The sequence below is a fragment of the Perna viridis genome, chromosome 14 (genome assembly GCF_037379345.1).
Source record: "Perna viridis isolate PV_CMFRI_1.1 ecotype Kerala chromosome 14, ASM3737934v1, whole genome shotgun sequence".
Taxonomy (NCBI): Eukaryota; Metazoa; Mollusca; class Bivalvia; order Mytilida; family Mytilidae; genus Perna; species Perna viridis.
Genome location: NC_142458.1, coordinates 23,838,073 through 23,910,161, shown reverse-complemented (window position 1 = coordinate 23,910,161; position 72,089 = coordinate 23,838,073). Strand labels below are relative to the sequence as shown.

At 32.6% G+C, this 72,089-nt stretch overlaps 1 protein-coding gene across 3 annotated transcripts; it reads left to right on the top strand.

The window, feature by feature from the left end:
* Positions 1–32,026: 32,026 nt before the first annotated feature.
* Positions 32,027–50,850, top strand: LOC148598711 (C-C chemokine receptor type 1-like). 3 transcript variants are annotated; one of them, XM_088562070.1, is made up of 3 exons: positions 32,027–32,081; positions 34,262–34,399; positions 49,662–50,850. In XM_088562070.1, exons 2-3 carry the CDS (start codon positions 34,340–34,342, stop codon positions 50,823–50,825), a joined length of 1,224 nt encoding a protein of 407 aa, XP_088418196.1. In that variant the 5' UTR covers positions 32,027–32,081; positions 34,262–34,339; the 3' UTR covers positions 50,826–50,850. The 3 variants fall into 3 exon arrangements, with proteins under 3 accessions (XP_088418196.1, XP_088418195.1, XP_088418198.1); XM_088562069.1 differs by lacking the exon at positions 32,027–32,081 and adding an exon at positions 32,111–32,312; XM_088562072.1 differs by lacking the exon at positions 32,027–32,081 and adding an exon at positions 32,118–32,149.
* The last annotated feature ends 21,239 nt before the right edge of the window (positions 50,851–72,089 follow it).

Here is a 72,089-nt window from a genome sequence, read left to right as displayed (position 1 = left end):
TTCTTCTATTGAGTTTCCGAACATTAACGCCTATGCAAATAGTATTTCCGCTCAAATGCAAAATTAACTTGTCATATTTTTGAATCAGATTCAAAAATATTTTCGTTTAAATATCATGTGGATAGTCTTATCATAAAACCTCAAATGCATTGTTGCGGCCCTCCAAATCCACGACCCGGAACGAGCCTGCCGTTTTTTTTTTTAGATTTTCAAGAAGCGGATAACAAAATTTTGAAAGAGATGAATTAAAAACAAACGTAACACAGGATGCAACTGACTGAAATAAAGAAAAATCTGTTTAACACAAAATATTGACGTTAAGAACGTGTTCAAAAATACTACAAATAACAAGAAAGGAGCGCTTGGAATCAGTATCTGATTAGATTTATTTGAACAAATACTAAAATTACATTTAGATCTTACCACATGACCGTTGAGAATTTATATGTCTATCCATGCACCTCATGAATAAAGTCATTCAACAGGTAACAAAACCAACTTTGATAGTAATACGGATCAGTATTGGCGTATTTAGAAAAAAATGTGTATACTGATTATGAAAGAAATGTTGGAAATTTTACATTATATACAGGAAATTCAATTGACAAGATTTTTTTACACACAACAATGCGTAAAAGATGAGTTAACATCTTGCATATGAACTTTGCAATATTTAGTACATGCAAGAACATGTTTGATATGCGTATATTGTACATATATACATGTATTGGCGATATTTTTCAAAAAGAGAAAGTAAACGGAAGTGTTTTTACATAAATATTTCATTAGATAAATAAATAGAGTTTTTTTTATGTTTTACATCCAAAAATAAAAATCAGCAGAGAGTTAAATCTTTAGACAGAGTGCTACTGGTTTTTTTACCGTAATACTTATTTATTAAAAGCCTCTTAGTCGGGGCAAAAATAAATCATAATGTAGAATACTGAGAGTTTAATTCGGATACTCATACAATCAAGTATCGAAACGAAACGGTGTAATTAGGTTACACGGGTGGACCGATGTCTAATAATGTGACAGCCAACTAAGTCACATGACACACGTACAGGTAAAGTTAGACTAAGTCATTTTAGAAGCGATTTTTAGTGTGATTTTTTTTTATTTTTTTTTTAAATCAGGGACATAGAGATCCAGCATTAACCAAAAAATATTTTTTTCCTGTAAAATGAATGAATACTTTCTTTCAGTTTAATTTTAGTTATTACTTTACCAATTAGTGATAAGACCTATACTGCTACCACTCTCTCCAAAGAAAAGATTGTGGAAAACCATAAATCTGTGCTATTCTCTTTTGGTCTCTCTACCAAGGATGATGATTGTGATTTACCGTCTATGTACTGGATTCCTAAACTTCACAAGAATCCATACAAACAACGTTTCATAGCTGGATCTGCAAAATGTACCACCAAACCTCTTTCAAAACTTTTAACTTCTATACTCACAACTGTCAAAGAGGGTCTGCAATCCTACCACAACACTTGTCACTCCCGTAGTGGTATTAATTCAATGTGGATCCTGAAAAATTCGAAAGATCTTTTGGAGACAATCAGTTCAAGACTATTATCTGTATATAATAGCATTAAAACCTATGATTTTTCAACACTATATACTTCTATTCCCCATACTCAGTTAAAATCCCTACTTAAAAACATTATACATCGTTGTTTTTTTCAAAACAGATGGTACACCTAGATACAAATATATAGTTCTTGGTAGAGATTCATCATACTTTGTAAGAAATAATTCCAAATCAACTTCCAAATATACATAGGAAGATGTTTACAAAATGCTGGAATTTTTAATCGCCAACATATTTGTCCAGTGTGGTGGCCGTGTTTTTCAACAAACGGTCGGCATTCCAATGGAAACAAATTGTGCTCCTTTACTTGCGGACCTATTTCTTCAATCATATAAGGCTGACTTTATAGCTGATTTGATCAAAAAGAAAGAATATCGTTTGGCTAGATCCTTCAATCTCGGTTTCCGCTATATAGATGACGTGTTATCTTTAAACAATCCTAATTTCGGGGATTTGATACATCCCATCTACCCAAAAAAAACTTGAGATAAAGGATACTACAGACAGTGTGAAGTCAGCCTGATATCTTGACCTACACTTAGAAATCGATGGTAAAGGAAAACTATTGACCAAACTTTACGACAAACGTGATGAATTTTCATTCAGAATTGTCAACTTTCCTTTCAACTGTGGCAACATCCCTTCGGCTCCTGCGTATGGAGTATTCATATCACAACTCATACGTTATGCCAGAGCTTGCCGAAACTACGCAGACGTTTTGTATCGCGATAGAAGTCTAACAAATAGGTTTCTGGAACAGGGTTATGTTGCTACAAGATTGACGTCATTACTACAGAAGTTTTATGGTCGTCATCATGAACTCGTGGATCGTTATGGTGTATCCATCAGCACCATGAATACTGATTTATTCAACGGGTCATAGTTTGCCTTTCCTCGTTTGTTTACCCCGGACTTGACTTTTTATGAGCAACTCGGCGGGTGTTTCTAGAAAAGCAGAGGACACTTACCCTATCGGTGCACTTGGCCCATGATCCCAGTTTTTAGTGGAGTCTGAGTTGCTCATTTACTTTTGTTACTTTGTATGTATGATTTTAATTACTTTATGTTCTTTGTTGTGTGTGTCTGTTTTCCATGTCTGGTCTTTGTCCCTAGATTACATTCTTTTGATTACCGCTATAACCTTGGTTCCCTAGATTACTCTTTCAGTACGCAGAATAAGGCCTCAATGGGCTCTCGTCCTTTTGATAAATGAAATGCAGATCGACTTTGTGGGATGTTGTAATTCTTTGAAAATTATAAAACTGGTTACATAAATGAAAGTTTCATCTAACTTATTTTTAACTTTCAAAGATGTTATTGAACTTCATTTGTTTCTTGATAATATAGAGTCGTCTGTGGAGATGTTTCACCCCCCTTAGCATGACCTGATAGACTTGGAGTATCATATATATCTATTACATTTCATAAAATTTCAAATTAGTTTATAATTACAAAGTTAATTTTGTTATTTATGATATAACCCCGCATTATACAAACATAGCTGTTATTATCCCATGACAAATTGCGTATATTTATATTTCAAGTATTGGAAAAACCCTTTTTCACTCTACAATGGATTAAAATTGGGACCTAGAACCAAAGTACATTTCCTATTCCCTGCCTTATTGATCTATAAATATTAATTTAGAGGCCCAAAATAATTAATTTTAAAAGGTATTTTTTCCCCTGATACTTCCGCTACTGCTAGCTACATGTAGCTATCATGAATGCCACACGTAATTATTTATACTTGTCAATTAGATGACAGATGTTTTAACTTAAACTGAAAAAACACTATGTAAAATGATAATAAATTTTGGATAAAAAGGATGGAGGGAAAGGTTAGTGAGTCTTGATTTATCGCCAAAATCAGTTATTAAATTTGGTAAAGGTTTCTACAAAAAAAATATTTAATTCGGATTGGTTCCATCAGACGTCTGGTTTTACTTCTGTGCTTTTATATAGTATATTGCTTTGGTGTAGCAACTGTCTACATATAGAACGTAACCTTGACACTGAAACAGTTACTAACGATACGTAGGTTGTGTCTAGATATTTTGTTAGTATTATTATCGGATGGCAATCGGAACTATTCAGCCATTTCCGCTACACTAACAAATAACCTCACATACAGAAACGATAATTGTTCTTGAAAAAATTGTCGGAATTTGTAGACATACACGTATCAAAATAAGATATCACCAGAAATAAAGAACAATAACTCTATCAAGAATTTGATGCGAAGCGCTGAGCTAAGAAAGAAGTAATGGTAAACTATTAACCAATTTAACTAAAATTTTATAGTTCTTAAATTCTTAAAAAGGCAAAATCACAAATAAACTTCATTTTTAAATTACAATAAGAAGAAAAATCTGTTATCATTAGTTAAACATTGCTGAGAACCTCTAACATGAGGAAAAATTATGTAAAATATAATAATAAAATAAAAAAGTAAAAGCAAGTTTTGCAAACAGAAGACAAATAATTTCCAATAATATAAAAAAATAATTTGCCACACCTGTACGTTTGAATTAAAGTCAGTTTAACAATATGTTCAGAACAAGTATAAGGAGGAAATAGTATCAGTTTGGGGATTATTTGATAATAAATAGAAATGATTGTCCGTTATTGACTACACGATACAGTCATTCTCATCAATATTATTATCCATGATATACATTTCTTTACATGCACTGTAATCGTTTTCATTTGTTTTAGTGGCTGAATTTTTTTGTTTTAATTCTAATTTACATTTTAACTGTATTTGTTACATATATATTAAGTATATGCTGACTTCCTGGTTGTAAAATTAATCTTTTCCTGCATATGGTGATTATTTTATGTATAATTTGCAAATCAGCTGCGTTTAAGTCTCTTTTAAGGAAGTATCTCAATCAAAAAGTAGTGGTGGTATTTTTTACTATTTACTTTAAAAATGAGAAAATATATCGATTGAAAATATACAAATGAAATTAAACCTCTTCATAGTTTTGTTTTTGAATTTGATTATTTAATTGCGGTTGATATGTCTAGATTTCGACAATACCATCTTTTTCATGTATGTATGTGGCCTAGAGTATTTTTGAAACCTATTAGGGTTTTGTCTTTTTATGTTAGAAAACATGTTGAGAGAAACATAAATTAAATACTTTAAAATGCATTGAACATCAAAGTTTAAAATTGTTATCAGTTTAAATTATCTTGTGGTGTATTGTCTCATGTGAAATGCGTCATACATCACACCAACATAAAAAAAAAAGATTTAATCAAAAGTGAACACTGACATTTTATTGTATTGTATTTTATTTTATTTTATTTTATTCCATTTTCTTTTGTTTGGCTTGGGATTTGATTGGTCATTGTTAAAAATGCTAAGTATGCCCTTTCGAAATGTTTCTTCCAGATAAAAGGTTATAATGTATCTTATTTTGTGTACCGGTTTTCTTTCTTAAATAAGTGCATTAAAAAGTGCTTATTTCATATACATTATTCAACCCAATACGACAGTGTAAGGCAAAGTCAAGCATTTGCTTATATTTAAACTGTCCACTACAGAGTTGAGACTTGGAAAACATTGCATGAAAGACCAATTTATACCTAACTGTTGTAGAACTAAGACTGGGACTTAAAAAATTGGAATAGTATAAGTACAAATGAATGTGTAATTGTGATTTTGTCTTGTTTCAATTCATTAATATGTTTCACGATAATAAAAAAGACATTTCGAAGATAATAATAGACTTACATTGAATTCCCCTAAATGATACAACATTACGTGATATTTCTACTTTTCTTCATAATGTCAGAATATTATAACCCATGAGGTCAATTAAGGTCATATAATCCATTAGAACATCACAAATTTCAGATTTTATCTTGGAAATAGATTTTCAATTTGTCTGGAATTAATGCCTCCTGAAACAAAAAGATAACTGTTGATATCCCAAGTCAATTCGATTCGCAAAGCTTACTTAAAAGGTAATTAAGGAAGGTTATTGGGATTACAGTGCATATCGGCTTAATATAAGTAGAACGAAGAAATTACAACAACATGCAACTTTGAAGACTAGACAATAAAGTCGTTTCAAATGGTTACCATGGATAAGCGTAAATAGTCTTTTAGAGTGTTGAACTGACTTTATAAAGATATTTAGAATATAACACCGCTGAGAAGTCTAAGACCGACAAATTGCAGAAACTTAAAGCCTGGTTAGAAAATTCAATACCTTACCCTGGGTTCTGGGATTTTCAAGTCTTGCTTTTTCTGGTTGTGTTTGAGTCTTTTTCTCACTTTTAACATTGCTTTTATTCCCACTTGCCCAAATTCATTTGAATTTAAAAGACATCATAAAACTTTGTGGTTTCACAAACGTCGTGTGTTACATTTTACATGTGGGTGAGATAAAGAAATCTCACATAGCTAAAAAAAAAGGAATGTCCATGTCTCATTCGAGAGAAAAAAAACCTAATATTTGAATTCCCAGATATCTGTTTAGAATTACTTGTATCGACTCCTCACAATATTAACTTGACTAGAAATTGGGAGGTAAAGGCGGAGACAGAAATTTTACATAGTGTACTTTTTTCGCATCATATCAATGGGTCCTATATCCGTTTTCTTGTTCTTTTTATTGCTGACATTATTTATCCCTATGGACAGGGTAACTTTCTTTCTATGACAGATGGTATTTTAGAATTTGTTGAAATAAACACCTGATTTTCGCGACGAAAATAACATCACACAAGAACTTTGATCATTTAGCCATCCCGTAGTATCTGGTATTAGTGGGAAGTTTATACCATTCAAGATCTATATAAGTCCTACTACTGTACTATTTTTGACAAAAAATGATATATGCATAAAAAAAACTATATTACATCAACTCTACATTTCTAATACCTACAATTAATTCCTTGAAAGCCTTTTAATGTACCCAATATAATTTGAAGCCATATCTAAATTCAGTGATAGCGCACTATAAAAGGAAAACAATAACAACCCGGTGAAAATTCGTTAAAACAATGCATGTTATTCAACTTGTCTTCTTATGTAACCAAACTTCATGACTTAAATGAGTTATTTTTACATCACTATTAGAATTATCGTGACTTTTGTTTTCGTCTTTTTTGCACAAGGGGAACAATACATAGCAATTATTGCTTATTGGATACTGTTTCCTTGATATATGTAACGAAGAAGATCGGAAAGGGAAATAAAATACAGAATATCCTCTTCCCTGTTTCCTTTGCATATGCGCTTACGGTTTTTTAATAGATACACGTCTCCGAAGTACTCAGGCAAAATTAGAACATTCGGAACAAATCATGCAGCATTATTTCACTACGTTAAGTTTACTTTAATTAAAAAAAACAAACACTATTAAATATTTATACTAGCTGAAACGTTTGGACACCTTGCATTTGAGTATTTGAAAATTTTGTTTTATATAATCAGATATCCTCTCTTTGTTCTTTAATTTTGATGGAACGAAAACTTCTTTTATAATGTAAATATGGTGGATTTGATGATACAATATTCAAATCATTGCCTAATTCTAACAGTGATAGACACATTATTAAGTAAATGGGCGACTTCCTTTATCTTACATGCTTGTAAATATCGATTTCATTTTTTCCTGAAATTTGCTTTAGCTGGTATTGTTTTTTATATCATGCATTTTACTGAAAAAAAAAAAAAAACTGAAATGCATTTTGAACTACCTAAGTCTTTGGTTCTACAGCTGCTGATTACATGATAAATCATAAATGGCATAAACATATTGCAATATGTGTATGGCTGATCCTTTTTAATATGATAGAAATATTGCTGTGTAAATAGTTTCCATTTTTTAATAATCGTGACTATGCTATCAAAATAAAACATCATTAACAAACACATTGTTACTCGGTGTACACATTATCTGCAGATATGAAATGGACTATTTATTGAAACATAATACAATACCCGATTCAGTACGAAGTGAACATGTATATATAACCAATACCCAAGCAAATAATTGCATAATTGTTTTCTTTGCTCAAATGTTTTTAACACTTTGTCGCGACGCTTTTTTCAGAACAGAAAGGAGTTTTGCATATTTCAAAAGATTTTAAGATGCAATGAAAAAAATTAATTTGGATATTTTTTTCTGTAATAATAACATTGCTTTTGACCGAGTGAATAACTATTTTGTCAATTACATTTAAAGTCAACTGCATTGTAAAATTTGGAATCAAGTTCACGGTTATACTTTTATGTGTTTGTGTTCCAACTTCTTGATGATTTTCAAGTTATGATAGTGTACTAGTCGGTATTTGTATTTTAATTGGCATACCAAGGCTTTAGATATGTTTTATTATGGTCTTTATTTATCTATTTATTATTATCATTATTATTTTCGTGTGTGTTACTGAATGAAGGAATAATTGGCACTTGAAAGACCGGAATGAATATAAATATTTTGAATGTCATTTTGAAAGTAATAGTCTTGAAGTAACGAAAAGCTAACGAGACAACATGATTAAATTTTGTCTATTGTAAACATTGTAAACCAAATAGTCATGATTTTGATAAGAAAAGTGTGAGGTCGTGCTCAATGAAAAATTATATATGGCAAGATAATTGGATTTTAGAAACATGAACATAAGATTGGTGGATATTATTGTCATTTCAGATGTTTTGTTTTCGGGAACATTTGTTCAGAAACTCCGTATTGCAACTCTTAATTTGAGATACTGAATAAGGATCCCCAAATATCCATCCGCTTGAATTACGATTCTATTCATTGACAAACACTTTCCAACCATACTTATTTTTCAGTATTGTATGATTATAAATACAACATCAATGAAGAGGTAGAATAATATTAAATGTACAACAAAGAGATTGCAATTAACTTGGCTAATCCAAAATTAGGAGTATTCAAAAATTATACGTACTAAACCACAAGTCCAATTCTCTTCAACTGGTTTTAAGACTACTTTAATATCATTTTCGTAGTAAGAATGTTTAATTAAATCTTATAAGCTGTCTATGGGGGAACTTGATTTGATTCATTAAATAAAGATTATCTCAACGGCAATCAATAACCAATTATGATTCAGAACAGAACCTATTTTTTAAAGCTAATATTACTGAATCTCGACGATAACAACGACTTCACGGTCATATTTTTCAGCAATTTTCTTGGCATTTCATCCTTAATATGTTTTGTTTATTTCTTAAATACGTTTTCTTTTTCTTGTTTTTTTTTTTTTTATTATTATTATTTTTTATTATTATTATTATTAAAATCAGACAGGAGGTGATACGTGAATTTAAAACACCTACCGAGTTCAAATATTTTTCTTTCAAATTCAAAAATAGTTGCTGACTACAAAACTAAATTGCCTTCATCTTTTTGTTTTACTTTCGAGAGAAAAATAAATATATTGTGCATGAAATTGGCACTTTTTTAGAGTTATCGTTCTTGATTTGGTTTATTTTAGTGGGAGATGAAGGCATGTTTTTTACAGATCTGTATCATTACGTATGAAATAGCATATGTAAACCAAAACAATGTTTGTTGGTTATACTTACCATGAACACAATGAACCATTGAAATTGTCTGAATTAGATATTGACTTAAAAGATGATGAATACTGATTTACCCCTGATAAGTTTGAGGTTTTTGGTATGTACATAATGAAATAACACTCTTTACAAAAATCAGGCAGGAGGTGATTCATGCTTGCCAAACATGTTTTAACATGTCATGTGCATTATACATATTACGATCGGCAGGTTCATTTACTTATTTGTCAACCTTTACACAGTTATAAACATTAAAAACATTCTATTTCAAACTTCCTTTATGGACACGTGTTAGATAGTCTGGTTTATCACGCAAAGACTGCAAACTGAAACACAAGCAGGATATGCATCTTCAAAAAAGTCAGCGTTCGAAACATAATGCCATTGGAGGATTCTCTTCTGTCTTTGAAATAACAAAACACGTGACAATGTCCTGCATTAGATTAGAAGTAAACGAGATAAACGATGGGACCTTGGTTTGGTGTGAACTTTGTCTGGAGGATAGAAATTTGAATTGGATAGAATGGGTCATTTGGTATTAAAATATTCATTTTAGGTAATAATCAATGTAATTATAAACAATATTTTACAATTGGAGAAACTTTTTATTGGTAATGGTCAAGGGTTTTCTGAATGGGGGATTGGAAATGGGGAATATTTTTGGGGGGATAAAAATTATAAGTTTGTGAACATCAATAGCCGTATCAATAATATCATGTGTTGGGCGTTATTCTCCGTAAATTCTTGGATTTTTCATGACGTCCGTTCATATTGATGATGTTTTTTTTACCGCGATTCATTCTTCTACTAACGAGACCACTTAGTAAAATGTAAAGAGGTCTTTGATCTTGTATTATTGCCATTCCTTAAAATCAATAAGCCCATAACATAAAATGAAATTATGGTCTAGATAAAGTTTTCATTTATCTGTTATAAATAGATTTCCCTAAACGATGCAAATTCGCATGATCTTACATGTACGACTTGATCAAACATCCTTACAATACTATATCCCACAAGGTAAATCGGGTCATGTCACATTAAAATGCAATCTGTTCAGGATCATCCCGTCGATTTTGTTTTTTTTCTACACAACAGTGATATCGGTAACAATCAAATATTCATCAACTCCCACTCGCATCTTTATTGTCTTGTTTTGTGGCAATCACGGAAAATGATTATAGTCTCTGTTTGTAAAAAAAACGATTTAGTAGAGGTAGATTTCAAGGACATAAACATATATTCAAATCCAAACGATGTGAGATCCTTACCGAAAAGTTAAATATTTTCCATCTTCTTACCATGACAAAAATTTCAGATTTTTAATTTATTTCATGTCCTTTATCATGGTAGGTCGAAAAAAATTTCGTTGGATTTTTCATTTAGAGCGACATTAATAACGGACAACCCTTGTAAAATGCTTTATCTTCAAATTCTTTGTGAGGTTACACCTATGTTGAAGTTAAATGGTTGTCAAACCAGTTTCACAGATACTTCCTTAATCTTATATGAGACGAAATATCTTCAATTAATTATAATGTATTTCGTTTATTTTATTCTGGTGTCTCTCTTGTGTATGCAAATCAAATCTCTGTTTCCTTTTCTAAGTTTTGTAAATGCATTTGGATTCAGACATCTCCGTTGATTTTTCGGTATTTTTAGCCAAGGTTTAGATTGAGTCCTAAACGGCGACATTCGCTATCATTACGTTTTTATTATGTCCCATCTTCTGGCCAAAATAAGGAGTATCTGAATCCATAGATAACATTACGTTGCATTTAAATTAATACATTCATAGACTTTGTGGCTTATGTAGGTCCGCTAATGTATTAGTCTGATATAAAAAAAATAATACAGTTACTAGTATGCTATCATATCATATAAGGAAAATATTTCCTGAATGTAAGTTCATGATAATAACGTATTTCCATTAATCGTCAATAACATACATACCTATCAGTTAGATAAATCATATATCATATATTTCAATTTGCTGCATTTGTTTAATTTTCACCTGTATTTTTTTTCTTTCCATATGCCTTATCTGAAATCGTTTATCGTTTATCGTGAATGTTGGTTTTTTTTTTTTTCAACCTGGCAAAAAAATTGATTTCGTTATATATCATTTCTAACATATTTATATAACCTGAACAATATTCGGTTCAGACTACCATTCATTCAACGATATCACGTCATGCTGTACATGTCTTTCATATAAAGTATCGTGTTTTTTATGTACACTCAAGTTTTGATATAAATAAACAGAATATTACAGTGGCGGATCCAGAGGGGGGGGGGTTCGGGCGCCCACCCTCTTAGAAAATTGCAATTAGACATTGTTGAAAAATTGTTCAAAACACCCTCGGAATGCAGGATTTGAGGTTTAATATTTCAAATTATCTTGGGGACATGCCCTAAACCCCCTAGCAAATTTGAATCACCGGAGATCCTGTCAAGAATTTTTTTTTTTTTTTTTTTTTTTTGGAAAGGGGGGGGCTTTACCTTAAACTCTGGATCCGCCACTGTATTACATAACAAAATCAGTATCATATAATGTGTCACCCCGGTGGTCATTTGGGTGATAGAGGTCGAGGGTTGCGATATAAGATATGCAATATAAGTCTAGTTGTGTGATATAGGGCATGCGATATAAAAAAGACGATATAGGGTTAAAAGAATACATACTATGCATATACAAAAACAGTTATATTTCTATCTAAATATATGATATATAAGAACTGTTTTAAATTGTTTCATTGATTATTGGATATAAATGACTTTGGGTCATTTTACGCTGAGTAAACCGCAAATAATCAAGTACTTAATTATGTCCTTGTCATCAACCGAATTTAAATGCATGATTTTAGTGTATTGTGATACCACTGAGGTAATTTTGTAGTAAGGAGACGTCGCTAAAATTTCAAGTAATGTTATACGAGTTTCGTTTACGCTGAACTATTTAAAATTTGACAGAAATTGAAAAAATATGATTATGAAAATGGTTTAACCGAACATATTATTGAATGTTACACTTGTTACAGCTCTTATAAACTTCCCATTTACATCATAATCTACCCCTCGTTCCCCATGCCCCATTGTCCCAATCTCATTCTCCATAGATTATTCCCATCCCATTGCATTTTTCATATATTTACATAATCAAATTAATTTTTACATTTTGAATACTTCAACATTTAAAAATGTGTATGCAGTTAATTTTCATATGGTTTTCATATGAATAAATACTTTAAAAAACTTGTTCGTCTTTCATCGCCATTCAAAAACTTCCCCAAACTAAAATTTCCATTTTTAAATGTCTATTCCCCATCGCCCAATTCCCATTTGCTCATCCTTGCTATACCGTAAAATTGAAAGTTGTTCTTATACTTGTATTGTTTAGAACTTTGACATTTTTTTACCTTTTGAATTGTTCTAACTTCACTTTTCTACCATTTCCTATTTCTGTTTTCCCTCACCATCCATAGGCAATCCTACATCCGGCATTTGTTTATTGAAAATGGAACCAAAATAGCATTTCTTAGTCATATTATTTAACTGCAATTTCATATTTTCACATGTTTAACATGAACATTATATTGTTTAGTTTTTGATATGAATATATTGATAACTGATTTTTAATCTCTTTGCACTTAATCCCACATACAAAATGTTTTATCACAATCTTTGTAATTCGTATAGATTAAAGAAATTGACAAATACTTACAATAAACGAAGCGAATGAATTGCTGTTGGTATTGAGGTGATATCATATTATATAGACACTTATCAGTTTCGGTGAAAATGTTTCGTCCTGTAATGCAAGCTTTTAAACAGTAATCAATGGAACCAAGGTTATAGCGGTAATCATAAGAATGTAATCCGGGGACAAAGACCAGACATGGAAAACAAACATACACAACAAAGAACATAAAATAATTAAAATCATACATACAAAGTAACAAAAGCAAATGAGCAACTCGAACTCCACTAAAAACTGGGAGCATGGACCAGGTGCACCGGTAGGGTAAGCGTCCTCTGCTTTTCTAGAAACACTCGCCGAGTTGGTCATAAAAAGTCAAGTCCGGGGTAGACAAACGAGGAAAAGAAAACTATAACCCGTTATATAAAGGCTTCATAATGAGTTAAAATTGTTGGAATAAAATAATGGGAGTTGATATCTTGAAATGGATAATTTTTTTATGATTTCTCTGAAATATTGAGAGCCTGACATTCGGCACATGCCATGATGGAAATATGAGCGCTCGTCTGTCTATAAAGTCACCATTTGTTGAAGGCGAAAAACGTAATGAACGTCAAAATACCCCAGTGGACCAATTGGATTTTTTCACAATATAACACCGTGAACAACCCGGTTATTTGCTTGTCATGCACATGTATTATTACTTTAAAATTGCCTCAAATGCAATACCGTGGCTTACTTCGGGTTTAAGGAAAATACAGATAGAGATTGTTTATGAATTGAAGTGCGAAAATAATAATGAAAAAAAAACATGCTCAAAAGCACGTATACATTAACAATCTGATTACGACCTTTACGAAATAAAAAAGTCTACAAACTTGGTTTTAAAAAAATAACAAACACCAATCACTTTTTGCAGATTTACATTAATTTATGGATACCGTAAACGAACTCTAGTGTTGTTGATAAAAAATGTTTACATTTAAGATCTCATAAACGATAAACGGAGAACTTCCTATGAAATGCATTTTGACGATTTAGCCAATTCAGTGTAAAATGCATGACATATGCAGAAGCATTTACTCATATCTTGTATGATACATGAGGCATTTTCTTTTCCATTACTAATAATATTTTTTTCCTTTCTTAAAGCGCGTCCGTACTTGTTAGGCTATTCCTAATAATGAGCCTTGACATCATATAAAGCTTGTCATTTTGCTTGATTCTGTTTCAAAATACTACCTTCAAAGATCAAATAAATATAACATCATTAAAGTTTCAACTTCAGTTATCCATCAATACCTGCTGTGATAATATGCTATATATGGTTTGTACTCATACGACCGGATTCAAGGAGATCATTTCGTATGCTACGATTATGGGTTAGTGCACTTGTAAACTGCATGACCTGCCTACATCAGAGTATATGCCGGCATATGCGTTGTCAATTCCTTCTTTGATAAAATATATAATTTCAGGATGAGAGATGACTTCTTTCAGGATGTTCACCACGTAAAAAAACAAGTATTTCAAAGGATCTTTGAAGCAAAAAATAAACAAAAATGGTGGAAAAAATTTTTATTGAGATATAATTATTTTAACATCTGACGAGAAAGAAATTTCTCTACATTTTCCAAAGGTTTTGTCTTAGTTGGTCGTATCTATTAAATACTGGAGAAATAACAAGGATTTCATTCAAAAACTTCCAAAACAGCATTTTCAAGTGTGTTAATGAAATTTTCAAAACAATTGCGGGTCACTGAGCAAAGAACAGTAATGCCATGAAGTGGATAAAACCAGAGGAATCCGAACATTTGGAATCGAATCCAGACAAATGTTTGAACATGACCAGCAAACACCCTAAAAAACGAGTACAGTATACTAAACTTCATTACTAATGTGATACTGTATATACTTTGTTGTATAAATAAAAGTCTCTGATATCCATCATAGGACATCCACACGAACTATCGTTTTTTTTTAAATTGAAAAAAATGATAATTCGTGGATACACTTTGATCTATAATGTGATTGCGTTCTGTGAGTTGAACACAATTTGTATAAAAAAGTGCGTATCTGGCATTCATTTATTGAGTATTGCAAAACATGGAAATACTCAGACGATGTCAATAACAAGACCGTATTCAAAAAATGAAAAACGTAATTGAATAAAAGAACTCTTTGAACATTCCTGTGTTATGAGATGGTTCGGTTTTACTGTTTATCACTTAAGTATTATATCACTATTGTATTATAATGCAATATTTTTTTCAGCAATTACAATCTACAACCCTCATGAAAAAATTCCCATCATGTTGATTAATTTTGAATTCGCTTAGTAATATAATGATAGCATGTTTTAGCCTAAGGTACCTAATCGCAGTTAGTTATCATGAAGTCAGTGAGTAAAGTCATTATCGATGCGTCACATTGAAAATGACAACTTAATCAATAGGTATTCAGATGTTTTGCACAGTTACAAATGTTACAAAGAAGAAGAACCGAAATAGCTTACAATTGATAGTATGTAGATTCGATTAGTTATTTTTTTTCTTTTATTTGTTAGAGTGTGTCTATTTCTTGATGTTTATGGCCTAGTTAATAAATCTTAATGATATCTTTTAAGATAAAATTTCAACCATCGTAAATATTTTTGTTATTATTTTCAACTTTCGACAAACTTAATGATTCCTCAATCCGTGTTGTCAACTGTCCTTTCATTTGTGGCAATGTCCCATCAGCACCTGCGTATGGAATTTTCATATCACAGCTCAATCGTTATGTCAGATTTTGCCGTTACTACGCAGATATTTTGTATCGCGCTAGATTTCTTATAATAAGGTATCTGGAACAGGGGTATGTTGCTACAAGATTGCAGTCAACATTACAGAAGTTTTATAATTGTCATCAAAACTCGTGGATCGTCACTGTGTATCCATCTGTACCATAAAACTGATTTGTTGAACGTGTCATAGTTTTCCTTTCGTGTTTCGTCTACCCCAGTCTTGTCTTTTTATGAGCTACTCGGCAGGTGTTTCTAAAAAAGCAAAGACCACTCACCCTACAGGTGCACCTCGTTCATGCTCCAAGTTCTTAGTGGAGTCCGATTGTTTTTTGTTGGGGTTTAACGTCCAAGCAGCAATATTTCAGCTATATTCAGACGATGAACATGAAATTGGTGATAAAATGAACATGAAATGATGATGAAATGAAAATGGGATGGAACACAAGGACAATGGGGTCGACAAATTTATAACTGAATATAGCTGAAAAATTGCTGCTCGGACGTTAAACCCAAAAAAAAAACCAAACAAACAAAAGCATGAAAAGACAAAACCAGTAACAGATAATGTCTTTAGGTAATTTAATTGGTATGCCTTTTATCTGAAAAAAATAATGAGTTATACCATCTCTGCATCACCAATGTAAGCTGTGACATGATCACATATTATTGTCTAGTTCTGAAACGCTATTAATGAAAATATTAATATTGTTCACTTTGATTCCATTCTGTTTTTTTGTTTTTGGTTTCTTTTCTTTTCTTTTCTTTTTTTTTTTTTTTTTTGGTTTGTATGCTTTTATTTGTTTGTTAATCTGTTTGTTTTTTATTTGTTTTTTATTTGATTTTTATTTAATTTTTTTCAGCTTTTTTTGTTCAACTGAAGTTATATGGGATGTAATCAAAACCAGAATGTTATTTTAAAGGTCTATACCGTGGTCATGACATGTTAGTGGTAATGTATGACCTTAAAACGAAGTGATTTGATGAATTGCTTTAAATTTGACTCGTTAGTATACAATTGTTTTCATAAGGAAGTTTTAATGAAAGTTTGTTTGCCAATTTAGTAACTCTGACAGACAGATTCGAACTTTATGAAGAGGATATTGACTCCAAACATGTCGGAAAGTTTTCATTAAGCGGTTATTTGTTCCAAGTTTTGATATTTTATGCAGAACGGAATTGCACTCATTATTGTAGCGTATTTCTTTCCGATGTTAAGGTTGAAAAACATAAACCTAGGGTCGTTAGTGTGTGTATATTTGTTATTCGTCTTTGTTGTCAAAGATCAAGTATTTCATTACGATATTAAACTCTAATCAAGCAACATTATCCGCAGAGGTAATTGCCTATATAAGGTTAATCCCCTTTCAACCGGAATGAAAAAAGAACTGTTGCCGTACATTTCAACATTCTCGACAGAATTGCAAAGATCATTGATGATATTTTTTTTCATTCTAGTTGCAATGATAAATTTAAATGCTACCAATTGTAATCATTTAAAAGTTGAACATTATCTTCATTGTTGTTAGGACATTACAAGAACTGTCTTCCTAAAATAAATTATAGGCTTACATCAATGCATGAAAGCATCTAATTAAAAACAGGAAATATCAAAGTTAGCATCGCTGTGTCAAGAAGATAACCTATCTATATAAAAAAACAAGTGTCGCCTATGTATGATATTCTTGAAGAAAACCATTGTATGTCCCTTTTCTAAACAATGTTAAATAATATAAATAATCTAATGTCATATTACTCAAAGGCCTCTACTGGTATTTTCATTATTTTTTGTAAGTCATACAAGAGTAAAAACATTTGTCTTAATGTAGCCTGCAAAATACGTTATTTGCTTCATCTTGAATTGACCGCACTTATATTTATGAAATTCAGATAAATAAACTATTGCTGAAGGTGACCAACAAACTCAATTAATTTATTTTCTTATGATATCAAGTCTCCGTAGTTCCAATACATATGGACAGGGTAAAAAAGATATATAAAACATATCATTTTTCTTCACTAAGGAAACCTTTTGTTTTGGTCTTCATCAGTTACTGAACGCTTTGCAATGATGCATTTCATACATTTGTTTTAGAACATACCGCATCTGTGTTGTCTAACATGAGCAAATGGACAGAGGGGGGGGGGGTTATTGATATTTAGTGCCTTATTTTATCAACCGATTTTTAACGCATAAAAGGGGTATCTTCCCCGCTTAGTTCAGCCTTAACCAATGTCCACTCCTGAACACTGAATTTCAAAATTAGGTCTTTATTGGACCCATGTCAAATTGAACAATATGTTCAGCTTAATTAGGAGAGTTTAATCCAAAACGAACATCTTGGAAACTATTGCTCTGCATGATATCGATTCTTCTAGATTAAATATAAAAGGTGTTGCTTTAAATGTCTCAAATCAATGAATAAAGAGAACAAACATTGTCTAGAACCGTTTGACGGTCACTTTATGTCCTCATCTTACAATAAGGTGCATGCATGAAATCTTACTTAAAATCTTGTATACATTTATTACTTATTTTTTCTACGTATATCATTGTTCAAGGAATCTTGTTGTGTAAAAGATATTTTACAATTACTGGTAGAGTAGAACAGTAATTTAGCGGATGGTCATTCATTGAGGTATTTGTAAAAAAAAATGCTATACGTCTAATTTAGTACTGATATGAAAATCCTGCTGTCTTTTTATTTTGTGTAACGTTGTTATTATTTGCATGGCATTTTGTTTGCCATTGTTTTCGTGAACCTTTTCTACAACGGGAAGCTTAAAAAAACAAACTCCAGTGAGTACGAGCAACCGATATAAATGCAAATTTGATGAACTTGTCAACAGATTGAAAAAAAAATAATTATTGTTTCATTATGTTGAAATTGCTTTCTCTCGGTATTATGCTACCATTTTAAACAATACATTCACCTGATGGTAATTATTCAAATTAATAAGCAATTGTTATTTCTTCATCATGACATTAAAAGTAATGTATATTTTTTTTTCAACTTACAACAGTTCATTTTAGTTTGACAGTAATCTAGTTATGATAAAGGTATGTCTATTCAATAAAAGCAAGGATGTGAAGCTGGTTATCATTCTACTGACGTTAAAGCGTCGAAAAGGGATATCAAACGAAACCGTATATGGCGTTTAAAGAGTGTTTGCTATATTTTTTCCCGTATATAAAGAAATTTCAATCACGTGGTGCACAATAAATGACATGCGTAGTAATTTATTTCAAAGTGCACCGCGAGTGTTATTTCACATAGACCGATAAATTATAACAGTCGTTACTTATAATTTAATTTAAGTACCGAATTCAATGCGTAAATCAATTTTAAAAAAAGTTTGATGACGTCACAGTCATTACAAAATTTGGTCTATGAGATGAGAAATACAATTTTTGATCCAATCAATCGGAAACCGTGTTACCTCTGAAATTATAAGTATTAATGCACATGTTGTTCTAATATAATCATTCAGAAACGCATGTTGCCTCATGTTACTACAATTAGGCTGTCTGGAGTTATTCATGTTTCTATCATTACCAGAATAAAAGCACTATTTGTAAAGGACTAATACCCTTGTATATCAGATCGAATATCTAAAATGCAGCTTGTGAAACCGACAGAATAATTATATAAGATTTTCATTGTTCCTTTTTATTGGCATTCAGAAGTGAAAGAGGACCCGAATGAGCAATTGTTTTAGAAAACGTAAAACAAAAAAACAAAAACCATTTTATCATTGAAGGGCTGGATTGGTTATCTTCATTCTGTCAAGATTGGAAAAAAATACTTACAGGGAAATGCTCTTATCTTATCGGTCAATTGTTATTTCGTGTCCAATTGTTTGCCTACATTTTCCCCATGGAAAAGATCGCTTCGTATGTTCTAAATGGATTTGAAAATAGATAGCATACAACATGTTTTCTTTCATTTCATATGTTGTGTACAAGTTGTAATGTCATGCAATATTCATACAAATTATAATTGGTATGTTGCCTTTGTACACATTATAATTTACCAAAATCCACTAAAATCCAACCATAGAGTAAATAAAAGTCCATACCCAGCACTACCTAGCACATATACTACAACTAACCCTCCCGGGTGACCCCTCCCCAAAATATTATCCCTTATAAAACATATTGTGCAATATCCGCAAATTTAGGCTCTGTCTAAAAGGCAAACCCCGATATTAAGGTAATGATAACAACCTAGATGTATGACAATGGAACTACCCGTTGGTCTGATGGACTTTGCTTTGTACAATTTCAGAAAAATAGCTTCCGTATAAGGCACTTTTTGGTTCTGAACCAAAAATTGGTTTGTCTTCTTCCAACTTACCGAAGGAATTACTTCCTACTTTGGATATTGATATTGAAAAGGTACTAAAAGAGTGAAACGAAAATGACAACTATAATGTAAACTCTATTACATTATACTCTGATACGGGTAATAATTTTACTGATGCTGGTACTGATTCCGCAGATGATTCTGCTGGTTCTTATGACGAATCTGCAAACAAGCTGGACTATATGTAGTCTGAATGCCCCGTTTATATACCCTCTTGCGATGAAACTACTGAAATTGCCTCTGCGGAAAATGAAACAACAATTATTCACGCACGTAGGTGAGCCTTTCCTGGCCAACGAAATCTGGCGGAGAAACTAATGCGAAGCACTAAACAAAAGTTATATGACATTTCAGTCGTTCCCATTCCGCAATACGATAGGGGACCTACAGAACAACGAACCATTCGAGGCATCATGAAAGAATTGAGCGAACTTAGACACCGCATAGGAACTGAAGTGGGTACATTATCAGGCTATACGAGTCAAAACCAAATTGAAGCAGTAACTGGTAGTGCCTTTGTAGATACAATCCAATCTATTCAAATTTCTTTCCGTCAGGCAGTGCGGAGGCTATCAAAAACAGGAGGACGGGGATTTCTGTCTTATAAATACCAAGGTGGTTGTAAATTTTCTAATTGTAAAATGCAAAAAATCCAATGTTCTGTGTAATTCCCGTTGTCATGGATCAATGTCATAATCTACCAAATAGTGAAACATTTGAAGAAATCACTATCGAAAATTGAAGCAGTTATTGTATTGATGTAATCTTTTAATATTAAACACAATTGTGTCAACACCCATATCTTATTTTATTGTATTCATGAAAATGAAAACTGTACAAGTTGAAAGTGATTTTACAGCTGTTTTTGTATAAAGTATAATTTGTCCAAGTGGATTTTGGACAAATTATAATGTGTACAGTGGCAATGTACAAATTATAATTTGTATGACATTATAACTTGTGCACAACATATACACAGGCAAGTATTTTTCACGTGAAATTCAAGTGAAATGCATATGAAATTAACATGATTGTCATGTGAAATTCACTAAACACGAATTTCGTGTGAACATTTCGTGTGAAGTTCACATGAAGGCTCTATTCACCCGAATTTCACGTGAACTCTGTCACTTAATTTATTTGCTCAATTCAGGTGAAAAATCATGTGAAGTTCTTGTGAAAATCATGTGAAATATTTTTGTCTGTGTATAAATTACATTATATTAGCAAAATCATACACCTATTATGAAAACTAAAGGACACTTCAGAGTCATGGAAATCGAAGGATATAGCTCAGACGTGAAAACATGAAAATAAGGACGATCGTTTAATACAATGTGGACAACAGAAAAAAAATGGAACCAAATGCATAAATATAAAAAAAAAAACACAAAAACAAAACCGTGAAAAACTCGAATTGGTTACATTTAGGTTTCTGAAATGGTTACATTTATGCAACCATGAATCACCTATAGTCTGATATTTGTAACAACTGCCGCTTAAGTACATAGACAAATGTTTCTTTATTTGTTTTATTAAACAGATATTTCCCCAATTTTTTCTTCAGTTAACAGTACACCATACCAGTTTAAGGACTACTCTCACTCTGAATTAACTTCCTTATCCGATTTCTGTGGGCCTGTCTGATAAATATTCTGGTTTTATCATCGTTAGCCTCAAATGCAATCGTCGGTATATTTGATTCAGCACATTAGGGCATTTGGCATCCATTTAAATTTTGAACTCTTCCAGAATGCCTTATTTAATGATATAGACATATTGATCACTATTTTATCACTTTAAATCTGTCAGTTGATTATGATACAAATAGTACCAAATTAGATCAATGGACTTTCTGTCATTAAAGAACTGGTTAAAATGCAAAACGTACTGTAAATGGAAAAAAAAACTTATACCACAAAGAGTTCGTTTTTTTTTTAATTATTGGCCTACGACAGTGCTGCTGATTATTAGTTTTATTTGACCATCTTTCTGATTCGGCGAGGTTCGTGTTTTGTAATTTAAAAATCAAATGAACTTTATATCACTTTAAGGCAGTCAAAGCTATGTTTGATGATTGTTCAGATATTTATTTATAATTATCATTTTAATTGTTATCTGTGTCGTCCTTGATCTCAGGATTCAATTGCCGTTAGATCAAATAAATACAGCTTACATTTGTACTTCCCGATTCTCAAAATTAGTCTAATAATGACTTCAAAGGAATAGCATGTCTGCATTTTGTTAATAAAAATGTCTGGAAAAAATAAAGATTAAATTACAAGTAAAACGTTAAACAAATATTTTCACCAAAATATAAAAAGACCTTATGCATTGGACAATAGTACATGTTTGTTTGTTTGTTTGTTTGTTGGGGTTTAACGTCCGAGCAGCAATATTTCAGCTATATTCAGACGATGAACATGAAATAGATGATAAAATGAACATGAAATGAAAAAAAAGGATGGAACACAAGGATAAAAGGGTCGACAAATTTTGATTGCCACTGGAAAAAGGGGGGATGGGTAAGGTCGGGCAATTTAGCCTCCTGTTGCGGAGCGCAAAGGTTCCTACTCCTATCGAATACCACAGCAGGCTCTTTAACGTGCGAGGAATGTGGCATCTTTCCAAACACGGTGCACCACTATGGTTTGCAGTCAGGTTTTCCGTATTATAGCCTGACAACCCCAGCATGTAACACGCCAGGGGTACCCCATTCAACCACATGGGGCACACATCCAAGTTGCTCTGTGGGCAGAGCGCCTAGCCCCCGGCTAGGTTTCTGAGCACTATTTAGTCGCCTTATAGCTTAGCGCTGCTGCAGGCCTATTCTTTTAACACCCGGACCTGCACGGGGCGACAATAGTACAAAATGGTGATCTCCTATTATGACCCCAAAAAGTGTGTGCCACATATTTGTTGCTTATTACGTCATTTGTACTCTGATGTTTTGTTTCGATTTTCTTCATGTAAAAACGTAAAAAAATTACGTTATTTGGATATACATAGGAGTATTCTTAATCTAAGGTGATGGATAATGTTTAAAAAAGTATCATGAATGCTCTTGACATTAACTTTTCTATGTATCAACAAAGGTAATTTTTGATGCGAGCTTTGAATTATTTTACAGACGATATGTTTTGTAAATTATAACACTTAATATTGTAAACAACAAATAATAAAAACAATATATTGAATATCATCTACAAACGCCGATAGCTATGAACAACAAATCTTTTAATAGAATTTATTTCGCTTATTTACAATTACTGACATATTTTAGCAAGATTGAAGTAAGAAATTGTAATATTATAATCCCGCACCCTAATACTTATTTAATGTCCTAATATTTGCATATTTCAATATTTTTGGTAAAGGAAAATAATAGCTGGCTCAAAGAAAGAAAGCAAAACTGGTAAGATAAGTACATGTATGTCAATAACACGGGCAAATATCGTTCATTTAAGTTTACATTTCAACTATATAAATGAGATTTGCACATTTAATCAAAATGATGTTCATATTAGCGTTATCAAAAATTTTCAATGAATGTTGTATTCATACAAGTTCCACGTAAAATCGTGTCCAAGTTAACAAATGCTTAAGTCTAAATCTTAATAAGTAACGGTTGTTAAAACCATAAATCTATGCTATTATCCTCTTTTTGTCTTTCTGCCAAAGACGAGGATTGTGATTTACCTCTATGTACTGGATTCCTAAACTCCACAAAAATCCATACAAACAACGCTACTTTGCTGGATCTTCAAAAAGTACCATCAGACACCTAACAAAGATTTTAACTTCTATACTCACAGCTAACAAAAAGGTTCTCCAGCACAAACACAACACTTGATAATCCCGAAGTGGCACAGAAAGATCTCCTGGAGACCCTCATCTCAAGATTATTATTATGCTCCTCTTCCTACTGACCTTTTCCCTTATTCTTATGAGGCTGAATTTATAGCTGATCCGATCCGAAAGAAAGAAAGAGCATTATTCAGCTAGATCCTTTAATTGCAGTTTCCGCTATATAGATGACTAATTATCATTGAAAGATCCTAGTGTCGGGGATTTGATACATGACATCTACATCAAAGAACTTGAGATAAGGTATACTACAGACACTGTGAATACAGTTTCATATCTTGACCTACACTTAGAAATCGGTGGTAAAAGGAAAAATATTAACCAAACTTTAGGACAAGCGTGATGATTTTTCATTCAGAATTGTCAACTTTCCTTTCATTCGTGGCAATATCCCTTCAGCACCTGCTCATGGAGTTTTCAAATCACAATCATACATTATGCCTGAGCGTGCCGCAAGTACGCAGACTTTTTGTATCGCGCTAGACTTCTTACAATTAGGCTTCTGAAACAGGGTTGCGTTGCTATAAGATTTAAGTCATCACTACGGAAGTTTTATAGCCGTCATCCTGAACTCGTGCATCGTTACGGTGTATCCCTCTGCACCATGAAAACTGATTTGTTCAACGTGCCATAGTTTTCCTTTCCTGTTTCGTTTCGTCTACCCCGGTCTTGTCTTTTTACGAGCTACTCGGCAGGTGTTTCTAGAAAAGCAAAGAACGCTTACCCTACTGGTGCACCTCGTTCATGCTCCATGTTTTTAGTGCAGTCCGAGTTGGTCATTTACTTTTGCTACTTTGTATATATTATTTTGATTGCATTATGTTCTTTGTTGAATTTGTCCGTTTCTAAGTCTGGTCTATGTCCCTGGATTGCTTTTTGTTTATTTCTGCAAGGATATTGGTTCCCTTAGTTACTGTTTAATAGATGTAAACACACCTTTAAGTACGCCCTGAAAGGCCCGACATAAAAAGTTATAAAATCAATGGTCACAAAATTGTAACGATTCTCCAAAATCAAACTAGAAAGTATTAACGACAAAAAGACACATTTATGACCAATAGTGTCCGACTCGACACGAGGAGCAAACAAAAAAATGACCATGACTAAAAAAAGACAAAAAATACATTGTTCCTTTCTTGAAAATCCCAAGAAATCGATTTTAAAACCAATATGAAAAACAAAACAGAAATGAGCAAATTTTTAGATATAGATATGTAAGAGTTAATCAGTGGTTACATAATTCTGCAATCCGAAACAAAAACAAAATAACACTTTTTTAGTATGCCTTATTATCAGTTTTCAGTAACACAAAATCTCTTGTTGTGTGGATTGTTGATAAGACCTTGGCTTTTAAACATTACGCCTACTCTGGGATTTATTTAATATGACATATTAGTGACAAGAGAGTAATTTGCATTGAACAAGATTTTAATGTTGTTTCTCGCTATAAAGTATAGAAGCGATAGCTGATTAAACAAATGTATAACAGTTGGGAAGGTTGGCCACAATAGGCGCCAAATTCACCCAAAAAGGAGATGTTTGCGTTGTTTTGTTTTAACCAATTTACTTCTATAATTTCAGAACGATATATGTGTAAAGAACATACATTAAATAAAAAAATGAGGATTTAAGGTAAAGCAAACAGTGTTTAAAATTATGTGCGTTATACGTTTGCTTCTGCCACGTGTATCTGATCATCTGCCGTTTTGTTTTATACACTATTTAATATGATAGGCATTGTTTGCATTGTTTGCATTGCATAGATAAACATGAATGATATTTATCAGACAATAATAATAAAACGAACAATCTATTTCTACAGTGTTACAGATTGTTTGATTTCAATTAACTTCAAGGTTAATTGATATCAATAAAGGTGGCGTTTTTATTAAAAGTTTTTTTCAGACCTCAGTGTTCAAATAATTATAAGATTAGATTCGTCTGCAATTGAATAACGCAAGGTGAAAGCAATTAAATATTTGTGACAATTTTTGCTCTTTTTATATTATACCTTTTTGGAGGGTGGCGTCATTTCAATAAACTGATTTTCATTCAGTGTGAGACCTGCAAAAGTGAATCATTGAAAATGTTTTAATTTAAAGCAAACCTATTAAAATGTAAAAGAAAATTCCGCCTCCAAAACAATAAGACAGATTAAAATTTAATCTATATTTGAATATATAAAAAAACAAGTTAGTCATATAAATTCACGTTTCCAAACTCTATTTTTGTCTTTGTCTTTGGAATAGACATCTACAAGTGCACGTGCATGTATTATGGGGGAACAGGCTTGTCATGTCTGCGTTCCTTCTAAGGGAAATCGAGGGAATCATGATTCGAACAGTAATAAAATAATATGATTTAAAAATAATGTTAATTTGACACACATATCAAATAACATATAATAAACGAAAGAATACATAAAAAGGAACGAAAGAAAGATAGGAACCAGGACTTCAGTATAAAAGGATCACAGACTTGGTATTAAAGAAGCACTCGTCGAGTTGCTGATAGTACATTTATCATGATGGACCAAACGGTTCTCATGGCGCGGATAGATATACCATAACAAGCCACCACGCCACCTATGTAACATTTCATACGATAGAGACCTTTTATGATACAGTGAGAAAACTTTATACATGCACGTTACAATTTTTCATGATCCCAGCATCGCTTCGTATAAAACAAATACATCAATTGTACTGTTCGCATTAATTCTTATTCTTCATTTAGAAAACTGCGATTTAATGGTTTTATGTGGTCTATTGTGGTATCTCTTTGCTTGTTTGTTTTGTTTTTTTTATGTTTTATTTTTTTTTTAATCACAACTTACATGTAAAACAATCACGTGGTTACCTTATCCCAAAAGAGTCATTGTCCGTGTATAAATATTGATTACAATTATGTTGAAACGGCAGGACAGATAATATTGTACTTTAATTTCATAAGTCGAATTTCTGTCATACTTATCTTATATATCTGATAAGAGTACCGACTCGACATGGAACAAAGAACAAAACAAACGAGTTAGATAATTACAAACAAGTTTGTCGTGACCCCTGAAATATCAATGCGAACAGGTACGTAATACGTTGTAACAAAACTCGTTGACAAGAGACAGTTTGTAATTATTCATCATATCCTCGTGTTTGTTAAAACCCCATGTGGTATATCAGATAATTAGAGTCAACATCAGAAAATATTGAATTATAATTTTGATTTTATCAGCACCCGTATAGGAAAACAAATACCTCCCCATTCTTCTATTCAGACGTGATATTTCATGAACACCTCGATGGTCGTTTTAAGAAAAATAGACCGCTTACTGTACTAGTACACCTGTTCTTTCCTTCAATTCTAAGCAGAGTTTATGAGGCTCTTTTTTCCTCATTTTTATTTGCATTATAATACTTGGTAGAATACGAATATCAAAAGTACAGTTAAGATATTTACGATGTTCTTCGTTTAAAGAAGATCTAAAGTACACTGCGATTATTTATGAAAGCACAGCCTTATTTTCTATCTATCAATAAACAAATCTCCAAACATATGAATTTTACTTAATAACATATTGTTACATGTACGTAATTTAAATGGAAATATAAAAAATACAACGAATATATGTGTTGATAAAATTAAAACCCTTGAGAATGATTTTTTTTTAATTCTAACAAAAAAGTGGAACAAGGTTCTCAATAGGATGTATACTTTTGGAAAAGAGGGTTGTCACGTAGTCTCAAAGGTAATAAAGTTTCATTAGATTTTCAGACAGCTGAAATTATCAGCGAGATAAATTTGGTTTCCAATCTGATATTACTCATTAAAAATTCCTCGAAGGAACTTAGATACAATATCCGTTGGGGTTCATTTTTACTTAATATTTTTTTCTTGTTAACAAAATTCACTTTGTAAACAGTCTCATTATTGTCTTATTTGCAACACGAGATATCAGAAAATACTGCAAAGCTTCAAACAAAGTTCCACAATTTACGCTGTTCGATGATCAACAGGTTTAAACTTCATAATGCTATTTATGCCTCGGATGTTATGGGTCTTTTCATTTCTGATTCTTCGACCATTTCTCCTGTACTGACAATATCGTATCGGGATATATTTAAATAGATGAATTTTGAGCCAAACAGTGGAAAAAGTTATAACTAAATAAATTTTCATTGCACAAGATATATATTTTAACTCAATAAAAATAGTCCTACAACCCACTTGGTTACATATCGCACAATTTCCTTTTGGGGTTTAACTACTTTCTCACATGTTCCACCGGAACTAAATGCCGTTGATAAGTTTACCAGGTATGATACACATTTAATGTTCACAAATGCTATTGAAATGACACAGGAATTGAGTATTACATATGGGCTTATTTTTATTTTCTCCAAAGCCATGATCAATCATCAAAAACACAAAATTTTGTTTTTTTAACCGTTTAACGGTGTAAGTAACGTACGTGACAACTCCCTTTATTTATAACATTTTAAAACTTTACATTATGTTTACAAAAATGACACAAGCTTTCAGATACTTCAAGAACAGACAGATGACAAACTGTTAGTAGTGGCCGAATTTAAATCTTTATAATTCATTAATAGTAAAAATGAAAAACATGTAATGTATCATTCGAAATCCGTCAGTAGCTATAGACGTAGCATACGGTGTTGGTGTCATATTTGGTAATGTCGAAGTCGGCGAAATTTCGACGTCTTTTTTTTTTTATTGCGATGTATATCGTTCTATAATTGTTGCATGTAAAAAGAAGTATGCTTATTTATTTTTTACATAAAATAACACTCATGACATGTTTTATTATTTAACTATCCGATTCGATGTTAATTTTTCGTACGTTTTGATCAACTGAAATGATCAGATTACATCCTGATATGGTAAATAGTTTGGCATCAACCATTTAAAAATGATTTGAAGGGAATTTTATCCTATGAGAAAAATGTAAGGAATTATGAAAACAAATTTCGTGATGCGCTAAAAAAAAAAGTACAACACCCTCACTAAAACAGAAAGCCAACAAACCTACAAGCAATAAAGTCAGTAACACCCTTCCCCCCTCCCCCCGGAAATCAAATTGTGGAAGCGTATAAATTGAATTTATTTCTTTCCTATTTGGTTTTATATATCTTATGTAGATGTAATGTGATATTTTCGAATACATGTACTCGTTTCGGAATTCTAAGGTCTGTTGCTAAACATTTCGAGATAACAAAACCTTGACAAAGCTCCCTGTTTGAAAAAATTTGAGAGCTAAATCTCCCGTTTTTATTATTATAAGACGAAAAAAGACTTGCGGTCCCCTGGTACCCTAAATGCCATAATACGGCGACTTTTACGTCTTGTTTCTATACAAAAGTTACAAAACCATACTCTTATATCATCAAAATATCCTATTTCAAACTACAACGAAGGTTTTACCTTTGATTAATAAAGTCCGATATTTTTTGCTGTTTTTTTTTTTGGGGGGGGACGATCCTCGTGCATTTTGACCTACTATCACCTGACAACATGCTTAAACCTACAATATTGAAACTTATTATGCATATGACAGTTGGATATATGGACTTTGTGAGATTTTTTTTGGTTGTTTGTTGGGGTTTAACGTCCGTGCAGCAATATTTCAGCTATATTCAGACGATGAACATGAAATTGGTGATCAAATGAACATGAAATGATGATGAAATGAAAAAGGGATGGGACACAAGGACAATGGGGTCGACAAATTTTGATTACCACTGGAAATAGGGAGAGGTGGGTAGGGTCGGGCAATTTAGCCTCCTGTGGCGGAGCCCTATGGTTCCTACTCCGGGAGAATACCACAGTAGGGTTCTTTAATGTGTAGAGAACGTGGCATCTTTCCCAACACGGTGCACCATTATGGTTTGAGGTCAGGTTTTCCGTATTATATCCTGACAACCCCAGCATGTAACACGCCAGGGGTACCCCATTCCATCACTATGGGCACACATCCCAGTTACTCTGTGGGCAGAGCGCCCTAGCCACCCGCTATGGTTCTGAGCACTATTTAGTCGCCTTTTACGACAAGCTTAGCGCTGCTGCAGGCCTATTCTTTTAATACCCTGACCTGCACTGGGGGGCCGTGTGAGAAACCCATGTTTGTCACTGTTTGTTTGTTAACAAACAAGCCTTTGTTTTTTTTTTTTTTTTTATAAATTATGGACAAACTTGTAGGAAAACAAACAATAAAACACAGAATGGTAAAGAGTTAAATGTCAAGCCGGGGAAGACTAAAGGGAAATGGAAAGTTATGACACGGTAACCAAATATTTTTAATGGTGCGGAATGAACCACCATTAAGACCTAAGAGTTCATGATTTGGAGTAGTACGATGGATATAATCGATAATGTGGGTCATTTTTAATCTAACGAAATTTGACTTTTTTAAGCGTTGTGCTTCGGTCCGGATAGGTTTCCATTCTCAATAGCATGCCATTACTTGATAATCACTACTGGTAAAGTCACGCCGCAATGGAAAAGGGAGGTTTTGCGTAATGTAAAACCTATATTTAACCCACCACTTAGGTTGAAGTACCTGTACCAAGTCAGGACGGGACTATTGCGGTACCAGCTGCTTTGGTGGTGTAATATCTATATTGCCAGATTTATTTTGGACTTCACTTGATAATGAAACGGATAAGTGTTCGGTAATTTTGTTGTTACCTGTATTTATATATATTGCTGGTAATTTTACAGTCCCTTGGCTGCAATTATTTATCTGGTGCCTAACGAGGTAACAAATCAATGTCTTGGCTAGGATGACAAAGATGTATGTCTCTCTTGATTAACAGGTCTTCTTGCACGCGATACTAGAAATGAAGATAAGGCACATACTCTAGTGCAACAATCGAAAGACACCTTACTTTATCCGGCAAAATATTAAAAAAAAAGTGTAAATTCGAATCTACTGGTGTATCAATGCATTATATTCAAAAATAAAAAGTCTGTGTTCTGATCGTTTAACATGTTTTTTTGTAGTTAAATACGGTTTGAAACTGATCAAATTCTCTTTAATATATATATCTTGACAATATCTTAAAAATCTTGACAAGTAACCAATGTAAAAAAATCAATCACAAGGTATTCGAGAGGCTTTTAAATGAATAAGATCCTACTATTACCAAACTATTGGCGATAATGCTGTTACAACATTGTAACAATATGATTCATTACTGAAGACGTTTTACATCATAATAAAAATGTCTAATCGAACATAATGTTTAGTTGAAGTAATAACTTAGCCAATATCGCAATTTTTTCATCGATTAGAAAAAGGTCTTTCAAACATTTTAAACGGTTTGGAATTTTAATGGAAATTGAAATCAACAACATTCTAAGTATTTTTTTTTTTTTTTTTTTTTTTCTGATGATGATTTTTAAGAAGCACTCCAAATAAGAATCATGCAAAATGTGATTCATGGTTGGATAGTCTACTTTTTTATTGTTTTATATCTTGATTAAAATGTCATAGTAAACAGGAAGTGACTTTTTTCATATAACCCATGTTCATATGAGATACAAATTATATAGAATGCACTATATATTTCAAAGTTAAGGGAGATAAATTTGCAAATGACCTTAAATACAATAGAATCTATTGGAATTTCAATGTCGATTATCTCCTAAGAACAGGCAGATATGAATGAATAATTACACATTTCACAATATGGGCGCATAAAACAACTTAATTACAAAAATAAAAAAATATGTTGCTTTTTTTTGGGGTGGGGGTATATCATATTTTATAATTTTTACATGATTCTAACAAGGAAGGCTACTTAACATCACATATAATAATGATACGTTTTGCAACCTCACAGATGGCCTCAATTCCTAAAAAGATCTTACTAGTGGTATACTGTTCTTTGCATTTTTTGCATTTTATTTATAAAAACTGTCTTTTGCGAAAAATATTTGTAGATCAGCTGAATATATTGACCACATTGGCATACTTTGAATATTTCCATTACTGCATTTTGTATTATACTATGTCTATGCATCATTGGAGGAAATAAAATTGACATCAGCGTAGGCCGAGGAATTACATAAATACCCATTGATTTTCCATTTGATAAAAGAAATATAGTATTGACTACATCTTCATTACATTTATTTAGTCAGAGTGATTTCGTCAGCTGCTACTAATATATAAGGTAACAAAACAATATTTGCAATTATTACGATGGGCTTACATGGGCCAACACGGGGAATTCACAGCAATGTATATTTTTAGTGTACATATTTTTTTTTCAATTTCATGGGACAATATCATAAAAGGAATTACGTGGAATATTATGTGAAATTTAAATCGCAGTTAAAACCTATCAAATTGTATTTGGAGTATTGCTTGCGATTACTATAGAATATCAAGAACGGCTTGTGAGGTTTGTCTTTCGTTTTGATGTCATTTCGATTCCATGTAATTTTAAAGTTGTTTAATTTTATGATGATGTTAAAGTTGTATTTTAGATATATATATTTCCAGCCATATTATTAAGTCGTTTTTGCTTTTGTTTTGCTGAAACTGATATGGCTTTTTGTACACAAGCGAAGTAACTGAACATCGTCAAATGTCAGATTAAAATAAAATAGGTCATTATTTTCTCCTGCATTGTAATATGTATAAAAATGGAATAAGCATTATTTGAAATTGAAAAACACGAATATCTAGAAAATTGATCATATTTGTCGTGCATAGTGTGATATTATTCACAATGACAAAAAAAAGTATAACGAACATACTTAAGGTAATTATCTTGAGGTAAACGATAGTTTAGTGTTGTTTTCTTTAGATTTTGCAACAACAGGTATAAAATTATTTTAAAATGTCCGTACATGCACCAGGTCAGGACCATTGCAATGTTGTTTTATTTTTTTTGTTTTTTTTTTTGTTTTTTTTTTTGTTTTTTTTTTTTTTTTTGTTTTGTTTTTTTTTTTGTTATAAACAACCATAATTACTGCATTATCGCTATTCATCGTTTCAAAACATAGTATACAAAATATAACCTATAAACATCAGATATAGTAAGAATTAATTTGAAATAGTCTTTAAAGTATAATAAAGTATAATCTTCATTTATACAAAGAAATAATGTTTTCAAATATTTGAGTTATTGCGAGGAAAGGTTACCTGATAATCTTTTTGTAAAATTGACATTGCTTCAAAGCGCTGCCAATAGAATCGAGCACCTTGGGGTTTTACATTATCATTTAATCTTGTGCGTAGCTATAGCTATATCCTTACATCTTTAAACAGATCTGACGCATCAGACAGGAACTCTATCAAGACATATAACAGGTTCCTATGGAATATTTTACGCATAACTTGTGACAGTATCATATGCACATACATCTGGCAGCTTTGCATAATTACAAAAAAAATGATTATATATCTTTATCTTTGAAAAGATATAACTCAATTTGATAAAAAAAAAAAAAAAAACAATCGGAGATTCATTTCTACACGCCGGGTCAATTTCTTTTATAAAGCCATTTTAACAGCGGAGAAACTTGCGTCAAATGCATTTTAACCCGGAAATTTTGATGAATATTGTATTAAATAGAACAAAATCTGAAAGGAATGCATTGGAGACAAGTATGTTTGTTCAATGATAAAGAATTACATTACAAATTGCTGTTTATTGGTTCTGATAAGTGTTTATTTCTTATTTTTCCGCTACGGAACTTCCCTATTATAATAGTATCTGCTGTCTACCTTATTTGGTTATTTCTGTTGACCATTTCAATTTGTGCTTGCTATAACATGATTTTAAATAGATAAAAAAAAAGATGTATTTCACACTATTGACGCCATTATTTAAAATATTCACGAGGAGATATTTTTGATATATGAAACCGCCATTTGCACATATTTCATAAGAAGACTTCGTGTGTAGATAAACGAATCATATTACAGTTGAGACACCAATCCAAACATAATTATTATTCAAAAACTGAATTAGCAGGAAATGGCTCAGCAATATCACTATATAATTACTTCCAACCATCATTTAAATACATTAGACAATATTTCATTATTATTACAAACCGATACAATACCATTAATGACTTGATATTTTGAAGACTAAATAATTAATATTTTTTATGTAATGGACATTTCTTATTGTTATAAGAGATGTCATAAGAACAGATCCTTAAGAAGACCTTACTTTTTTTTTCAATTTGAATGTGACCACCGTTCCAAATTGCTATAATGAATGAATAATTTTGCATTGGACCATTCAATAAGCCGATTTTCCCATCAAAGAGTTGAAAATAGTCTTCTATACACTTGAACATCATTTAACTTGCCGTCATCGTTATATATTTCAAGGGCTGGCAAAAAGACGTCCATTAAAGGCGGAAGAATTAAAGATGGAATACTTTCTATAAAAAGACTACAAAAGGCAAAATGGAGGTAGAAAACCAGGATGAATTGCTGGAAAATTCATTACTGGATCTATTGATGAAGGTAGAGTAATACACTATATACAACTTTCGGGTTCGGGTTTTCTGATGTCAACATCTTGAACGCGTTAACCTCCACTTATCTATAATACGAGATATGTATTAATTGTTTAGTTTGCCCCAACCACTTTTATAAGGCATCAAATCTGAGTCCTGTATTGTCGGAAAATTTTCAGAACTATTGCGGACACTTAGTCGGTTGCTACACCTTGACTGCGCTCCAACTTTGGAACAAGAACAAATACAAACAATTTAGATTAGACATATTGTGTCTTATTTCTGTCTACATTATACAACAAAGCATTACAATTTTAAATGGTATAAAATGTAAGTGAATTTTGTCAAACGAATATATTTGCGGGTATCATTTTTTGCGGTTTCAAAAAAGGGTTGGCTTTTTATAGCGTAAATATTAATTTGGCGGGAATTATTTTTCGCGGTTTTCTGTCCACCGCGAAAAAGCAAAAATTAGTTCGTTAACAATATATTACTGTACATTTATATGTATATCTAAGTTGGATTAACAGTGACTTTTAAATACCAACATTTTATGTTCTTATGTTTCATAGAAAGTACAATTTTCGAAGATGTATTTAAGCCAAATGTATATAAAAACAAATGACGATCGAAAACATGTTTGTTTATCATTTAATTGTGTCTTAGACCTGTTTGAAATGATATGTCTTTTAACAATAAATCGATGCCATTTCACTTCATTAAAACACGTATTGTCCTATTATAAACCATGTGAGATTTTCTTATTCCAACCACGGATGAGGTATGATAAGAATTGTCACTCTAGAATAACAATGCTTTGCCATCTTGGAAATAAAACCATAATCAGAAATTCTTCGCACTTACCACATACTCAATATTTCTTGTTTATATTTGTTTTGTTTTCTTAAGATTTGTTGGTTTTTTTTGGTTTTTTTGTTTTGTCTGTTTGTTTGTTGGTTTTCATTTGTTTGTTTCTTTAGTTTCCCTTTTTTTTGGGGGGGGGAGGTGGTGTTTTTTTTTTTTTTTTTTTTTTTTTTTTTTTTTTTTTTTTTTTTTTTTTTTGTTTTTTTTTTGTCGTTAGTTCATTTTTGTTTGTTTGTTTCTCGTATAATGTTTTTTTTTTGATAATTCATGATATACAGGATTGTCCTAGCCTTGTTTGTAAGTCATCCTTATAAACCTTGGGGAGTTCCGATCGTCTTGGAGTTTCCAGAAAATACATTTCATTCAAATAAATTCCATAAAAAGAACGCCTTTACGCGCCTTTAAAATAACTATTCTAGAGTCAGCTACATGCCTGCGTGGGTTCCAAGATCCAATTCCCCAGAAAATTCAAATTGTGTCAATAGATCATATCATCGGAATTTATCGGGTGATTTTTAAGACCCTGAAATAATGGTTCCCACGTATATTTTATTTTCAATGAAGTGCAACCAAGGTGAAATTAATTAACAAAAAAACACCACAAAGCATGAATTAATTATGATATTGTCAAAGGCAACTCTGTTGGTAGTTTCCCTGGTGAATTTTATGTATGATTGAATGTATGTTTAACACGCAGTTTAAGAATTTATAACTAAATAGGAAATGAAAAAAATCGTATTGTGTCATGGTAAATGAAATTATATTTTTAAGAGCAAGCAATTGTTCTCTGTGTGAAAACAACTGGAGTTACAATATTACAAATTGTTGTTTATTGGTTCTGATAAGTGTTTATTTCTTATTTTTCCGCTACGGAACTTCCCTATTATAATAGTGTCTGCTGTCTACCTAATTTGGTTATGTCTGTTGACCATTTCAGTTTGTGCTTGCTATGACATGGTTTTAAATAGATAAAAAAAAGATGTATTTCACACTATTGACGCCATTATTTAAAATATTCACGAGGAGATACTTTTAATATAAGAAACCGCCATTTGCACATATTTCATAAGAAGACTTGGCGTGTAGATAAACGAATCATATTACAGTTGAGACACCAATCCAAACATAATTATTATTCAAAAACTGAATTAGCAGGAAATGGCTCAGCAATATCACTATATAATTACTTCCAACCATCATTTAAATACATTAGACAATATTTCATTATTATTACAAACCGATACAATACCATTAATGACTTGATATTTTGAAGACTAAATAATTAATATTTTTTTATATTGTTATAAGAGTTCATTTGTGTCCAAATTCTGTAGGAGATGCAATTGTTCTCTGTGTGAAAACAACTGGAGTTCCAAACTATATTAAATGAGGTATTACTATCTTAAAACACTTTCGGAATGCTTACTAGAAATTTCACCTGACCTTCGTAAATTTGTAATATGATAAAAAGGAGTGTATGTTCCGATCTGTGTGCATCGCAATTCATGATTGAGACCAAATCATATGTAATAATTAAGACAAATTCATTTTTTTTTTTTTTTTGTGCTACATGTAACATTCCAACACTTTGAGGGGAATAAATCGGATAAAATGCTAGCTGCAAAAACACCTTTAAAGTACTTTATAATTTAATTGACTTGGACAATCATGTATGGTTAGCAAATTTATTCATGTTGATAGTTCTTTTTGCATAACAAATGTACCTTCATTCATGTATATTTTCTATGGGCCCTAATTGACTCATGTCTGTTAAAAAATGTTCTTGCCACCTCGGCATGTAAATTTCCCCAACTTGGATTTGCAACTTTCATGATTCCCATCAATATTCAATTCTTCCCTTCTTTCTAACTCTACCGTTCTTTGCCATGTTTTTTTTTCTGGATCATCCAGTCATTCCCCTCCATTCATGTGTCATTGTCAGTAATATCAAGATATTTTTCCTTGGCCAGTAGATCTAAAGAATCGTGACACTGAACATGTCAGGGGTTGTCGAAATACGAAGCACTTTAGTATTGGTTACTGTTGCATTTGGTGTTTTTTCCATTGTTCCAGTGTCCGAGTGACTTTTATCATATTTGTTTGTGAATATTTATTTGCATATTATGATTCTAGCTTTATTGTCTTTTTCGTGGTCTCTTACATTTCAGCGTCCTTTTATCTCCCTAGATATTGTCAGTAAGATTGGTGATAATATTTTATACAAAATAAAGAGTTAACGCATGTCTATGAATTACATAGCTACGCTTCTGCATGATAGTCTGTAAGGTCAAAACTTCCACATCCATTTCGAAGACCTAGCATGGGCTTTGATTACTCTCAGTTGGACTAATGATTTTACCTATGCATTGCATGAGTATTTTATGTTTAAAACACAAAAATATCTTTGATTGAAAATGCGTGTCTAGTTTTCATGTTCATGTCTTAAGCAATTATAACTAACAAAAACAAGAACATTTTCTAGTTAAAGATCAAAAGAGAAAGCGACTAGACTTTGTTAAGTTTTCGATCGCCCTAATTGCAACTGCTGAGAAACAGAATGATGTTCATACAATGACGCAAATAATTGTATGTTTACCCTATTTTTCCTGACGAAAATATATGATTGAATATGTGTATGCTTATAATTTTAGAGATTCCATTTTTGCACTCTCATGTTTCCCTTTGTTGATATCCTGTTGCAATAATGTAGACATGAAATATTTATTTACCGAGCAGTGCCTAAAAATGCTGATATGCAAAAATATCGACTTTCGCGTATAATGAATAAAAAGTAAAGAGTGAACAGAAAACAATAAAATAACAATAAAGATGTAAAATGAAAAAGGTATTGAAGGTACAAACGGGAGAAGAATTTCAAGGAAATCAAAGCAAGAAGCACAAACATGACTATTTGCAAGCGCTGATAAGCACACATGTGAAATATTTATACCATATTTGTTTTAAATCTAAATCAATTGTTTTTTGTCAGTTTTAAGTTGTTTCATTATCGTTAAAATGAAATTCGTTTCTTGTATATCCTATAGTTCATACACTTTGGAAAATTATTTTTTTCCGCCAAACTTGCATTCATTTACATGGACATAGTTCTGTATTAAATTGTGCTACAATAATGATATTTTTTTTATCTTTCAGTCAACTAAACTACTACATTCGTAGAAAAAAACAGGTTTCCATAAAATGAAAACCTACACTTGAATTTAATTTTCTAACATGATATATCTCGATTCATTTCTGTCTTCATTGATAATGCATAAAGATGGTTGGATTTCATCTTTATTTCTCTTTGAGTAAGATTTATAAAGATAAATAGAAGAATACAACTATTGAAGACACATGACGCCGGAAATTTTATCAAAGTTTTCTTGCATATCAATTGCAAGACGTTAGGCTTGTATTGAGATACAGATCTCATTTCTTTCTCTGAAATTAAATGAAAACCAGATAAAGAATGATAATTCAACGCTGCGGAGGTTTGTCTTTAGTCTCAAGAATAATCTATAATATTTTCAGGTGAAAGGACGTGTAAGTTCTATTTTGTCTATTCAAATCACTCTTTTGACATGCAGATCTTTTTTTTCTGCGAAAGAAAATTTAAATATCCTGATTGTCAATTCATTATTGCATTATACCGATATTTTAGAACTGCGCATTACCACATTCACCATTGTCCACCCTTAATTTCTTGTTTTCGATCCCATGTCTACAACGCCGTATTCTGAATTACCAAAAACTCTACAGGAGTTGAAAAGGAATGCATTCAACGATTTGCAATTAACACAAACAAATGTTTGTTTGTTTGTTTGTTGGGGTTTAACGTCCGAGCAGCAATATTTCAGCTATATTCAGACGATGAACATGAAATGGATGATAAAATGAACATGAAATGAAAAAAAAAGAATGGGTCACAAGGATAATAGGGTCGACAAATTTTGATTGCCACTGGAAAAAGGGGGGATTGGTAAGGTTGGGCAATTTAGCCTCCTGTGGTGGAGCGCAAAGGTTCCTACTCCTATCGAATACCACAGCAGAGGAACGTGGCATCTTTCCCAACACGGTGCACCACTATGGTTTGCGGTCAGGTTTTCCGTATTATGGCCTGACAACCCCAGCATGAAACATGCCAGGGGTACCCCATTCCACCACCTGGGGCACACATCCCAGTTGCTCTGTGGGCAGAGCGCCTAGCCCCCGGCTAGGTTTCTGAGCACTATTTAGTCACCTTATACGACAAGCTCAGCGCTGCTGCAGGCCTATTCTTTTAACACCCGGACCTGCACGGGCCACAAACAAATGCGACAGTCAATCGTTGAAATTGACATCCTGAACTTTGCGATATTATCCAATATCACGTTACAAAGTGTATATACAAATGAAATTAAATACTGAACCAGATGCTTAACCCGTGAAAAGTTTTCATACAAAAATGGAAAATTTTAAAAATTGATATGACTAAGGCGCATCCAGTCAAAATAACATTTCAGTATGCTATTGTTTATGTATTTACTAAGACTTTTTGATTCCTTGCTAAAAGGTTGCTATTTCTAAAAAAGAAAAATGAACACAAACAGTTCAATACTATTAGCATATGACCCCACAATCAAATGTCTTTCTTGTTTAAATACAGATAAGCTCAGAAAAAGGTGACCAATAGTTGATTTTATCATCTGATTTAATATTTTCATAAAAAAAATTAATTTTGTTTGATTATGTCAATATTTGATAAAAAAAAATAAACTCTGACTCCATTAATAACCAGGAACATGGACCAGGTGCACCGGTAGGGTAAGCGTCGTCTGCTTTTCTAGAAAAACCCGCCGAGTTCATCTTAAAAAGTCAAGTGCGGGGTAGACGAAAGAGGAAAGGAAACCTATGACACGTTTAACAAATCAGTTTTCATTGCGCAGATAGATGCACTGTAACGATCCACGAGTTCATGATGACGATCATAAAACTTCTGTAGGAATGACTTCAAGCTTGTAGTAACATAACCCTGTTCCAGAAGCCTATTTGTTTGACGTCTAGCGCGATACAAAAAGTTGGTGTAGACAAACCCTGTCATAACGTATGGACTGTGATCACTCCATACGCAGTTACTGAAGGGATGTTGCCACAGATGTGAGTTGACAATTCTGAATGAAAAGTCATCACATTTGTCGTAAAGTTTGGTCAATAGTTTTCTTTAGCCATCGATTTCTAAGTGCAAGTCAAGATATGAGGTTGACTCTACAATGCCTGTAATATCCTTAATCTCAAGTTCTTTGGGGTAGATGCGATGTATCAAATCCCCGAAACTAGGATTGTTTAATGATAATTCGTCATCTATACAGCGGAAACTGTGATTAAAGGATCTAGCTAAACAATGTTCTTTCTTTCTGATCAGATCAGTTATAAAGTCGGCCTCACAAGAGTAAAGGGATAGGTCAGCAAGTAGAGAAGCACAATTTGTTCTCATTGGAATGCCGTCCGTTTATTGGAAAACGCGTCCACCACACTGGCGGGACCATGAGGGGAGGGATTTGTCTATGGAGAATGGCGATAGGGATAATGGGGTATTATATTACACTGAAGGGCTGTTTGAACAAATTGTTGTGTTGCCAGGCGCAAAACATGGATTTGTCATTCATCATCCAGAATTTACATTTAATCCCCGACTTCTCTGAAACCACCAAACGTACATTATAACGAGCACACACTCCTTATGAAATGATACAAATTGGCACCTATAATTTTCCTTTCTATCTGAATGACTTTTGAAGTCTAGAATACAGTTTCTTCATGGAAGAAAATTGGCCCATGACTATTTTGTTAGCTTTGCTCAAAATATTTTTCTACTGAAATTTATTATGACATATAACATTTTTTTTCCATTATTGCAACGTTTTATTCTGTATATCACTAGAGCACCTAACTTGCTATATTGTTTTTCTACGCACTTTTTCATGGGCGTTTGCATTTGAATAGGCAAGGAATTTCTTCTATATAGATCTATATATATATAAAATGTTATTTTAATATATCTTCATATGTTCTAATACATAAGGCTACAATGTGTGATAAATTCATATTTAAATGTCATACAAATAATGATCTTTATGAAACTCGGTTTATGGCTGATGTATATATTCTTACCATTGAATATGATTTTGATATTTCAACTGTTGAAGTAATAAGATTTGTCAAGTTTTGAAAAACGTTAACATTTGGTTACTCCAATCTAATACTTAAAATAGCATGTCACACGTATAAGCAGCAATAAAATATCATTTTATCGAGATGAGCTAATTTTATCGTAGCTACTTTTGTTGAACTACTTTTTTGTATGAAGAAATGCAATAATACTCAGCTCCTGTGTGTTTTTTGTCTGAAAGAATTAAACCTACAGGAATCTTAAAAATGTCAGTTTAGCTTATCACCTATTATTTATATACCCTTAGGATTAATCTACCATGTCAACACTATAAAAGAACATATGTAGAGTTTGTGTAAGGAATGAAGTACAATGAGTACTTCCCCATTTACTTCCGTTTAAAAAATATTCTTTGTTTATGGAGAGGTCAACAGTGTTATAGGAACTAAGCAAACCCCAGAAACCTCGATTGATTACTGTAAACTGATACAGTAATTTTCATCACATTCGACAAAGTACAGAATTTAAAAAGCTTGAAGAAATTGACGTTGACGAGACGGAACGAAATATGATCGCGTTTGTCATTTAGTTTGGTCATTTGTTTTCCTTCACCAGTTCTCATACATAAATTGAACACGATAATAATTATCATCAATAATTTATGATTTAAATGTTCATAAAGTATATAATTTATGACTTTTTTATACAATTTTACGTATGAAACTTCACAGTTTAATATTTGCAAGGCATAATTTACATGTAAAACGAATAAACCGATATTCAAAGGAGATAATCGGAGAGGTGAAACACATAGGGAAAACACTTTCGAGACAAGAACAAAACACAAGAAAGACAAACAAAATAATCACATATAGACAAGCAGTACATACCAAAAATGGGGTTGAAATCCGTTGCTCTTACAATGTGATCAGTTCATAATTTTGTAAGACTCCAGTCGGTTTCCGACAAAGAAAAAAAATGATATACCGTGTTTTCATTTTGTGTTTAAACAATTACAATAACAAGGACTAAAAATTATAATATTGTAAATGTTAGTGAAACCATTAAGTAAGTTAGAGAATATCTCATTTGTAATTATCTATCGACTCTTTACTTTGGCATTAGGATACACAACATATTTAAAATCGAGAAGGGATATAAGTAGTACATGTACATGAACTGGCAAAATCACAGATAAACTGATGAAATGAGATTGTTTGCACCGTTTCTGACTCCGAACAGATATAGGAAAGTGAAAAAAAAAACGAATAAATCAGGTTTGATTGCCAACCAAACCTCCTACTTCTATAGTTACTATGAGTACTCAAGGGAACCAAGATATTAGCTGAAATCAAAGAATGAAATTTAGGGACAAAGACCAGACATTGAAAACAGATAAATACAACAGAGCATAAAAGAAATATAATAATACATACACTTTAATAAAAGAAAATGAGCATCTCGATCTCCACTAAAAACTGTTTAGATTAGTTCACGTGTTATTTACTTGTCTTTTAAAACACATTCGTATGGAATGAAGTATCGAATTCATCATTAAATCGTAGGCAGCTGATTTAATATCAATTTTGTATTGTATACATTAATACAAATTACTTGATTTGTCCTAAAACAGAATCTTTTATTGCAGAAATCTCTGTCTTATTTGTACTTTAGTTTTATCGCTACATTTTAACTATTTTTATGTTAAAATGTTTTTTTGTTTTGTTTCTTGGTTTATTTTTTGCTTATTTTTGTCGTTTTAAATTAATTCTTTTATCTCTGCCGTTGTAGTTTTGTTAAGTAGATATTTCTGTATTTCATATAAAATAGTTTATATTTTTTGTGTGTGTGATTACGCAGACTGTGTTCAACTGTTATTTTCTAAAGGTCGTCACCTTATTCACACTTTTGTTTATTTAATAATCATATTTTTATATGGTTATTAAACATTAGTGTTAGCTACCTAAATCTGCATGTATAGATCAACACTCGCAATTTGTATATTGTAATTATTAAAGGCATTGTTATTTTCTCAACAAATGTGCGTAATAAGCAGTGGTTATTCTCGATGTGTATAGAGATTAATAACTCCTTACCAGATTAGAATGTAAGAAAATGATTCATCATCCAAGACAACAGGAAGTCGGTGCGGGGGGTTTATATAACAAAACATTAGCTGATCAATTAAACATACCTTTGATTCACAAAACGTCAATGACACAAAATAGAGGAATAACATGAGAAGACCAGATATCAACCCTTACAAAAATGTAATAGACAATTACATCTGGATGATACATTTTTGTCTTCCTCAATAATCATTGTCACCGGGAGTCCTAGATGACAATGTTTCCCCCAAATTAAACCATATATTGTGTATATATACAAAACAAACATTGTACTTCCGTCGTGGGAATGTTATCAAAATGTATTTTGATTAAAATTTCTAGTTAGAAATTTGCAAAAACTTATGATATGTTTATAAAGTCTTTTAAATAAAACACAATACATCCTGGATTCCTGGATTTCCTTCTTTCTCTCTTTTTGTATGAATATTAATTTTTTGTTTTATTTACAAAACATATGCATTTTAAAACAAAATTTTAGAAATTCAATTTAATGTTTCCTGAATGATTTTACATATCAATAAATATAATTATAATACATTTTTATTATTTGATTATTTGGTACCTAACATGGCAAGGAGAATCAATGTGTAGACGGGTACAACACAGTGCCCATAGAACTTTTTTTTTCAAAACAGTTGATTCGTTCCTACCAACCTAATATGATTACTAGAGAAAGTAGCTTGTAAATCTAAATTAAGATTCAACACTTCCTAGAATTCACACGAATGCTCTGAAAACATTAGCTGATCTATATTCAATGACTTAAGTTCCTTTCTACCCTGCTGATATTCAGTGATTCTGTAATACGATTTTCTCAGAATTGATGAATGAATCTAATTTCTATAAAGAAAATCCCCTCTTCTCTAACATAATCTACTTATTACAGAATATGTGCACTTTAATCGCCAATGATAAAACAAACTGAATAATGGGATGGTTTGTCTTTGTATCTGCAGGTTCCAGTTCACATAGTACGCTTAGAAAAAAAACTCAGTACCTTTGGAGTGATATAATTGTTCTGAAGTGAATAGGTGCATTAATATTTGAACGAAAAAAAAACGCTTATCGGACAAGATATCTTACATTTATTAAGTAAACATACCGTTGAGAAAGAGCCCATCATTAAATCAAATAAAACCAGCATAAGGTTAGAATTGAGCTGAAGATAGGAAATATTTGTAATTGTATTTTTAATATGCTGAAAAACGTAGTGTTAGTTTGATTCATAGAAATCATTTGTGATGAAAAAATAATTATTAAATATTAATGAGGTTAATTCAAACACAATTATTCCAATCATAGTGTTCTTTCCTATTTCAAGTGATGACACGTTTTTGAGACACATGCGTAAGTAGCAGTCTTTTTAAGAATTTTTGCCAAGTCTGTAAAATGTTATACATCTCAATAATAGTTACATATATTTTTGTTATTAAGTTGCTTTATAGATCTGTATGATGAAATGTATAATTATTCATTCCAATCTGTCTACTCTTAGGAGACAATCCACATTGAAAATTTGACAGTTTCTATTGTATTTTAGTGTGATTTTCAGAGTAATCTTCCTTAATTTAGAATTGTAAAGTACATTCTACATAGTGTTCATCCCCCATGAACAAGGGTTATATAGAAAGCCATATGTTACTTTATGTTTACTATGACATTTTTAAAAAAAATATCAAAAATAAAAATATGTAGGCTTTCCAACCATGAGTCATATTTTGAATTATTCTAATTTCGAGTGCTTCATAATAGCTAATACCAAAAAAGGTATTTTGTAAGTTTACTTTACATGTACATATAAATTTCGTTCAATTTCATTTACCACGTTCATCATACATTATGTAACAATAGTGCTGTAATACAAGAGGATCGCCACATCTAATCAGTCCCGCCTCTGTATTTTTTTACATATTGCCTCGTTCAACATTCTTCTTTACTTCCACTTTATAGAAACATCTACATTTTGTGTAAAGTAAAAATAGCAAAATCAATTTGTTTTCGTTTATAAATAATCTAATCTATTGATTCATAGTATGTTTGTAATATGGCAATGCTTTATATGTATATATAGATTGGTATGAAAAATTCTCAATAGTGTTAGAGATGTCAAATTTGGGAAGAAAATATTTGGTTGTTCCCTCCGAGGGACTCGAACTCGTACTGCTGTGACATCTATGGCATCACCGCCTGCACTAAGTCCAGCGCCCTAGACTATTCGGCCTGGCAGGCTATATAAAAATATAGCTTTCACTGGCTGGGTCTTCCCTCCTCGCAGGATTTAATTAGGGATGTAACTCAGTGCACGATGTATGGTAGTACGGGAAAATTAATCTAGGTTTTATTATGTAGGCTAGAGCATAAAATTAATGATAAATGTCAAAACAAATCAATATTATACAACGTCTCAGAATGTGACGACTCTATTCGCTACACTGCTCCATTGGATCAAATTGATTCAAGGGAAGACAATATAAACTTATAGAAGGGTCGGAGAAATTCCTAACGATGTTAGATCTACCAAATTTGGGAAGCAAATATTTGGTTGTTCCATCCGAGGGACTCGACCTCGTGCTACTGTGATATCTATGGCAACACCGCCTGCCCTGATTTCAGCGCACTAGACCACTCGGCCAGCTAGGCTATGTAAAAATATAGTTTTCGCTGACCGAGTCTTTCCTCCTCGTAGGATTAATCCAGGGATGTAACTTATTACACGATGTATGGTAGAACGGGACAGTTCATCGAGGTGTTATTATATAGAATAGAGGATCACATTAATGATACATGTCACAACAAATTAATATTATACAACTTCTCAGAATGTGACAACTCTGTTTGCTACACTGCTCCGTCAGATCAAATTGATACAGGGGAGATAATGTAAACATATAGAAGGGCAGCTGAAATTGAAACATCTTTAGGTAACATTTAACTATAAGTTAGAACTTTTGCACTTATTATGACAGTTTAGTTTAATCATATATTTAACTGATTTCAGAACAATAAGAAAATGAATATACATGCACATCGGCATCAATAGAGTTTTCCTGGTTTAATTTCCTTTTTACCTTTTGAAAATAGAAACCTGTACGCATTTAATAATATGTAATTGTGAAATCTGACGCATTGTTTTAAAATAGATGTATTTTAAGCCTTTATATTGTTATTATATGTTACAAGATTGACTCTATATGTACAGTTAATCCTTTTACATTTGAAAGCCATGTTAATCAATAGATTATTATTACAAGTTATCCAGGATCTGAGCTTCTAACTTCAGTCTATATTTGTTTAATTCATTAAACGTTACGGTTTTATATAAATGTATGGATAATTTAAATCTTAGAAAGAGTACATGATATTGTTGTAAATATGAACGCAATCTAATTAAAATGAGATCTATCAATTTACTGTATGTAGGATCGTAAAACACATCATGTTACTTTCTGATCTGACGACATTTCTGGTCAGCCAATTAGATTTCATCCTTCATGATTTTGAAAGCATTAATTAAAATAAAGGACCTGGGGTGTCTGAAAAGGTCATCCGAGTACAAAAAAAAGACTGAAGTATTGTTAGATACTACATATATGTCTGAATGTAACAATTGTTAGGGCAATAATGTTAATTAGGTTTATATGAACGTTATGTCTTATACATAAAAAACGTTGGTCTCGTCAAAAGTTACCATCAAATAATATTTTTGGAACTTTTTTTTTTCATTTTATATACATTCGTTAGTTTCATGTGGTAAGGCTGTAGAATTTTCTTAAAATACATACATCAAAATTTTATTGTAAACACGTTCTTTTTTCATATCTTCAAACAAATATGGATTTTTTTACCGGGATACGATGTTATCTTTTATTATATGTTTCCCTGTAAAATAATAATACATTCATTCAAATGTAAAATATATCAAGTACATATGTATTGCAACTCCCTTAAATTTTATATAGTTTCTTACACAATTTATTGTTAAGAGTTTAAAAACAAAAACATACTAAAAACATAATTTTATTATAATCCAGATACGAGGAAGACGAAGAAACAGAAAGCATATAAAACTTGTTGGGGTACATTAAGCCAAAATGCCGTCTTTTGTGTGGCTGACTGATCATTATTTCATTTGCCAAAATTTATCAATATATAAGGTTGTATTTCCTACACGTAGAGATCGATGACATAGGAAAACTATTGACCAAGCTATGTGACAAACACATTCGTGGCAACATCCTTTCATAATCTGCGTATGGATTTTTTTATATAACAACACATACGTAATATCGGAGCCTGCCGTAACTACGCAGACTTTAATTAGCAAATCGGCACGTGTTTCTAGAAAAACAGAGGTCGCTTACCCTACTGGTGCACCTGGTCCCAGTTTTTAATGGAGTCGGAGTTGCTCATCTACTTTTATTACTTTGTATGTATTATTTTGGTTAGTTTAAGTACTTTGTTGTGCGTGCTGTTTTTCCTGTCAGGTCTTTGTCCCTGGATTACATTATTTTTGTTTCCGCTACAATTTTGGTTCCCTTGATTACTCTTTTAAGTGTCAGTCCCTACCTGCTAGAAACATGCAGTTTTGGTGGAAATTGATATTGACTAAGCCGAAACTTTGGCACATTATTTGACCACATGTAGCATCAGAACCCATGAATTAGGAAAACAAGATGAGACAAAACTTGAGATGCCTTATAATGTCATTGAATGGGAAGGCAGGGGTACTACGCATTGACAAGATGCTTATACACACTGGTGATGCAGGGAACAAAACGATCACATTTGAAATATAGAGGATTTCAATCAGTGAAAATATATTGCCACATCGGAGATGCACAATGTCAGTATTTTCGTTTTTTTCTACTTTATCATACAAATATCTTCACTACCTTGATTGAACAACACACATTTTATTTAGCACGCGATGTTTTATTTTACAATATCCAAGAAATTTAACTTTATTTGAATAACGCGCAATACAAGTGTTTAGACATTATCAAACTACACATCAAATGAGAATTTTTCTTGCCCTGATGTGTGTTTCTGCAGTACAATATTCATTATTTGTTTAAAACAAACAAAATATGTTTCTAAATGCACGTTGAAAAATCTCTTTCTTTGGAAATACAAAAAAATGGACATGTATTACAAATAACTATTTCGTAAAACTTTAAAACAGCCTAAATAAAAATATCATAACGTTGGATAACGCATTATGTTTAGTTTGGTGTAGGAAATCCTTGTCAATGTGCATGAACGTGTGTATAGGCTAGACGAAAAATAAAACAATATAACGGATAAGAAATATTTGATGTATATAACAAATATCACTGATATCATAGATATGCGGAGCTGCATTGTTGCTTGAAGACTATGAAGGAATAACCTTACCTGTCGGAACAGGACATATTTACCTGGTCTCATTCCCGTTGTTATGTGAGAGTTCAAATTGTTGCTATTGCTTAATATTTTTGTCTTGCATCTTGTTTCTTTACACTCAGTTTTTACATGTAATATATTTTATTCGGTATATGTTAGTAAATCGTCTTAATTCTAGTTGTTATGCTAAGGGCATGTACTATTAAACATTGGAATTGTCCAATTGTTGAAACTTCCGTATTAATTTGCAAACATTAAAGTCATTGTAAACGAGAAAAAGTAATAACGGAGATGGTGGAATACAAATATACAGATATTGAATGTATTTAAAACTCTTTTTACACAATATATTTCCATCATACACCATCCATAATGCATCCATCCAATTTCTGCAGAAGATACCAATTTACCCATAAAAATCATCTTAATGTTATATAACATATTGTTATATAACACCTTGTTGTATTATTATATTATGAATTTATTCTGTTAAAGTTCCTCAATAAATCCACATGTAAACAGATCTAAGATTGTGTTTCCTTTATTTTAAAATTTCAATAAATAATAGAAAAAGGATCGGATACTTTTTGTAAGCAGCAGGATTTTCTACAGTAGAAAAAAATGAGGTAAAGGGGACAAGACTATTTTTTTTAAACTATAATATTTGTAAATGAATTTTAGATATCGTGTTTCCAACGAAATAAATAATAGAATATGCACTAAATTGTGTCGTGTTTCATTTTCAGATAAATCAGTCCCGTTATAACCCATGTCCACAGTGGAACCAATCAAATTTAACAGCGCACCAGTGTGAGGACGACTACTTTTATAAACTAAAGAATATAAGTAGTGGTTACCCGAGCATAGAAGAACGATCTTTAGGTTTGGATGTGTTTACTTATGTCACACCTGTAATATTTGCCGTCGGTATCATAGGCAATACAATGTCATTGTTGGTTTTTCTGACCAAGAACATGCGGAAGTTATCAGCGAGTGTATATCTTGCTGCTTTATCTACATCCGATCTTTTAGCTCTGTTATGCTATGTACTGGTTGAATGGATCCGAAAAGGCATTCCTGCAGAGCCTGGAGAAGTTACCGCACCATTTTTAAATCGAAATGGCGTTTGTCAGATCATACTTTTCTTATCGTATGTCTCTCGATTTCTTTCGGCGTGGTTAGTTGCGTGTTTTACCCTTGAACGATATGTCGGTGTATGTCACCCATTAAAGAGGAAGGACATATGCAACCTAAGATCGTCAAAGAAGATCGTTTTATTTGCAGTTGTTGTTTCCATTTTAGTGTCGTCATTTCGACCATGGCTCAGTGAGGTACACTACGTTGGTCCAAACAATGTTCCGTCCTGTACATGGCGCAAAGAGCACAAAACATTATCATTCGTTTTCGACTGTGTGTTTAGCGTTACGATTACATTCCTGCCGTTTCTGATCATCACTGTCCTCAACACATTGATCATTCGGAAACTTATCCTTCGTAATCGACGACACCGACGGGTTAAGATTATCACTGAGGAGAGTATAATTCGTCTAGAATTTACAATTATCTTAATCGCCATATCAATTTGTTTTATTACTTTTAACACTCCGTATGCAATAATGTGGGTGAAGCATTCTATTCAAATTGCCTCACTCAACATGGATGACATTTTTGCATTGATAAAACGGGAAGATATTTCGATCGTGCAAACAAACCAAAATCTTCTTAGTTTCACAAAGACGATATTTTTTATGAATTATTGTATTAACTTTTTCCTGTACAGTATAACTGGTGCCTATTTCCGAAAGGAACTTAAGATGTTATTTACTTACCGCAGTAAAGTATATCAAAGCTATCACAAATGCTCCTTGCCTAACACCAGTGCAACAACACCACAATCTTGGGTTGCCTAATTATTAAAGTGCTTTATGATCATCATTCTTGTTAATTTTTAAATACAATAAATATGAAATTCTTCATTACACTCGAGCAACTAACAAAACAAAATAAATATGAGATGTATATTTCATATTGACTTTACTATTGACACTTTCTCAAGGTGTACAATATTCACAACATACTAGTGGGGATCTATGAAAAGATTAACCGATTTTTGGAGGATTTATCATTACCCTTACACCATTATTGACTATCTGATTATATCATTTGTTGATATGTCATATTGCTGAATAGAGAATAGTCCATCCTTATACAATCTAAACATTTAAACATGATTATATATATATATATATATATATATATATATATATATATATCGGTTAGTCATCGAAACCAACCAGGACTCTCTCTCTCTCCTTTACCACATAACATTACTTATATTTATCATGCAGTAATAAAGTTTTGCGCATTCAATTCAATAGAAATTAAAGTGCAATATTAGTAGATAATTCCATTTATATATATATATATATATGCCGGACAAAATGCGGAAACATTTCGAATGTCGATATTCATACCGCACTATTGTCGATTTATTACCAACATAACACGGTTGAACAAGACATCGCTTATTTGTTAGCAGAACAGAATAGGAAGAAACCTAAGCCTGTTAAAAAGATGTCAAAAGCAAACATTTTACAAGTCAGCAGGAAAAGTAAACAACCGTTATCTTTAAAAAAGAGATTTTTGAACACGGTGTACAATCGGCTGATATTAAACTTTGTCCAATTTTAAACGACTTTTTCGTGTCAAGATCCATAATGAATAAGTATACTTAATTTCAATTTAATTTCATTGTTTTGTCAATGGCCCAGCCGTGATTGTAACCGACCATGAAATTATATGAACCATTAGCCAATCGCCTTATATAACAGTTTACAGAAATCAATATTTATTGGTGGTGTTTCAGTTTATTGTTGTTTATATTACATGTACAGTACCTGAACCGATCAGTGCAACAAAAATTGCGATCGGTCATCGATCATCGATCCGTCAAACCCATCCATTATACCGATGATCGCATCACATGACCACAGAGCGGTCAGTGTATTTTACCGGATCGGTTCAAGGACTGTATATAGGCTACTGGTATGTACGATGTTTCCTCACTTTTCGAGTTTAATTTTCTACTGCTACAAAATATATATTTTGTGCAGAATTACATCTAGGCTGATTGTTCGAAGCATACTGCTTAGCTTGTTTCCATATTTCATACTTGTCATACTACTTTAATGTTTGATATTCATTAACAACTGAGTTTACTGTTTTTTTGGGGTTTTTTTTTTTTGGTTTTTTGTTATCGAGTTTTATCTACCATATGTGTGTGCAGCAGCAGTATTACCATTTCTTCTGGATAGTATCTCGTTCAAACTTATTGTCGTGCTCCACATTGACAAAAAACATAAATAAAAGAATCTTTTTCAAGGTAATTTCAATGAGAATTTTTCTAAAATACCATAAGTCTGTTGCAGATGCTATTCCTAAATTAATATCGATTTTAATAAATTACATTACGCACCCTTTTTTATATACATGTACATATTAGATAACTACATAGACAGTCTCATAAAATGTGCGTAGAATTAAAGATGCAATACCATTATTAATATTCTATTATAATGTTTCTCAACTTCTTTTGCATCTACATAAAGAGGATTCGACCATACAAGAACAACAATTGACTATCTAGCCTTGTAAGAACTCAATAAACTAATCGACACCTTATAACTGTTTGACTATTGATAAAAGTAGTAACTTACTGACTCTAAGCACATGCAAACGAAATGCAACAGAAATTTAGGTTTCAAGTGATAATTTCGAGCTACACACTCACTGTCTAAACTAAGCACAACATGCCTTTGTACTGTTCGGTACGCATAACTGACCCCTCTCAAAATTTGTGGGCGTAACGCCTAAGAGGTCGATTTAACACTTAGTCTGACGTGATGCATCTGATTGTAAATAATTGAAATTCAAGGTGTTAGAAATAGTTCTGTCCCTGGTAAACTGGTTAACTTAAGGAGCTAACCAAGTATCGGAAACCCTTGTCAGGGTTAGTTCAATTTCTGATTTTGCAGTCGCTGTTTTCCTATCTCTAGGTCTGTCAATCTCTAGCTCCTTGATCTAATCAATGGTTTCTTGTTTTTACTTTTTACTTTGCCATACCGCCTCTTCTGACCAACTCCAAAGTGCCCGACATTTAACAAAACATTTTATGTCTGTACTTTTATGTATTATTATATACACATTTCTTCATCATGACTCTAGGTGGGACCAGACTTTTCTATTTGACAGCTTTATTTCGACAAAAATTGACCTGCCGCATGTTGTCTCCTCAAAGGAGGACTGATGCGGGCCCAAAAGTCACATTTCAGCAGGACAATAAAGCCGCAAATGCCACATACATGCATGTATGATAACAGAAATTCCAATAGTTGCTGCAAGAGTAAAGTAAAAAACAATAACACCTTAGTCTTATGTTTTACGCTATCTGTAAGACATATATATGTAACAATGCGAGGAAGAAGATCTTTATCTACACGTTGACGTACTCTTAAACAGTTAGAGTGGGGAAACGCTCTCAGACCCACGTGGGGTCTGGAAGTAGGCCAGAGCGTCAACACAGCAGCCCAGCCGCTAGTAGGACATACTCTGACCGAGTTCTTCGGTCGGGTATCCCGCTGGCTGGGCTCCGCCACCAACACCAGTTGGTTCTACTAACCCACTAACATTGACCGTGAGAGGCCTGTACTGGTATTCAAGGTCGTTAAAATCCCCCCAATCATCATCAAGAAGATCATCACTCTTCCGTAGACGTATTTTCAAGACAGTAAGAGTGGGGAAACGTTCCTAGACCAACGTGGGGTTTAAAAGTAAGCCAGAGCGTCTATACAGCAGCCCAGGCGCCAGGAGGACCAACTCCGACCGGATTCTCTAATCAGGTATCCCAAAGGCTGAGCTCATCTACCAACATCGGTTGGTTCAATTAATCACTAACATCGACCATGAGTGGCCTGTATAGGTATTCCAGGTCATTAAAAAACAATCATCAAGAAGATCGTTGAACAATCTGGTCTAAAACGTACAAAGTATAATAAAAAAATTGTTCTCTTCTGTTTAGTGGAAATGTTAAATGAATGAATACCGAAAAAGCAATGCTTTACAGATGAAAGGATTTTTATGACCATATCATACAATGTATATGTCATGTTGATATTTTGATATTTTTGGTTTTGCGTTCTAGAATCGACCATAGAAATGTGTTATGGGAATTCGGTATTTCGGGTATCCGAGTCCAAATCCGAGTTCAACTTCCCGAGCTGATAATGATTATTGCCGTTATTTTTTTTTTCTTTAATTTAGATGAATTTCTTACATTTCTTAAAATAATGTCTATGAATACAATATAAATGTGTTGAAATATTCAAAATAATGAGATAAAAATTTTGCTTTCAAGTATAGACGAAAATGTGTTTCACAATGGGTATGTTAAGTATCCCGTCAAAGGAAAAGCGAGGTAACTCGATCTAAAAACTGCCTGATTTGCAGAGTGTAATATCCGATCATCGAGTTTCGTTACATACTAAATTAAAATAGAGATCGCTTACATTTTCCAAGAACAACCTCATGATTGTATTTTAGTTTTCTGTTGATTTTGTTATAGTATTGAAATTGTCTAAGCTATATTTTCCATAGTTAAATATATTTATGGGTCCTCGACTCTCATTTTAACACCTTATGTTTTTTATGGAACTATTATTGTTTTGTTTTTGTTTTTTTGTTTTTTTGGTTTTTGTTTTTTTTTTTTTCATATGTTTTTGATAACACTGGTAATTATTACAAATTGGTTGAATACTTAAATTCAGGTTCAAAAACTAATTTCATTTAATGTCAGGTGGATATTCATACATTTTTACCACTAAACCTAATATGGGTCACGACCCGGCCATGCTAATATAACCCGATTACCCATAAAGCATCGTCTCAACCCCATCAAATGCACCACTGGGACGCGCCTGGCTTGGTTTTATCTAAATTGTCACTGATAACATTTTGGAAAGACTTGGATTAATTTCAAAATTAACACATGATTCAGCTGAGTGAAATAAAAGACAACTTAGTTCACACAAGAAATATACCCTAAAATTTGAATGAAAATATTCGACACGACGACAAAAAGCGGATTTGCTGACAACAATTATTACGACAGGACCACTTGGCACAAACATTAGATTAGATCTGTCATGGCAAATACTAAAATTACATGTAGGCTATTGATAACAGATATTTACACATGAACGTGTACATCCATGCTCCTCTTGAGCGGTACATCAGAGTAATTCATTGGGTAACAGTGTAGATATAAATACGGGTATTTTAAGTGTTTACATTCTTTTATCATATATATAAGTGTACACTAAATGCGAAAAAAATGTTGGGACAATTTACATTACATGCCAAAAACTTAACCTACAGGATTTTATACGCATAAAAATGCGTAAAAGTTGAACATTTATTTTGCATATAAACTTTGCAATATCGAATACATATAGGGAAATGTTAAATATGTGCACACTGTAGATGTATATGTACTGGAGATATTTGTTTTCGGATAGAGAAAGCAGTCTTCAGAGAACTTTGTTAAACAGAACTGTGCAGAATCATTGCATTAGATAAATGTCCAGAGCCTGGATTTTTTATACCGGATAACACAACAAATGGCTTTTGAATTTCCTACATTCAAAATAAAGCAGGATCGTGTAAAAAGCTTTTTTCGCGCTTGATATTATTGCACTGTTTCCAACTTTGCCGGACTGCATTTAAGGGAATAGAATGCGTTGCGACATTTATTACAAACAAAATTATCGTTAGACAGCGTACTACTGGTTTCTATTCGCTAATGCTTATACGAGCTTATTTAAAGCCTCTCATTTTTTGCATTACAGTCAACACAAAAGTAAATCATAATGTAGAACATCCTTTTATGGAGGGAATTTATACTGCGTTCAGATGCTTAATCATGTGACAATTAGCTAGGTAGCTAATTTTTTATGCGATTTTTGAAAGTATTTTTTACTAAATGCACGTAGAGATTTAACGTTAACCAAAAAATCCTTTTTCCTGAAGAAAGAATAAATAAATGCGCACTTTCACTTTCAATTTTTTTGTTTTGTTAACGCTGGATCTCACTATCAAATAAATGGTTAAAGAGTGCAAAAATGCTATTTTATTTACTTTATGGCCTTCCAGACAGTTTTTGTGCATTTGCTTCTCAATCGTTACTTTTGTTTACGACGAATAGTTTTAAGGATCGATTTTTGTTCAGCTTTTTAAATTTCTTTGGTGTAAGTGAAAGATTTTTTTCAGTACTTAGCTTTATTTAATAACAGTACCGCAAAATAGATTTTAAATTAACAAAGGTTTGATAGGGGCGCTAAATGATTCAACTAAAAATGCATTCTACGTCTAAAATCCTCATTATCGTAATTCTATCTAGGTGGTAAAATCGATTGATTGATTGTTGATTGTAATTGTTTGATTGTTTTGTTAATGACAGATTCTTCATGCGTTTTATGATGAGAATTTTTGACAATGCGGATAGATTCTGTCCTTATCAGACCATCAATTTGAGCCGGATTTTGATTGTGTTATATCATAGACGCAACACAGGCAGGTAACATAATTATTCAGACTCCAAGCAAACCATTTATCACTTTATATCCTATATGCAGTTGGTTACCGCCCTTGATAGTAATGGCTGCGTCTTTTTCTACTATATGGTCTTAAATGTAGATAATGTAGAAATTATAAATATTTCATATTATTGACTGTGACACCTGTATTTAAGTAAATATGTATGAGTGCAATCAATTTTATGTTTCATAATGGTCTAAAATATTTGACTAAAATGCTACATTTATCAATATAACTATTATATAGGTGGCTGGGACACATAATATGAGTCAATTTTTTTTAAATGTCATATTCCTGCAAAATGTATGAGTGTGGGCACTTTTAAATTCCATACCAGTCAAAAATTATTGTATAAAATGCAAAAAGTATAAATATAAGTATCATTCGACATATACATTTCAATCAAAATTCTTAAATTTACATTATTTTGCAAGATATATGAGTGCACTTGTATTTCAGTCAAAATTCTTCAAAAATGTCATATTCCTGCGAATGTATGACTGCTCACGCGTTTAATTTTCATGAGGATCTAAAATTAATGGCTGAAATGCCAATTTTTTTTCAATATTACTATTGTGTGGCTGGCTGCTACACCTATATTTCAATCAAAATTCTTAAAATATTTCTGCAAAGTGTTTGAGTGCGAGCACTCTTAATTTCCATTATAGTTTCAAAATATGTATTAAATTGCTATTTGTGTAATATAACTATCATCTGGGTGACTGCAACTGCGATATTTCAGTCAACATTCTTTATAAATGTCATATTCTTTCAAAATGAATGAATGTGAACACTTTAAAGTTTCATAAAGGTCTAAAATTTCTACATAAAATGTTTCAAATTGTCAATATAAATACTCTGTATCATACTGGTGTCTGCAACAAAAACAAATCAGTCCAAATAAAAGAATAGGTCTGCAGCAGCGCTAAGCTTGTCGTAAAAAGCGACTAAATAGTGCTCAGAACCCTAGCCGGGGGCTAAGGCGCTCTGCCCACAGAGCAGCTGGGATATGTGCCCCAGGTGGTTGAATGGAGTACCCCTGGCTTGTTACATGCTGGGGTTGTCAGGCTATAAAAACCTGACAGCAAACCATAGTGGTGCACCGTGTTGGGAAAGTTGCCACGTTCCTCGCACGTTAAAGAACCCTACTGTTGTATTCTCCCGGAGTAGGAATCATAGGGCTCCGCCACAGGAGGCTAAATTGCCCGACCCTACCCACCTCTCCCTTTTTCCAGTGGCAATCAAAATTTGTCGACCCAATTGACCTTGTGTCCCATCCCTTTTTCATTTCATCATCATTTCATGTTCATTTTATCATTAATTTCATGTTCATCGTTTGAATATAGCTGAAATATTGCTGTTCGGACGTTAAACCCCAACAAACAAACAAACAAAAACTTAAAAGTCAGGGGCGTAGCAGGTATGGCAGACAATATTTTTTGTTGGTACTGCGTGCCATACATAAACGTCAGGTAAAAAATTGAAGAAAAAAATCAAATTCAAACATAGTACGGATTCCTTCCCGTCGAACGAATCGGGATTCGGGTGTTACGACTTTTTTTCGGTATCACGTACATGTACTGTATGTAATTTAGTCAGAGAAGTATTCTCCAACTAGTGACTGTCAAAATATATCAGGATCTCTTCTGATCCACGTGTCTGTTCTACCTAGAACAGTTCCTTACAGGAGAGTGTCAGGACCCATGACAGATTATGACGGAGCTTGTCCAAATCCCTGACAGATCCTGACAAGGTGTGTTTCATAAAACTTATATGTTCTCTAGTACCAGCTGCTGTTTTACCATTGCTTATGGAATACCATGTATCTTTCAAACACATAATCTCTCATTTATGGTCTGGTTCGCTCCGTCCTTCAGTTAACGCTTTTGTATTTGCTGATAGTAATAAACAATTTCACATTTTGAATTGTTAGCTTTTGTTAATTAGTGTTATCCTTTTTTGGATGAACCCCATTATATATAATGTTGTCTGGAGATGCAGAGTTAAATTCCGGACTATTTTCCGATACGTGTAACGTGTCGTCTGCGTCTGCCAATGACTTTTTACTTGACAATTTTCATGATTGTACTGTTGCGGATCCAGTTTTAGGTAAGGGTGACCCCAAAAAATTTCTTGACAGGATCACCGGTAAGGATCATGAAGTGAGTGTTTTTCATGATTTCACACACATTTTTTCGACAATTTTTTATAAGGGGGTTACCACCCTCCCCCTTGATCCGCTGAACTAGATATTCTCAATTTTGAACTATGTAACATTGATATTCTATGTTTTAACGAAATCTGGCTTTATCTCGACGTTATGATAATGATATATTATCACCCTCCTTTTAGAAATGACCGTGTTGGTAGACGGGTGGTGGAGAAGCCATGTATGTAAAGGATAATCTAGTCGTCACCAAGAGATAATCATGATCTTCTTGTTATAGGTGTTGAGAGCTTATGGTCGAAGTGAACATTAAGAACCAACAGGACCTTTTGATTTGAGTGTTTTATAGACCTCCAGATTCCGGTATTCATTCCTTTACTCTCATTGACCATTCCATTCCATTCGCAGTAGATACAGGTATTGAAAACGTTGTCATTTTGGGAGATTTTAATGAAAACTATCCAAACAAAAATAATACGCGTATGAAAAATATTATTATGAACTAAGATATATTTCAATTTGTTAAAGAAGCGACTCAATACATAGAAAACCTTAAATCCTGTTTGGATCTGGTCATTTCGAATGAGGAATATCTGACTGATATTGTTCATATCGGTCACTCATTCTTCGATTATATGACAAGATACCACTGTCCAATTTATGGAAACATTAGAATTGAAAAATCGAGTCATGTATGTCTTAAACGTCGAATTTGGTTATATGATCGGTGCGATGTTGACGGATTTCGTGAAAAATTACACTCGATCGATTGGGACAGTATCCTTTCTGACGCCAATAATAACGTTGATGTACTTGTTGACTCGTTCACAAATTTTCTCATAAATTCTGAATTGGTGACTATCCCAAACACGGAAATAACTGTTCGCAGCACAGATCCTCCACGGATGAATAATGCCATTCGTCGGGCTATACGTAAACACTGTAGATTACACAAGAAACCGAACTGTTTATCTTATTAGAATACTTAGACAAGATATTCGTCATAGTCTGATCGATAGACTTCGCACTCACACGTCCGATGTGACAAAATGGGGGATGACAGCCTCTCGGGTGATTGGCTTCAAAACTCGTGATTGTGACATCCCTCCATTGAAGACAAACCATACCAAAAAACGGAAGCTTTCAATCAATGTTTTTCTTCTCAGTCTAATATTAATGATTTAAATAAAACCGTACAAGTGTTGGACTCGATTCCAGATAGAAAACTTGATAGCTTACATATCACTGAAAATGATGTCAGAGATATGTTCCAAATCATAAATGTTAACAAGGCTCGTGGTCCTGATGGTTTTAGCTCTAGATTATTAAAAATGGCTTTTGATATACTTTATAAACCACTATGTATTTGCCTCATCCTTGGAAACGAGCTAATGCTATTCCGGTCTTGTAAAAGGATGATAAATATTGTATTAGTAATTATCGTCCTTAATCTTTATTGAGTGTCACAAGTAATTTTTTTTAGAAATATGCATATAAGTGTGTAATGAATTTCATTCGCAATTTGTTACCTGACCACTAGTCAGGTTTTACCTAAACGCGTCTACTGTCAATAAACTTTTATACTTATCAGACGTTTTCCTAGAGCTATAGATCAGGGAAATGATATACGTATTGTGATTTTTTTTTTCGATATAAGCAAAGCTTTCGACCCTATTTAGCATAGAGGGTTGGTTTATAAATTACAAAAATAGGATGTTTGTTTGTTGGGGTTTAATGTCCGAGCAGCAATAGTTCAGCTATATTCAGACAATGAACATGAAATGATGATGAAATGAAAAAGGGATGGGACACAAGGACAATGGGGTCGACAAATTTTGATTGCCACTGGAAAAAGGGAGAGGTGGGTAGGGTCGGGCAATTTAGCCTCCTGTGGCGGAGCCCTATAAATGCTGGTGTTCCACAATGTTCTATATGTAGCCCTATGTTATTCATAGTTTTTATTAATGACAGTGTTGATGAATTTGGCTGTAAAAATAAAACTTTTTGCTGATGATACTATCATCTATGCGATTGTTGACAGCACTCTTCATGCATCAATCGCCTTAAATTCTGACATGCAAAGAATTAGTCGATGGATTGTGAGATGGCTAGTAAAATTTAGCCCGATAAAAACTGAATCTATGATAATATCTATAAAAATTGACCCCGGTTATCACCCTCGATTACTTATATAGTAATGTCATCAAAACTGTCCAGTCACATAAGCATCTACTTTTGCGATCACTTCTAACCTCTTTTCGATCCTGTCAGGATTCGCTGTCATAGAACAGTTATAAACTGTCAGAAACTTTTTTGACCCGCGACACACCTTGTCAGGGTATATCAGGTTGTCGGACTAGCTCTGTCATAATTTGTCATGGGTCCTGACACCCTCCTGTCAGAAACTGTTCTAAGTAGAACAGATACGTGGATTAGAAGACTTCCTGACATATTCTGACAGTCATTAGCTCGAGAATACTTCTCTGAGTTACATACAGTATATATACGTGATTACGAAAAAAACGCGTAGCACCCGAATTCCGATTCGTACGACGGGAAGGAAGCCTTGCTATGTTTAAACTTGATTTTTTTTCAATTTTGTATTCGACTTTTATGTATGGCATGCAGTACGAACAAAAAGTATTGCCTGCCGTACTTGCTAAGCTCCTGACTTTAAAGAATTTGGACTGAATTCTTTTTGGTTGCAGATCTAGACACCGGTATAATACAGATTACATATAAATATTGACAACTGTAAACAGTTTATTTACTAATCGCGGACTTCTTGTTCTAAATTACGTCACAAAGAATAGAAAGATTTAGTGTCAGGAACTGTCCAGGGGTATGACAGTTTAGAACAGCTTTTCGTATTTTCTTTGTCATAACCTAGGACACTTTCTGTCAGGGAATAGGGCAAAATTGTCCTGACCCATGGCAGCTTGTGTCAGACCCTGTCAGGATTTCTGTTCTATTTGCTGTCGTAGAACAGAAATCCTGAGAGATTCTGACAGAATATTAGAGAGGTTAGAAGTGATCGCAACTGTAGGTCTTCTATTTTCCAGTGACGGTAGCTGGAACAATCATATAATTGAGATTATTAGGAAGGCATATGTCCGCCTAAATCTTTTACGTCGTTTAAAGTATATGGTAGACGGAAAATACCTTAACACCATGTATTTTTCATTTATTTGTCCCATGCTCTGACATGCTGACGTCATATGGGATAACTGCACTGAGTATATGAAGGATCATTTGGAGCAATTTAACTACGAGGCGACACGTGTTGTTACTGGTGCCTCAGAGTTGACCAGTCTGAATATTCTTTTAGAGGAGACGGGGTTCGAGACGTTAAAAGATAGACGGACAAATCACATACTTATTTTATTTCATCAGATGGTCAACAATAATGCCCGAGCATACCTCTGTAATTTATTTCCTGTTTCATTTGGTAATATGCATGCATATCATACGCGTAGTGCCAGCAATTTCGACAAACGTGCCGTCAAGAACTAGCTATTGTCATACCAGTTTTCTTCCATGATCCACTAGATTGTGAAATAATCTACCATTTGATATTGAAAATTCCTCTTTATCTTGTTTTAAGAATCATTTGAAAAAGACCCATTGTATTCCAAAAAAGTTCAGTACCAGTAAAAGAATGAGCCAGATCTATCATACTAGAATAAGGACCGGAGTAGTGAACTAAATGCACACTTGTTTTGGAAAAATCTAGTTGAAGATCATTTTTGTTTTTGTGGTCAAGTTGAAAATTCTGAACACTTTCTTTTCAGTCTGTGCCCGGTTTGTAGAACACAGACGTCATATGTATGCCCAACTATCTTATAATCCTATTACTATCGATAAATTACTGTTTGGAGATACTAACCTTATTGATAATGAAAATGTCGAAGATTTTCTTGTGATACAAAATTTTATATTGAATACAAGGTTTACTTGATAATCAAATCTGTATTAATATTTCAATAATTAAATAATATTATGTCGCTTCCTTGACTTTATGTTATACTTTAACAGTTGGCTTCAATATTTGGTATATCCGTAATATTGTTTGGTCATCTTTGATTTATTCACTTTGTAGTTGTTTCATTTTCAGTTTTCTATTACCATTTCTGATTATGTTTGAGGTGACACTGTCGAGGATCGAAATCACAGTATCCAACACTCATCAAAAACATACTACCACCATGCAAAGTGTTAATAGCAAAAAACATAATTCACAGTATTAACATTGCAGAAGTTAATTCGTGGGACAAAGAATCGCAATTGTCTTGTGCTATGAACTTATTAATATGGTAGAATAGTATTGTATCGAAACTGAATGAATCTTATTTGACAGAGTGATAAAGTATGCAAAAAGCATTATGATCGTTTTGTTTGAATACAATACAAAGGAACTATTTTTAGATATCAACATGAATGATCCGACACGAAGTCAGTAAGAGTCCAAATATGTCATGCATTCCGCTTTTACCATTTTCACATTATTTGTTTTTAATTTTCAAATTGATTGATTGATTGATTTTTATGTTTTAACGCCCGAGCAGGAAAATATATGTCAGCTATATTCAGGAGATGAACATTAAATGTATGATAAAATGAACATGATATTATGATGCAATGAAAAATTGGATGGGACGCAAGGATAATAGGGTTGACAAATTTCGATTGCCACTGGAAATAGGGAGAGATGGATAGGGTCGGGCAATTTGGCCTCCTATGGCGGAGAGAATACCACATAAGAGTTCTTTAACTTGCAAGAAACGTGGCATCTTTCCCAATACGTTGCACCACTATGGTTTGCGGTCAGGTTTTCTGTATTGTGGCCAGACGACCTCAGCATGCAACATGCCAGGGGTACCCCATTCCACCACCTGGAGCACACAATCCAGTTGCTCTGTGAGCAGAGCGCCCTAGCCCGCGGCCAGGGTACTCAGAACTATTTAGTCGCCCAGTATGACAAGCTTAGCGCAGCTGCGGGCCTATTCATTTGACACCCTGACCCTCACGGAAATAAATTTGAAACGTATCTTAATAATCATAGAACAACCAACTTATTGCAGTACAATGTAATTTATTAACTTAGCAAAGCTTCTAATTAAATGAACATTACATTTAACATGTGGAAATACCGTAGTAGTTTTCACTAAAATAAAAATGAAAATATAGTGTTGTTATCGTTCTTCCCACGTTATTGTCATCAAATAGATAATATTTTGATCCAGATACTTACCTACTTAAACTCAAGCTACTAAAACGTGTTTTAAAATTATATTTGATTGATTTTTCCTACCCAAAGTTTGTATTCCAAGAGTCCCTTTTTATAAAAGCAGCAACAAACAGCATGAGATTGACAAAAAGGACACAAGGTCTTTGAAATTTTGAGGAAGATTCTAGTTTGTAAAAAGATAAAAGTATGCATTGTTCAAGCTTACAGACAAAGAGAGACTACCTAAACGTGTCAGTTTTTTTTTATATAAATTATCCTACCTATTTACCTAAAGCTTTCCAAAACACGCAATAATTACTATTTATAAAATACGTAATAAGCTATTGACCAAACAAGGAAAATCACAATATGATTATTGTCAAACATGAAGTAGAGAATAAGCGCTCATATACCTATTGTATGAACTAAGTAGTTTGCACGTAGTTAAACGAGACACTCCTGATGCATTTATTAAATAAACAATATGTGTATGTAAATGGTGATAGAAACATACATTATGTCAATGCAAGGCTATTCTCTAAGTATTTATATTCTTATTTGATGCTTAATGGCATATATTATAAATTAGAAAAGGCGTAACATAGTAACTAAATGCATATAATGATCAGAATTATAAGAAAGCAATCAAAAATTCATTACAGAGGTTATATGTATGAAATCAAACATTTAAGAATTGAAATAACACTTTGTTTGGAAGAATTTAATTTGTTCAGTTAAACTATCTACCAGAGATGCGGTGTGTGAACAATAAATAGAGATGGATGAGAACGTTGAATAGTCGTATTGATACATAAAGTGTTCATATTAATCAAAAGTATATAACTAATCAGCGAATCAAGAGTGTTTGTTATATAAAGGTTTGTCAGAAATACACAGATGATACCATTGCAAATAAGAATGAAGTAAAGTACAATGTACACAGCTGCAAACTTCAAAAGACGACAGATGATATTGTTTTTTTCAGAAATTTTGCGGTGGAGAAAGTTAACATTTTTATCGTTTATATAAAATAAAATTTTCGTTAGCTTCAACCTAAGGTGGCCCCATCTTTAATTTTCTTTATGTTGATATGTTATGATAAACCACCCCCTTTTTTCTAGATTCGAATATTTGATTATAAAAATCAATGAATAGGAATTCAAATAAGGTTATTTATCTGTATGTTAATACTCGGTAGCTATCCACAATAATAGTTTGTCAATAAAAATCAAGTCATATTTGTGATATTTGACCATTTTTTGTAATAGAATTATCCCCCTTTTCGATGCTTTTTCGTGTACTTTAGGACACTGATATTGCATATTAAATAGTTATAAAATTCACTGAAATGAAAACATTGTGAAATTTTGAAATTCCACTAAATAGTCACCTTAATAATCTTTTGTGGGCACAGTTTTTCATACATTGCCATTTTAGATTTATTGTGTGGTTGTTTTTTTTTAGTTCTTAGTAGCATACGTTATTATTTAAGAATATAAATCTTTTTTAATCAAATATAGGGCAATAATATTGTTTGATCATATCATGTTTCTGTTCTATAACAATACTATATTCAAGTATTAAGCGGATAATGCACCTTATTGTATTGTAAAGAATTTTCCGACCTGCAAAGTAACGTTTGCTTAAACTTGTTAAATATTGGTGCAATCTTATCAAAAGAAAGGGTTTTTTTAGGATGGTTTGTGTTGGTTTCATTTTCCTTTCCATAGAAAAGAATTCAGGTGTACTCGTGTCATTTACAAAAAAATATTCATTTTTCTTCTTGTCTTTGTCATCGATTCTTCATAATTATTTCCTGGTAAAGACTCCGGGTACATTGCATGAAATACTTTTTTGGTAGTATCTTTGTTGAAATTTGATGGTCAATTTTTATACTACATTATTTAAAAAAAAAAACATATAAAGTTGCATTTGGCAATGTTTATATTTTTTTCATTTCAAAGCTCCCTTTATAATGTATTTATGTTCACGAGACTAAAACGCACCTCTTAGTTATTTCTTTAATATTATTGGTTGTCAGGCTATAATACGGAAAACCTGACCGCAAACTATAGTGGTGCACCGTGTTGGGAGAGATGCCACGTTCCTTGCACGTAAAAGAACCCTACTGTGGTATTCTCCCGGAGCAGGATCCATAGGGCTCCGCCACAGGAGGCTAAATTGCCCGACCCTACCCACCTCTCCCTATTTCCAGTGGCAATCAAAATTTGTCGACCCAATTGTCCTTGTGTCCCATCCCTTTTTCATTTAATTATCATTTTATGTTCATTTTATCATCCACTTCATGTTCATCGTCTGCATATAGCTGAAATATTGCTGCTCGGACGTTAAACCCCAACGAACAAACAAACAATAATTTATTATATTTATAAACTTTTGACTAGTTTGACACAAACTGGCTCACTATATGATGACACAGAGTCCGTAAGACGTCTTAAACGTCACGACCGCATAAGACGTCTTAAACATCACGACCGCAGGATACGACTTGAATGCATTGAATGCAGAAAATACTACTACCCGAAGATTACTTTCCCCGTTCACGATCACGCTGTAATACTTTACATACACATGTAACTATATGATCGAACTATTCGCGATCATTTCTCTCGCTTGACAGTGTGATTTGTAGATAAACTTTGGGGAAATGGGATCTTAGATACAACATCAGACATCTTTACATGTTCTTTGAATTTACTTCATATCAAGCTTGGATACATTCATTCATAGTCATCATTGTGTACAGGAAATCTACTCACATTATGTACAGCATTTTCAAAATAATGTTCACTTCAATTCCGTAAAAAAGTGTCATTTTCTTAATCTAACAAATTATGTTAATTACAAAAAATCACAAAATCATAAACATACACATGTAGCAAGTTACAAGTAGGTCTTGACGTATGTGAAATCATGATTTTTAGACCCTCATGGTAATTAAAAGTGCTCGCTCTCATACATTTTGCAAGAATATGACATTTTTGAAGAATTTTGACTCAAATTTATATGTCACAGCCACTATATGATAGTTATATTGAAAAAAAATAGCATCTTAGTCAATAATTTTATACCCTCAAGCAAATTAATGTGTGTGCACTCATATATTTTGACTCATAAAAATGTGTAACAGCCACCACATGATAATTATATTGAAAAATTAAGCATTTCAGCCATTATTTTTAAACCCTTATGGAAATTAAAAGTGCTCGCGCTCATGCATTTTGCAAGAATATTACATTGCTAAAAAAAAATTTGACTCAAACTAATGTGTTGTAGCCACTATACTCGGCGTCACATAAATAATATACTGTTAAAATTTGAATAAAAATATTTTCTACGACTTTATTGACACCTACCGTCGTTTAAATTGTCTTAAATGACTTGCTCATTCGTTTAGCCAAACGGCTTCTCCCTAAACATTGAATCGTTAAATTCCGGTCAGATTTTAATTCTCGCTGCCAATATTTACATTGTAAAAAGTCGGCCATGTTTACAGTGATCGGGTTGCTAGGAGATGTTGTTTACGTTTAAATGGTTTGTCCAAAAACCGAAGAACCAAGAATGAATTTCGGCGTTATTTCGGATATCTCGGATTATTTTACGCGAAAAACGTACAATACCGAGAAGTTGATCAAGCAGACGATTGTCACCGGAGTTCGACGGGAACTTAAGAACTTCGTTTGTAAACAAATCGTCCCGTAGAAACCAACATGGCGGATATTAGTATGGGATTTTCCCGTAAGGATTTGTTACGCATGATTTAAGCAAATAAGCGACTCGTTGGTCCTAACACGTCATGCATATATGCGAACTATCTTCAGATTGAATAAAAGAGAGACAACTGTAGCGGTAAGTCCCGACGGTTTATAAAGTAGAGCTTCAATTCGAAAATGTGTTGTATGTGACGTCGAGTATACATGATATTTATATTGAAAAATTTACCATTTTAGTCATTAATTTTAGATCCTCATGGAAATAAAACTGCTCAAATTCATGCATTTGCAAGAATATGACATTTTTTAAAGAATTTTGACTCAAATTAATGTGTCAGAGCCATTATATGATAGTTATATAGAAAAATTTAGCATTTTAGTCATTATTTTTAGGCCCTCATAGAAATTAAAAGTGTGGGCACTAATAAATATGCTGGAATATGACATTTTTGTAGAATTTTGACAGAAATATATGAGTCACAGTCACCCGCATAATAGTTGTATTGAAAAAATATAAGCATTTAATCAATAGTTGTAGACCCTCATGAAAAATAAAACTGCCTGCACTCATAAATTTTGCAGAATTTTTACTAAAATAATGGTGTCTCAGTCACTAATAAAAAACTAACATTTTTAGTTTCTACATTTTCTACATATAAGACTATGTAGGGAAATTGAAAGTGTTATCACTCATATTCGTTGCTAAAAGTAAAAATATTTAGGTATCAGTCACCCATTTAATGCAAAATTGTCAATTTTAACATTTTTTTAGAATGACTTGTGACCCTTATGTTATTAAGAGAAGCTTTCACTCAAAAAGTACTTTGTCAATCTTGAACTTCTTGAGAATTACCGAACATCTGAAAGTTATCCGTTACGACTTTTACACTTAGAAAAGAAACATAGACCTTTAATTTTATAATTAAATAATTTGATTTAATTAATATCACAGGTGTATGACAGAATGTAAAAAAAATATACATGTAAACAGAAGAATTTTTGAACGATGAGCGACTGGACCGTGATCGAAGAAAATTCAATGTAAATGTAAATTTTGAAATCAAGATTTGTTTTCTAATCGGGTTAGCTAATTTACATTAGTCACAAAGTTTCATTTATTAATTGCGTTCTTCTTCATCTAAATTACGTCACACGGAATAGAAGGATTTAGTGTCAGGAACTGTCCAGAGGTATGACAGTTTAGAACAGCTTTTCGTATTTTCTTTGTCACGACCCAGGACAATTTCTGTCAGGATCTGTCAGGGAATATGACAAAATGTGTCCTGACCCAGGACAGCCTCTGTCAGACCCTGTCAGGATCTGTCAGGAATTCTGTTCTATCTGCTGTCTAGAACAGAAATCCTGACAGATTTTGACAGAGAGGTTAGAAGTGATCGCAACTGTATTTGACTGTCACGTATATAACGGGAACCCTCTGGGGACTGCTGTCTTTTCACTATCAATTCTAATTTTGCATCAAGTTTAAGAAATCACCTTTTACCAATCTATTTACTTGGAATAGAGCCGGGAGCTACATACCATTTGTAATTAAGTTTTCACAGTGTATATAAAATACACGACATTGGCAGATCTAAGTTGTATAAGGAGAGAGTGGTCCGATCCAGATATTTGTAAAAGGAGTGATTAAAGGCTATTATTTGCTCATTTTCTATACAGTCTTATACCTGGTGTTCGCGCATCCGGTAAGTTCGTGCATACGTCATATCCGCATGTGTACAATTTTGCATACAGACTAAATGCAATCTAAAAAAATGCTTTAAGGCATTGGACCTCCAAAACCGTAAGCATATATATAGTAAATATATAGTTTTATATATAAATTTTATTTATCAATGCTAAAACATCACATAAATAATGATAAACTATGCGATCACTAATGTAAATAAATGTTGGAACAAATAAAGGGAAGATTTCATTGTTTATTGTTATGTATAGTGTATCTTCCTCCTTTATGGAACACCAGATGTTGAGAAAATATATAAGCTATTTTTAACATATTGTAAATTATTCTTATATTGGAGTGCCATGTATTTTGAAATTAACCATGAAAATTCATTTAATTTTACAGATCATGGCTCCAAAGAAGCGGAAACAAATTTATACAGATGAGGCTCTGAAAGAGGTAATTGATGACATCATATTGAATAAAATGTCAATCAAAGCTTCAGATAAACTTCACATCATCCCAGAAAGCACAATATGTGGAAGATTGAGTAACCCCAGGGGGATTAATTTCAAGATGGGAGGACCTACCTTAGTCAAACCTAATCAGGAGGCATAACTTGCACAACACTGTGTATATGGCAGATTGGGGGTACGGGTATGCTAGATGGCAGATCCTTGAGATAGCCGCTAATATGGCAAGGGCAAAAGGTAACAGCTCAAAACCCACTAAACATTGCTTTTATGCCTTTTTGAAAAGAAACCCTAAAGTTAAAATGACAAATCCCAAAAAGAAGCGAAAAGTTCGTAGTGCAATCACTCCAGAGATCAAAAAAAGTCTGAGCATAGAAATGCATTAGTACTTGCATGACAATCCAAACAACGTTATCACTAGACAGGTGTTGCCTGGTATCATTGGAACTGCATATCACAAATCAATGACAGTTGGTAATATAATGGCTAGGTTTAGGAAAACAGGAATATTCCCATTCAATGCAGAAATACCATTACCATGTGTTGTTTCAACCCCTGATCAGCCAACGTCGTCTGTTCCAAGCAATCAAACTAGGAAGGATAGACAAGACTCACGTTCAATAACAGTGTTATTTCATAAGGTTACTAATTTTAAAAATGCCAATATCTGTGGAAAATTTGAAATGACTAAGCAATCTTAGTCAAAATAATTGGAAAAATTAGATGCCTTTCTTTCTGGTACTGACATTGAAGTAAAAAAGTGGATTTTTATCTTTAACTGAACATAATATCACATGACGTAGTTAATGTAGTGCTTGGATTTTCCAAAAAATGCTTAGTGGAACTAGACATCAGATCATAACCAAGCGCAAGTTTGCCATTTATAACTGGATTTGTTTCATTTCACACTATTATTAAAGATAATGCTTTAAACTTAAATATTATCGAGTTTGAAAAAACAAGCTAATCGAATTGGTCTCATCGAAAATATAAAAATGGAAGGTTGGTTTGTTTACCAGATAAAAACATTTTAAAGAAAAAGAATTTGTCGACCCTATTATCCTTGTGACCCATCCTTTTTTTCATTTCATGTTCATTTTATCATCCATTTCATGTTCATTGTCTGAATATAGCTGAAATATTGCTGCTCGGACGTTAAACCCCAACAAACAAACAAACAAACTAAAAAGAATTTGGGTGAAACAAATAAGTTACAGGCAATTATATATCATACAGGTAGCTATTAATTAATTTGTTAATTTTTACACAATATTTGGCCTCATGGTTGTACAAACTTTTTTCTGTTTGTTTTAAACTTGATCGAGTTAAGAAAGGGCAACACTGTTGAAATATAAGAAGATATCATTACTGTTTCTAAAGTTTACGCTCGTTCAACTTGGTGATTTCTTGAAGTTATTACTATTTTGTATTAAGGTTATACAGTAAAACATTTGAGGCATTTCAACATATCTGTTTTTTTACGAAATTTCACAGCTTACCAATTTACTGCTATAGTTTTCTGTATTTATTTTTTCACATTTGCAATAAAAACTGTAATTGCAAATTCATTAGTCGTTTCATCACAAAGAAAAACATAAATTAAATGTCTGTCATGCAAAATAACGAAATAAATTGTATTACCTAACCCTTTTCTTTTTTTATTGTCATTATTAGGACTTTGGCAGGACTAAAATGGCTAACCAGTTTTAAGTTAACAATCAAAAAATTTATTTAGTGAACAATTGAATTTGTTATTCAGCGACTATGACGACAAAGATAACTAAGGTATATAGTCACGAATTATTATACATGTAGATACAGTTTTTTTTTTTTAAATTATTATCATTACAAGTATTGTAATTGTATACGTTTTGTCGTGAATGTGTTTACATTGTCTAGAAAACTCCTCCATTTATTGATATCAGTAATTGAATTATGCGTATGTTGATGAATATCCATTAACATAGGTTACAAAATATCTACTGACATCAATAAATGGAGAACAAATTCCACATTGGCTTGCCATAACCATAAGACAAGTCATATTCATATAAAAATGGTTCTTTCTTGAAGGTGCACGGGCATGGCTGTGTTGAACTTGAAGGTGTACGGGCATGGCTGTGTTGAACTTGAAGGTGTACGGGCATGGCTGTGTTGAACTTGAAGGTGTACGGGCATGGCTGTGTTGAACTTGAAGATGTACGGGCATGGCTGTGTTGAACTTGATATGTCATGTTCA

Excerpts from the sequence above, each read along its gene's own strand:
- LOC148598711 (XM_088562070.1), top strand. The coding sequence starts at position 34,340 with ATGGAGGTAGAAAACCAGGATGAATTGCTGGAAAATTCATTACTGGAT. Across the intron at positions 34,400-49,661 it reads TACTGGATCTATTGATGAAG|ATAAATCAGTCCCGTTATAA; the intron begins GTAGAGTAATAC and ends TTTCATTTTCAG.